The sequence below is a fragment of the Heteronotia binoei genome, chromosome 15 (assembly GCF_032191835.1).
Source record: "Heteronotia binoei isolate CCM8104 ecotype False Entrance Well chromosome 15, APGP_CSIRO_Hbin_v1, whole genome shotgun sequence".
Taxonomy (NCBI): domain Eukaryota; kingdom Metazoa; phylum Chordata; class Lepidosauria; order Squamata; family Gekkonidae; genus Heteronotia; species Heteronotia binoei.
In genome coordinates this window covers 17,196,137-17,267,359 of record NC_083237.1, presented here as the reverse complement: position 1 = coordinate 17,267,359, position 71,223 = coordinate 17,196,137, and the positions used below count along the sequence as shown (strand labels likewise).

The 71,223-nt window shown below is 44.8% G+C and overlaps 5 protein-coding genes across 5 annotated transcripts; 4 read left to right on the top strand and 1 right to left on the bottom strand.

The window, feature by feature from the left end:
• Nucleotides 1-19,434: 19,434 nt before the first annotated feature.
• On the bottom strand, nt 19,435-20,382 carry LOC132583218 (olfactory receptor 10C1-like). Its single transcript, XM_060254887.1, has one exon. The coding sequence runs from the start codon at nt 20,380-20,382 to the stop codon at nt 19,435-19,437; it is 948 nt and encodes a 315-aa protein (XP_060110870.1).
• Nucleotides 20,383-34,294: 13,912 nt separating this feature from the next.
• Nucleotides 34,295-39,552, top strand: LOC132583217 (olfactory receptor 5F1-like). Its single transcript, XM_060254886.1, has 2 exons — nt 34,295-34,322; nt 38,603-39,552. The coding sequence occupies exons 1-2, from the start codon at nt 34,295-34,297 to the stop codon at nt 39,550-39,552; spliced, it is 978 nt and encodes a 325-aa protein (XP_060110869.1).
• A 10,481-nt stretch (nt 39,553-50,033) lies between these two features.
• LOC132583216 (olfactory receptor 2J3-like) lies at nt 50,034-50,969 on the top strand. The gene has a single exon (XM_060254883.1). It carries the CDS (start codon nt 50,034-50,036, stop codon nt 50,967-50,969), a length of 936 nt encoding a protein of 311 aa, XP_060110866.1.
• An 8,913-nt stretch (nt 50,970-59,882) lies between these two features.
• Nucleotides 59,883-60,815, top strand: LOC132583215 (olfactory receptor 2D3-like). Its single transcript, XM_060254882.1, has one exon. The coding sequence runs from the start codon at nt 59,883-59,885 to the stop codon at nt 60,813-60,815; it is 933 nt and encodes a 310-aa protein (XP_060110865.1).
• A 4,547-nt stretch (nt 60,816-65,362) lies between these two features.
• LOC132583214 (olfactory receptor-like protein OLF3) lies at nt 65,363-66,295 on the top strand. The gene has a single exon (XM_060254881.1). It carries the CDS (start codon nt 65,363-65,365, stop codon nt 66,293-66,295), a length of 933 nt encoding a protein of 310 aa, XP_060110864.1.
• The last annotated feature ends 4,928 nt before the right edge of the window (nt 66,296-71,223 follow it).

Genomic DNA, 71,223 nt, shown 5'->3' with positions numbered 1-71,223 from the left:
GAACAGAGGCTTGCAGAGCGATAGGCCTAGCCATTGCGCCTAGCACCAGGAAGTCTTACGAACGGGCTGTGCGGCAGTTTGAAGACTTTAGGGCTGAGGTAGGGTATCACATTGTTTGGTCCCTCCCGGTGGAGCAGTTGCTCCACTACTGTGTTTTCTTCGAGGTAAGGGATTGGCCGTGCGATCCATTAGGGGGCACCTGTTTGCATTGGCTTGTGCTAGCAAGGTGCTGGGTTATAAGGAAGAAACAGCTGGTTTTCATCTCTGAAAGATGCTGGAGGGGTGGGCCAGAGAGGCTGGACCTAGGATGGATACTCGGAAACCTATGTCTCCTCTGATTCTTAGGGGCCTGAAGGGGGTTTGTGGCACGGTGTGTGCTTCACATTTTGAGGCATCTTTGTTTCATGCTGCATCTTTAGTAGCCTTTTTCGGGGCCCTTAGAGTCAGTGAGCCAGTGGCACGGTCCAGAAATGATGTTTCTGGTAAGGCTTTGTTGCTGCGGGATGTGAGGTTATTGGAGGGAATGGCAGTGATTACTGTCCGTCGCTCTAAGACGGATCAGTGTCAAAAAGGTACCGTGCTTGAGCTGGGTAACTGTTCAGAGCTTGAGCTATGCCCAGTTGCTGCGTTGGCTGCTTATCTGGCAGTTCGGGGGCCCAATGAGGGGGTTTTGTTCTGCCACAGTAATGGTAGTCCCTTGATAAAGCATCAGTTTTGGGCTGTGACGTCACGGGCTTTAGGTGAGCTGGGGTTGTCTGGGGTGCAGTTTGGGACCCACTCCTTTAGAATTGGGGCAGCTTCGACAGTGGCTGCCCTGGGGTATCCTTCCTCCTCCATACAGCATTTGGGCCGTTGGCGCTCAACGACTTACAAATCATATGTGCGACCTTTGCTCAGTTCCTAGTTTGCTTTTTTGGCTGAAATGTTACTGGCTGGTATCCTGTTTTTGTTTTGTTTTTTGTATAAATAATCTTTATTTGTTAATCTTTTAAATCCATTACAACAAATATTTTTTTATATTTCCAATACACCCTTCCTCCCTCCCCCCTTTTTACTCCTAGTCTCTTCCCCCCAGCCATGGGCACAAAGTCTTAATCTTCCACTGAATGTCTGTCCTTCCTTCTATCGCTGACCATTCTAGGTAGGTCTTCCATCTGTCGTAATTTCCTTGGTTTTCTCATCCCATGTTGTCATCTTGTTAAGTACCGCCACAATGTCTGACTGTATAAATTCAAACAAATAATTGTGCCAGATTTCTACTGTCCATTTACTTTTGTCCTTCCAACCCAAAGCAATGACCGCCTTACCCGCCAATACCATAGCCTTAACTAAATTTTGCGTACTCCTGTCTATTATCGGACCACCCATTGTACTTACCAACATAAGATTAAACTCTATAGTTAATGTTATATTGCATACTTTTCTGATTATTTCAATAGTTTTGTTCCAAAAAATCTTTACTTCTGGGCATTCCCACCACATATGAGCATAACGCCCTTTAGAAAGTTTACAGTGCCAGCATAGCGGACTCAATCCTGGAATCATATTAGCTAATTGGTATTCTGTTTAACTGTTTTTTTCTTTTTAGATGCTGTTGTTCCTGGCCAGAGGAGCCGAGTTCTCATCTGTGCCCATAGCCATGTGTTTTGGGCTGCTCATCAGGCGTGGAGAACTTCGTTCGGCTCTCAGTTTGTATTGAGTGGCAGGGGCGTCGGGGCCTTCAGTGGCCAGGCCTGCTGCCTTTGTTATTCCAAGGGAGTTTGGGCCTTCCTCCGCAGGTTTCAGTTATTCACCTGGGAGGGAATGATCTCGGGCTAGTAAAAGGCAAGGCGTTAGTCTGGCAGGCCCGGGATGATTTTTAGTACATTAGGGAGCGATGGCCTGGGACCACTATAATTTGGTCAGCCATGCTGCCCTGTCTTGTTTGGCACAGTGCTTGGGACCCTGCAGCTATTGAGAGGGCCTGCTACAAAGCCAACAAGGAAATTAGGATAGGCTTCCCAAACCTCCCACCCTGGCGGGGGACCCCTGAATTAGCAGCCTCCTCCCCCGCTATCCAAAAGTCTGGAAGCGGGAGGCTGGGCAGCTGCAATCGCGGGCGGCTCTTTTGTCTGCAGCGCTACGGGCATGTCCGCTCCCTCCTGCTGCCGCAGCCCCACTGCCGGGCCTGAAGAAGCCGCATCCCTGCTCCCTCCGCTGGGTATCCCGCAGGCAGGCAGGCAAGACAGGCTGGCCTTCCCGACCTAGCTGTGTCCGGCTCAGATAGCAAGCAAAGAAGTGGGCTGTGGGAGGAGGGGGGTGCAGAGAGACACATCGATTGTGCTCCTCCTGCTGCTTCTGCTCTCTCGCCTCGGCTCTTTATGCAGCCAGCGCCGGCACGCAACGGGAGCTTGTCCCAGGGTGCCCCCCATGGCATGGGCCTGCCAGCGCTCCCCACGCACCCACCTGAGCTCTCCTCCCGCCACCCCACAAGTCCGGGAGCTGGGGTGCATGGCAGCCTGGCTGCTAGCGGCGGCGATGCTTCAGATCTGGGGAGAGGAAATATGGCTTCTCCTTCCGGTACAGCATGCTAAATAAACCATTTCGGGAGGAGAGGAGCCGAGCGAGGGAGAGAGAAAGTGGGAGCGGGCGGCTGGCTGGCTGAGTGTCTGTGCGGAGAGGGACTGGGAGACTCAGAGGCGGGCCGACGGTGGGTGAGAAAAAAGTGCGAGGGGTTGGTGCGTAACCACTGTGCCACTCTGGCTGTCCATCGACCTTAACCACGTGGAGGGGGGAGCGAGAGGCCCCGGGAAGTGTGAAAAGTAAGGTTGCCAAGTCTGTGTTGGAAAATACCTGGAGCCTTTGGGGGTGGAGCCAGGAGAAAGCAGGGTTTGGGAAGAAGAGGGGCCTCAGCATGGTACAATGTCATCGAGTCCACCCTTCAGAGCAGCCGTTTTCTCCAGGGGAGCTGATCTCTGCCAGCTGGAAGTCAGTTGTGAAAGCAGATCTCCAGGCCCCACCTGGGGACTGGCAACCCTACTAGGTTCCACACCCTAAATCTCCAGGTAGTTCTCAACCCAGAGCTGCCAGCTCTGCCAACTTCCCAGAGTTCTTGGGAGGCTGAAGAGGGAGGGGAGAGCCATCTGTTCTTGGAAGAAAAGCATGATTTAAAAGATATATATATAAAATGGAGAAGAAATATGGAACGAATCAGAGTGCCTCAAGATGCCTGATGCATTTTAGGTAGGGTTGCCAATACCCAGGTGGGGGTAGGGGATCCCCCTGTTTGGAGGCCCTCCTCTGCTTCAGGGTCGTCAGAAAGCAGGAGGAGGGGAGGTAAATGTCTGCTGGGAACTCATGATTCCCTATAGAGATTTTTTCCCATAGAAAATCATGGAGAATTGATCCGCGGGTATCTGGGGCTCCGGGGGGGGGGGCTGTTTTTTGGGGTAGAGGCACCAAAGTTTCAGTATAGCATCTAGTGCCTCTCCCCAAAATACCCCCCCAAGTTTCATAACGATTGGACCAGGGGGTCCAATTCTATGAGCCCCAAAAGAAGGTGCCCCTATCCTTCATTATTTCCTATGGAAAGAAGGCATTGAAAAGGTGCGCTGTTCCTTTAAATGTGATGGCCCGAACTCCCTTTGGAGTTCAATTATGCTTGTCACAGCCTTGATCTTGGCTCCACCCCTAATGTCTCCTGGCTCCACCCCCAAAGTCTCCTGACTCCACCCCCAAAGTCCCCAGATACTTCTTGAATTGGACTTGGCAACCCTAAATTAGGAAGGCTTTGGAAGGGGGGTTGGGCCACTATTTGCCCCATCCAGATATTTCTAGGGAATTTCCAGACCTCTACAGAGGAGATGGGGTGTATCTCTCAGAAAAGGGTAATATGCTTTTCTTGAGGGATCTTCGGCAAGGGCTCCGGGTGGCCTTGGGCCTCCCGGTGGGTACTAAGCCCTAAGTAGAGACTTGGCCTTAGTGGTGGCAGGTTTTCCTGGATTTATGGTACTATGTGGCTAGGGGAGGACCATGAAGCATCCCCCTTTTGGGAAATTAGGGGTCTGGCATGATCAACCTTGGGGTTTGATGGCCCGGGGCGGGGAGAATGCAGACTGTCCTGGAGGCTCGACTAGATGGTGCCTTCCATTGAGATGTGCGTCTGGTGTTTGAACCCTCTGGAGCATGCCTCCCTGCTTGGCTGGCCTGGCGGGAGCTGTGTCACACAGCTCCGGCTTGGGGCTGGGTCTCTCGCCCGTGAATGGCAGGGGAGCGGTCTGTTGAGACCCCTAGCCCTGACCAGGCCGCTGTTTGGGTGCCCTTGCCATTTATTATGATGATTAATAAGGTGGCCCATTATTTATACCAATGTATTTTTGTCTGACTCTTCATTCTGACTTTGGGGGCAGTTATATGCTTGCAGCCTGCAGTGAAGCTGCTAAGCTGCAGAAGTATGATTTGCCTCCCTGGGAGTGAAGGGAGGAGTACAGCCCGTTTGGGCGCGTATATAGGGGGCGGGGCCAGGCCGTTGTAATGGCCAGACCTCCGCTCCCTGCTGCAGTTGCGTGAAGATCGGCCCGCCCGCCCTGTTTGTTATGTAAGCGACTGCTGGTCGTCCCATGTTGGGGGGCCGGGTAGGAATTTTTTACTCCCCAGCTGATTGGCAGGTGCTGGGGTATGTTTTTTGCCTACCCTACATAGCTAAGCAGTGGATTGTGGATTTGGCTATCGGGAGGTGCTGTTAAGTAGGTGGTCACTTTAGTTGGCAGGTTTTCCTGGGTTTATGGTACTATGCGGCTAGGGGAGGACCATGAAGCATCCCCCTTTTGGGGAATTAGGGGTATGGCATGATCAATCTTGGGGTTTGATGACCCGGGGTGGGGAGAATGAAGACTGTCCTGGAGGCTCGACTAGATGGTCCCTTCCATTGAGATGTGCGTCTGGTGTTTGGACCCTCTGGGGCTTGCCTCCCTGCTGGGCTGGGCTTGCGGGAGCTGTGTCACACAGCTCCGGCTAGGGGCCGGATCTCTCGCCCATGAATGGCAGGGGTGCGGTGTGTTGAGACCCCTAGCCCTGACCAGGCTGCTTGTTTGGCTGCTTGTTTGGGTGCCCTTGCCATTTATTATGATGATTAATAAAGTGGCCGATTATTTATACCAATGTATTTGTGTCCGACTCTTCATTCCAACTTGGGGGGCAAATCAGTCAGTATCATAATGCCCCTGTATAAATCGATGGTGCGGTCTCATTTGGAATACTGTGTACAAATCTGGTCACCACACCTCAAAAATGATATTATAGCACTGGAAAAAGTCCAGAAAAGGACAACTAGAATAATTAGATGTTTGGAAAACTTTCCCTATGAAGAAAGCTTGGGGCTCTTTAGCTTGGAGAAACGTTGACTGCGGGGTGACATGAAAGAGGTTTACAAGTTTATTCATGGGTTGGAGAAAGTAGAGAAAGAAGTACTTTTCTCACTTTCTCACAATGCAAGAACACATGGGCATTCAATGAAATTGCTGAGCAGTCAGGTTAGAACGGTTAAAAGGAAGTACTTCTTCACCCAAAGGGTGAGTAACATGTGGAATTCACTGCCACAGGAGGTGGTGGTGGCTACAAGGATAGCCTGCTTCAAGAAGGGATTGGATTAAAATATGGAGCAGAGGTCCATCAGTGACTATTAGCCACAGCATATTGTTGGAACTCTCTGGGGCAGTGATGCTCTGTATTCTTGGTGCTTGAGTGGGGGAGCAAAGTGGAAGGTTTTCTAGCCATACTTGTGAACCTCCTCATGGCACTTTTTTGGGGGGGGCCACTGTGTGACACAGATTGTTGGACTGGATTGGCCATTGGCCTGATCCAACATGGCTTCTCTTATGTTCAAACCATGAATGTCATGTATCCAAGATTCCTATATATCTGTTATTTGAACATCATGATCTCAGTCCACATCATACAATGATTTATAATGATGAAGAAAGCATATAAAAATGTTAAACAAGAGCTTTGGGTTTTTTTTATTTTAAACACCCAACATCAAAGCACCTCATTCATAGTATCCACGCTTGCCCCTTCTGTACCCACAGGACTAATGTCCTTTCTGCTTAAAGCCCCATGTCCGTACCATCTTTGCCATCGCCTCATGGACATCCTTGTTTCTCAGAGTGTAGATGATGGGGTTCAGATGGGGTTCAGATGATGGGGGTCTTCTTTTTGTCTACCTTGAATGTACTGCCTAGCAACTATGTTACTAGTTACTATGGGAGAAGAAGAAAAGTTCACTCTATCCATTTTCTCAATCCCATGCATAATGTTATTATTTATGTTAAAATGTAACATAATTTAGAACCAAGTTCCTATCAAGTTGCCAGGTTCTGTGTGTTGATTATCAGGCTGCGGAAGATGTACATTAACTAGGTTTGAATACTGGACTTGAACAATTGGTATATTTCATATCTCTCCTCTTTGCTTGTATATAAGAATGCATACTTTTCTACTTTTAATTTTTAACTTCTGTTTTGTATTTTTTTCTTCTGTACATGGATGGTCTAATGACTGTAATAAATATGACTGACTGACTGACTGAAGCAAGTTCTGCTGTTATCTTAGCCTGAACTGCAGATCGAATGCTACAAATTTAATGACCCCTGAACAGGAACTCTGTGTAACCCGAGAAACCGACCAGTGTGACATTTGGTCACTTCTTTGTGGAAAAATTTCAAGAATTAAAAAAAAAATGCATTTTTCAGAAAAATGAGATTGCGATAAGAAGGGAAAAAAAAGTCGAGCAGCACCTCAAAGAACAACACTTTATTCCAGCCGGAGGTTTCATGAATCAGAGGTCATGAGGGAAGCATGAAAATTAATGATTGAGGGAAAAAGCCCCAAAGGGACTGAAGCAATCCTGATAGGGAAGACTCATAGGCTTTATTATCTTCTTGAATCTTTAAATGTTTGAGATCAGAAGATGAAAACAAAAGTAATCCGCCATGCTGTTTCCTATTGTTTGGGACTGGTCACAAAGTCGACCAGGGTGTGTTGACCTTCATCTTAGGAGTCTTTGAATATTGGCTGGAGAAGAACCTCTCAAGATGTCCAAGGACCTGGAATTCAGAACATCTGCTTTGCACACATCTCCATTTCCTTAAAATTTCCAGGACAGAGAAGGACATCTAGTTGAAGCCCTGGAAATCTGCTGCCGATCAAGGTAGGAAGTGTTGAGCAAAAGGGTCCATGTGTCCTCTTCCAGCCTTAGAGACCTGGACCTTTCTAGGAATAATTTCTGTCCTCTCTTAGATCAAGACTCTGATCTCCAGTGATTCTTCTGCATAAGAGCCATATATTTGTAGGTATGCAGCTATGAGTACAAAGGTTGTAATTTTATCTAGATTTTTTTTAAAGTTTCTATTTCTATTTTAACTGGAGTCTAACTTGAATATCTGAATACTTGTTAATGTTCTAGACAGTTGGATCTGACCACTGACCATAATAAAATTGCACTGAATTCTTGGCTTTCCACAAACTATGAAAAACTCAATTATACAAGAGAACTTTTCTCTGTAGATAATAGAGTAGCACTGTTCGAAATGATTCATAGTTACTTGGATAAATTATTAAGGACTGTGATCTATACAACTGTGTGCAGTTTGCCTCAGGTTGGATCCTGTTATGTCATTTTGATTCATTTGATGAATCATTCTTACAATTTGCTGTGCTTCAATTCTGTTTTTACATTTCTGGTTGGTTCTACAACCCAAATCCTATTTCATTGTTTATTGAAGCAAGGGGTTGAAAGTAAATAAAAAAGAGTTTCTGGCTAAACATTTGGAAGAACTTCCTGACAGTTACAGCAGTTTTCAAGTGGAACAGGCTTTTTTAGGAGGTGGTGGGCTCTCCTTTGGAGGTTTTAAAACAGAGGCTAGATGGCCATTTGACACCAATGCTGATTCTGTGAACTTAGGGAGATCATGACAAGGAGGGCAGGAAGGGTTACATCACTGCTTACTTCCCATGGCCCTTTCTGACATGCCAAGGCATGTGTCAGGGGATGTATTTGTGAAGTTCCTGCATTGTGCAGGGGATTGGACTAGATGACCCTAGAGGTCCCTTCCAGCTGTATGATTCTATGACTGTCTGATCCTATTGGTTTTATTGACCATTTTGTGTAATCTGCCTTGAGTCCCAATGAGAAAGCAGGACTATAAACAATTGAATAACTGAATAACTATCAAGCATGGCTTCCCTTCTGCAGTTTCGGACAACATATGAACTGAAAAGTCATCCGTAAGAAATGTGTTCCATGCAAAAAAATGACAGTTACTCAACATCTCTCTCCTTGCAGGGCATCTTCTGAATGGGGCCTGACAACCTCACTACTACTGCCAATTTCATCTTGGTGGGACTCACCGATGACCGCAAGACGCAGATTCTGCTGTTTGGGATAATTCTTATTGTCTACATATTTATACTTGTGGGGAACCTTGGGGTCATCATGTTGGCTCAGGCGGACTCCCGCCTCCACACACCCATGTATTTTTTCCTCACACACCTCTCAGCCCTGGATATTTGTTATGTCACTAACACCATACCCCAGATGCTGGCTCACCTTCTCGTGGGACATGGAGGATTGTCCTTAATTCAGTGTGCCTTACAGATGTATACAGCAGGGGCTTTGGGTGCTGCTGAAGCCCTTCTATTGGGTGTCATGGCCTATGATCGTTATTTGGCCATCTGCCATCCCCTGACCTATGCCACTGCCATGGAAAGATGGCACCAGGTAATACTGGCTGCAGCCTGTTGGGTAGGTGGCTTTTGTGTCTCAGTAGTATGTACCAGCTTAATCTTTAGCCACTCTTACTGTCATCCCTGCTGCATTAACCACTTTATCTGTGAGACAGCAATGGTTTTGAAACTAGCATGCGATGACATCCACTCCACAGAAGTCATCCTTTTCCTATTTGTGGGTGTGGTCACACTGGTACCCTTGTCAGTTATCACGGTCTCCTACGGGCTCCTTTTGTTCTCGGTGTTCCAAATGCAATCAGTCAGTGGACTGTGCAAGGCCTTCTCGACTTGCGGGTCCCATTTATTGGTGGTCATTATGTTCTATGGTACAGCCACACTTAACTATATCATACCCCCGGCAGGAAGATCTCCTGATAGTGACAAACTAATTGCAGTGCTGTATTTGGTCGTCACTCCTCTTTTGAATCCTATCATTTACACTCTACGGAACAAAGATGTACATGCAGCAATGGCCAAGGTGCTGCGAAGACTGGGCTTTTCCCTCAAAAGGTTGAATGTTAATATTGGTCCAAAGAGTCATCAATTGAAAGTATGGATATTGTGAATAAAGATCTTGGATGCTTTGTGTTTATAATAATGATTCAGTCTCTGTTCAACCTAGATATTGACTCAGTGGTCATTGGGATATGGCTATCTAACAACCTAAATAGCACTATAGACTAGACATAGGATTGAACTGGGAAAATTGTGGTTCATGTTGGTTCATGGTTCACTTCATTGCATGAACCAAATGAACCATAAACCAACAGGAACCACCAGTTTCCTGAACTGGTTCATGGTTTGAACATAAGAACATAAGAGAAGCCATGTTGGATCAGGCCAATGGCCAATCCAGTCCAACACTCTGTGTCACTCAGTGGCCCCCCCCCCAAAAAAAAGTGCCATCAGGAGGTTCACAAGTGGGGCTAGAAGACCTTCCTCTTTGCCCCCCTGCCCAAGCACCAAGAATACAGAGCATCACTGCCCCAGACAGTTCCAACGATATGGCTAATAGCCACTGATGGACCTCTGCTCCATATTTTTATCCAATCCCTTCTTGAAGCGGGCTATGCTTGTAGCCGCCAACACCTCCTGTGGCAGTGAATTCCACATGCTAATCACCCTTTGGGCGAAGAAGTACTTCCTTCCTTTGGCTCAGGAAAAAACGGAAGGTCTGGCCCAGAAGCTGACTTTTTTGGGATCGAAATAGACACCGTGGCACAGCTGTCCAGGATACCTTTCCCAAAAATTGTAGACTTAAGGGACAGGATTCATTCCTTTCTTCTTAAGCGGAAGGTTACATTTATTGAGTTGCAGCAGCTGGTCAGGCACCTTAACTTTGCCTGCAAAGTGGTTGCCCTGAGGTGAGCCTTTCTCTGTAGGCTTTGTGATGCTGTGGCAGGACTCTGCTTGGCTCAGCATAGAACACAGGTTACCAGCAGCATGAGGGAAGATTTGAGGGTTTGGCAAGAATTTTTGGAGTCCTATAATGGAGTCTCTTTTTGGAGAGAAGACATGAAGCTTGAAGCTGAGCTCCAGGTCATGTCTGATGCTGCTGGGTCTTTGGGTTTTGGAGTCTATTTCCGCAGTCATTGGTCCTCTGATGCCTGGCCAGACTCCTGGAGCCAGGTAGGAGTGAACCGAGATCTTACGTTTCTTGAGTTCTTTCCCATTCTAGTCGCGGTTTGGTTGTGGGGGAAGGATATGGCCAATCGCACGGTTCATTTTTGGTGCGATGATATGGCAGTAGTTCATGTAATTAATTCCCTTTCATCCAAATCCTGGCGCGTTATGAGGTTGGTGAGGGCCTTCACTCTGCGTTGTCTGCGGCTTAACATATGGTTTTTAGCCAAATATGTCCCTGGGGTGAGTAACGGAGGGGCTGATGCTCTGTCTCGTAAACAGACGGAGAGGTTTTGTCAGCTGGCCCCAGATGCCGACCGAGAGGCAGTACCAATGCTATGGCTGATTGGAGAGCCGAGGCTTGCAGAGCGATAGGCCTAGCCATTGCGCCTAGCACCAGGAAGTCTTACGAACGGGCTGTGCGGCAGTTTGAAGACTTTAGGGCTGAGGTAGGGTATCACATTGTTTGGCCTCTCCCGGTGGAGCAGTTGCTCCACTACTGTGTTTTCTTCAAGGTAAGGGACTGGCCGTGCAATCCATTAGGGGGCACCTGTTTGCATTGGCTTGTGCTAGCAAGGTGCTGGGTTATAAGAAAGAAACAGCTGGTTTTCATCTCTGAAAGATGCTGGAGGGGTGAGCCAGAGAGGCTGGACCTAGGATGGATACTCGGAAACTTATGTCTCCTCTGATTCTTAGGGGCCTGAAGAGGGTTTGTGGCACGGTGTGTGCTTCATATTTTGAGGTATCTTTGTTTCGTGCTGCGTCTTTAGTAGCCTTTTTCGGGGCCCTTAGAGTCAGTGAGCCAGTGGCACGGTCCAGAAATGATGTTTCTGGTAAGGCTTTGTTGCTGCGGGATGTGAGGTTATTGGAGGGAATGGCAGTGATTACTGTCCGTTGCTCTAAGACAGATCAGTGTCAAAAAGGTACCGCGCTTGAGCTGGGTAACTGTTCAGAGCTTGAGCTATGCCCAGTTGCTGCATTGGCTGCTCACCTGGCAGTTCGGGGGCCAACGAGGGGTTTTTGTTCTGCCACAGTAATGGTAGCCCCTTGATAAAGCATCAGTTTTGGGCTGTGACGTCACGGGCTTTAGGTGAGCTGGGGTTGTCTGGGGTGCAGTTTGGGACCCACTCCTTTAGAATTGGGGCAGCTTCGACAGTGGCTGCCCTGGGGTATCCTTCCTCCTCCATACAGCATTTGGGCCGTTGGCGCTCAACAACTTACAAATCATATGTGCGACCTTTGCTCAGTTCCTAGTTTGCTTTTTTGGCTGAAATGTTACTGGCTGGTATCCTGTTTTTGTTTTGTTTTTTGTATAAATAATCTTTATTTGTTAATCTTTTAAATCCATTACAACAAATATTTTTTATATTTCCAATACACCCTTCCTCCCTCCCCCCCCCCCCTTTACTCCTAGTCTCTTCCCCCCAGCCATGGGCACAAAGTCTTAATCTTCCACTGAATGTCTGTCCTTCCTTCTATCGCTGACCATTCTAGGTAGGTCTTCCATCTGTCGTAATTTCCTTGGTTTTCTCATCCCATGTTGTCATCTTGTTAAGTACCGCCACAATGTCTGACTGTATAAATTCAAACAAATAATTGTGCCAGATTTCTACTGTCCATTTACTTTTGTCCTTCCAACCCAAAGCAATGACCGCCTTACCCGCCAATACCATAGCCTTAACTATGGCTTCTGGTCCTGGGCGACTTCAATGTCCACGCCGATGACGCGGCTTCCACTCAGGCGATGGACCTAGTGTCTTCCATGGCGACACTAGGACTCTCCCAATTTGTTACGACTCCCACACATCAGGCGGGGCACACATTAGATCTGATCTTTGCGGCCGGGATTAAAGTGAACGAAATCGCAACGGAGGCGATACCATGGTCGGATCACTTAGCCCTCAAGGCTCGTATGGAGACGCTACCACAACCCTGTAAGGGCGGAGAGCCTATTTTGGCTCGCCCGCGGAGCCTGATGGACCCGGAACGGTTCCAAACGGCTCTTCGGGATCCTTGGCCCCCTTGTGATTCCCTTGACGCCCTGGTTGATGCCTGGCAAGACCGGCTATCTGGGGCAATCAACGAGATCGCACCCCGACGTCCTCTGCGCCCTCGTTCAAGGCTGGCTCCTTGGTATACCCTGGAGCTACGCCGGTTGAAACAAGGACTCCGACGACTAGAGAGGCAGTGGCGGCGCACTCGTGGCGAAGCGGCGAGAACATCCTACAGAACGCTTATGAGGTCGTATGAGATGGCAGTCAAGGCCGCAAAGAAGAAGTACTTTGCGGCCAAGATTGCGTCTGCAAATTCGCGCCCGGCACAATTATTCAAAATAATTGGACACTTAACTACTCTGCCCCAAGGCAGACCAAACGTAAGAGAATTAGAAATAGGCTGTGAGGCTTTTGCGAAATTTTTTGCAGACAAAATCACGTCGCTCCGCCAGGACCTGCCCATCACCTTAGATACAGTACATGAGCCCGAGGCCCCTTGCCTGTCTTCTGATATAACTCTGGATCATTTCGACCCGCTCAGCCTGGAGGAAGTTGACGGAATCCTCTCCTCTGCGCGCCCTACAACTTGCGATCTGGACCCATGCCCCTCCTGGCTAATTAAATCTTGCCTGAGGGAGCTTGAATGTCCTTTACGGGACATCATAAATAGATCCCTCTCAGAGGGGCGTTTTCCATCATCCCTGAAAGAGGCTTTGGTCCGACCCCTCCTGAAAAAAAACTACAGCAGATCCGGCCGAATTGGCAAACTACCGACCGGTCTCTAATTTACCGTTTTTAGGTAAAATAATTGAGAGGGCAGTGGCGTCGCAGTTGCAGAGCTTTCTGGATGACGCTTCCATCCTAGACCCTTGCCAGTCCGGCTTTCGCCCGGGCTATGGGACGGAGACAGTACTGGTCGCCCTGGTAGACGATCTCCAACGGCATCTGGATCGGGGCGGTGTGGCGGTGCTGATGTTGTTAGACCTGTCGGCCGCGTTCGACACGGTCGACCATCGGCTACTGACCCGCCGCCTCGCCGATATAGGGGTGAGGGGGTCTGCCTTACAATGGCTCTCCTCCTTCCTCGAGGATCGGGGACAAAGGGTGGCAATTGGTGGCGAGCGGTCCCGGAGGCGCACACTGGACTGTGGAGTGCCTCAGGGGGCAGTTCTCTCACCAATATTATTCAATATCTACATGCGCCCTCTTGCCCAGATTGCCAGGAGATACGGACTTGGGTGCCATCAATATGCAGATGACACCCAACTCTATCTGCTAATGGACGGCCGGCCTGACTGCGTCCCTGAGAATCTAGACCGGGCCCTGCAGGATATGGCAATGTGGTTGAGGAGGAGCGGGCTGAAATTGAACCCAGCGAAGACAGAAGTCCTTTGTCTGGGTCGGGGCGCCCGGGAAGGGGAAACACCTCTTCCGGTCTTCGACGGGGCGCCGCTGAAAGCGGCGCACCGGGTTAGGAGTCTGGGAGTTTTACTGGAGCCTTCATTATCAATGGAGGCCCAGATTGCAGCCACTGCCAAGTCAGCCTTCTTCCACCTGAGGCGGGCAAGGCAGTTGGCTCCCTTCCTAGAGCGCCAAGATCTGGCAACGGTACTTCACGCAACGGTCACCTCGAGACTGGATTACTGTAATGCCCTCTACATGGGGCTGCCTCTGTACCGAACCCGGAAGCTGCAGCTGGTGCAGAACGCAGCGGCCAGGCTACTGTTGGGGCTCCCTAAATGGGAGCACATACAGCCTGGGCTGCGCGAGCTGCACTGGCTGCCAGTTATATACCGGGTTCGTTACAAAGTGCTGGTCATTACCTTTAAAGCCCTATATGGTCGAGGACCTGTCTACCTCAGGGACCGTCTCTCCCTATATGAACCCCAGAGAGCACTGAGGTCAGCTGGAAAAAACTTGCTGACTATCCCCGGACCAAGAGAGGTGAAGTTGCAATGCACCCGCAATCGGGCCTTCTCCTCTGTGGCCCCGAGCTTATGGAACCAACTTCCAGAGGAAATGCGGGCCCTGCGGGATCTTGAACAATTCCGCAGGGCCTGCAAGACTTTCCTCTTCCGACTGGCTTTCGATGATGTAGAAAATTAAGTACTAATGATACCGCCATCATAATAAAGAACAAATAGCAATAGCATTAGCACTTTTATAACTGTAATTAATTTTAAATTTATTAGAATTTTAATGTTGAATGTAACCTTGTTTTTATACAATGGAATGTTACTGTTACTGTTAGCCGCCCTGAGCCTGCCCCGGCGGGGAGGGCGGGATATAAATAAAATTATCTAATCTAATCTAATCTAAATTTTGCATACTCCTGTCTATTATCGGACCACCTATTGTACTTACCAACATAAGATTAAACTCTATAGTTAATGTTATATTGCATACTTTTCTGATTATTTCAATAGTTTTGTTCCAAAAAATCTTTACTTCCGGGCATTCCCACCACATATGAGCATAACGCCCTTTAGAAAGTTTACAGTGCCAGCATAGCGGACTCAATCCTGGAATCATATTAGCTAATTGGTATTCTGTTTAACTGTTTTTTCTTTTTAGATGCTGTTGTTCCTGGCCAGAGGAGCCGAGTTCTCATCTGTGCCAATAGCCATGTGTTTTGGGCTGCTCATCAGGCGTGGAGAACTTCGTTCGGCTCTCAGTTTGTATTGAGTGGTAGGGGCGTCGGGGCCTTCAGTGGCCAGGCCTGCTGCCTTTGTTATTCCAAGGGAGTTTGGGCCTTCCTCCGCAGGTTTTAGTTATTCACCTGGGAGGGAATGATCTTGGGCTAGTAAAAGGCAAGGCGTTAGTCTGGCAGGCCCGGGATGATTTTTAGTACATTAGGGAGCGATGGCCTGGGACCACTATAATTTGGTCAGCCATGCTGCCCTGTCTTGTTTGGCGCAGTGCTTGGGACCCTGCAGCTATTGAGAGGGCCTGCTACAAAGCCAACAAGGAAATTAGGATAGGCTTCCCAAACCTCCCACCCTGGCGGGGGACCCCTGAATTAGCAGCCTCCTCCCCCGCTATCCAAAAGTCTGGAAGCGGGAGGCTGGGCAGCTGCAATCGCGGGCGGCTCTTTTGTCTGCAGCGCTACGGGCATGTCTGCTCCCTCCTGCCGCCGCAGCCCCACTGCCGGGCCTGAAGAAGCTGCATCCCCGCTCCCTCCGCTGGGTATCCCGCAGGCAGGCAGGCAAGACAGGCTGGCCTTCCCGACCTAGCTGTGTCCGGCTCAGATAGCGAGCGAAGAAGTGGGCTGTGGGAGGAGGGGGGTGCAGAGAGACACATCGATTGTGCTCCTCCTGCTGCTTCTGCTCTCTCGCCTCAGCTCTTTATGCAGCCAGCGCCGGCACGCAACAGGAGCTTGTCCCAGGGTGCCCCCCCATGGCATGGGCCTGCCAGCGCTCCCCACGCACCCACCTGAGCTCTCCTCCCGCCACCCCACAAGTCCGGGAGCTGGGGCGCATGGCAGCCTGGCTGCTAGCGGCGGCGGCGATGCTTCAGATCTGGGGAGAGGAAATATGGCTTCTCCTTCCGGTACAGCATGCTAAATAAACCATTTCGGGAGGAGAGGAGCCGAGCGAGGGAGAGAGAAAGTGGGAGCGGGCGGCTGGCTGGCTGAGTGTCTGTGCGGAGAGGGACTGGGAGACTCAGAGGCGGGCCGACGGTGGGTGAGAAAAAAGTGCGAGGGGTTGGTGCGTAACCACTGTGCCACTCTGGCTGTCCATCGACCTTAACCACGTGGAGGGGGTAGCGAGAGGCCCCGGGAAGTGTGAAAAGTAAAGTTGCCAAGTCTGTGTTGGAAAATACCTGGAGCCTTTGGGGGTGGAGCCAGGAGAAAGCAGGGTTTGGGAAGAAGAGGGGCCTCAGCATGGTACAATGTCATCGAGTCCACCCTTCAGAGCAGCCGTTTTCTCCAGGGGAGCTGATCTCTGCCAGCTGGAAGTCAGTTGTGAAAGCAGATCTCCAGGCCCCACCTGGGGACTGGCAACCCTACTAGGTTCCACACCCTAAATCTCCAGGTAGTTCTCAACCCAGAGCTGCCAGCTCTGCCAACTTCCCAGAGTTCTTGGGAGGCTGAAGAGGGAGGGGAGAGCCATCTGTTCTTGGAAGAAAAGCATGATTTAAAAGATATATATAAAATGGAGAAGAAATATGGAACGAATCAGAGTGCCTCAAGATGCCTGATGCATTTTAGGTAGGGTTGCCAATCCCCAGGTGGGGGTAGGGGATCCCCCTGTTTGGAGGCCCTCCTCCGCTTCAGGGTCGTCAGAAAGCAGGGGGAGGGGAGGTAAATGTCTGCTGGGAACTCATGATTCCCTATGGAGATTTATTCCCATAGAAAATCATGGAGAATTGATCCGCGGGTATCTGGGGCTCCGGGGGGGGGGCTGTTTTGGGGGGTAGAAGCACCAAAGTTTCAGTATAGCATCTAGTGCCTCTCCCCAAAATACCCCCCCAAGTTTCATAACGATTGGACCAGGGGGTCCAATTCTATGAGCCCCAAAAGAAGGTGCCCCTATCCTTCATTATTTCCTATGGAAAGAAGGCATTGAAAAGGTGCGCTGTTCCTTTAAATGTGATGGCCCGAACTCCCTTTGGAGTTCAATTATGCTTGTCGCAGCCTTGATCTTGGCTCCACCCCTAATGTCTCCTGGCTCCACCCCTAAAGTCTCCTGACTCCACCCTGAAAGTCCCCAGATACTTCTTGAATTGGACTTGGCAACCCTAAATTAGGAAGGCTTTGGAAGGGGGGTTGGGCCACTATTTGCCCCATCCAGATATTTCTAGGGAATTTCCAGACCTCTACAGAGGAGATGGAGTGTATCTCTCAGAAAAGGGTAATATGCTTTTCTTGAGGGATCTTCGGCAAGGGCTGCGGGTGGCCTTGGGCCTCCCGGTGGGTACTAAGCCCTAAGTAGAGACTTGGCCTTAGTGGTGGCAGGTTTTCCTGGATTTATGGTACTATGTGGCTAGGGGAGGACCATGAAGCATCCCCCTTTTGGGAAATTAGGGGTCTGGCATGATCAACCTTGGGGTTTGATGGCCTGGGGCGGGGAGAATGCAGACTGTCCTGGAGGCTCGACTAGATGGTGCCTTCCATTGAGATGTGCGTCTGGTGTTTGAACCCTCTGGAGCATGCCTCCCTGCTTGGCTGGCCTGGCGGGAGCTGTGTCACACAGCTCCGGCTTGGGGCTGGGTCTCTCGCCCGTGAATGGCAGGGGAGCGGTCTGTTGAGACCCCTAGCCCTGACCAGGCCGCTGTTTGGGTGCCCTTGCCATTTATTATGATGATTAATAAGGTGGCCCATTATTTATACCAATGTATTTTTGTCTGACTCTTCATTCTGACTTTGGGGGCAGTTATATGCTTGCAGCCTGCAGTGAAGCTGCTAAGCTGCAGAAGCATGATTTGCCTCCCTGGGAGGGAAGGGAGGAGTACAGCCCGTTTGGGCGCGTATTTAGGGGGTGGGGCCAGGCCGTTGTAATGGCCAGACCTCCGCTCCCTGCTGCAGTTGCGTGAAGATCGGCCCGCCCGCCCTGTTTGTTATGTAAGCGACTGCTGGTCGTCCCATGTTGGGGGGCCGGGTAGGAATTTTTTACTCCCCAGCTGATTGGCAGGTGCTGGGGTATGTTTTTTGCCTACCCTACATAGCTAAGCAGTGGATTGTGGATTTGGCTATCGGGAGGTGCTGTTAAGTAGGTGGTCACTTTAGTTGGCAGGTTTTCCTGGGTTTATGGTACTATGCGGCTAGGGGAGGACCATGAAGCATCCCCCTTTTGGGGAATTAGGGGTATGGCATGATCAACCTTGGGGTTTGATGACCCGGGGTGGGGAGAATGCAGACTGTCCTGGAGGCTCGACTAGATGGTGCCTTCCATTGAGATGTCCGTCTGGTGTTTGGACCCTCTGGGGCTTGCCTCCCTGCTGGGCTGGGCTGGCGGGAGCTGTGTCACACAGCTCCGGCTAGGGGCCGGATCTCTCGCCCATGAATGGCAGGGGAGCGGTGTGTTGAGACCCCTAGCCCTGACCAGGCTGCTTGTTTGGCTGCTTGTTTGGGTGCCCTTGCCATTTATTATGATGATTAATAAAGTGGCCGATTATTTATACCAATGTATTTGTGTCCGACTCTTCATTCCAACTTGGGGGGCAAATCAGTCAGTATCATAATGCCCCTGTATAAATCGATGGTGCGGTCTCATTTGGAATACTGTGTACAAATCTGGTCACCACACCTCAAAAAGGATATTATAGCACTGGAAAAAGTCCAGAAAAGGACAACTAGAATAATTAGATGTTTGGAAAACTTTCCCTATGAAGAAAGCTTGGGGCTCTTTAGCTTGGAGAAACGTCGACTGCGGGGTGACATGAAAGAGGTTTACAAGTTTATTCATGGGTTGGAGAAAGTAGAGAAAGAAGTACTTTTCTCACTTTCTCACAATGCAAGAACACATGGGCATTCAATGAAATTGCTGAGCAGTCAGGTTAGAACGGTTAAAAGGAAGTACTTCTTCACCCAAAGGGTGAGTAACATGTGGAATTCACTGCCACAGGAGGTGGTGGTGGCTACAAGGATAGCCTGCTTCAAGAAGGGATTGGATTAAAATATGGAGCAGAGGTCCATCAGTGACTATTAGCCACAGCATATTGTTGGAACTCTCTGGGGCAGTGATGCTCTGTATTCTTGGTGCTTGAGTGGGGGAGCAAAGTGGAAGGTTTTCTAGCCGCACTTGTGAACCTCCTCATGGCACTTTTTTGGGGGGGGCCACTGTGTGACACAGATTGTTGGACTGGATTGGCCATTGGCCTGATCCAACATGGCTTCTCTTATGTTCAAACCATGAATGTCATGTATCCAAGATTCCTATATATCTGTTATTTGAACATCATGATCTGAGTCCACATCATACAATGATTTATAATGATGAAGAAAGCATATAAAAATGTTAAACAAGAGCTTTGGGTTTTTTTTATTTTAAACACCCAACATCAAAGCACCTCATTCATAGTATCCACGCTTGCCCCTTCTGTACCCACAGGACTAATGTCCTTTCTGCTTAAAGCCCCATGTCCGTACCATCTTTGCCATCGCCTCATGGACATCCTTGTTTCTCAGAGTGTAGATGATGGGGTTCAGAAGTGGGGTGACCACGACGTAAAACACAGCGATCTGCTTGTCAATGTCCGCAGTGGCTCCTGTTTGCGGTTTGAGATAGACGAAAGTGGCGATGCCGTAAAACATCATGACCACGGCTAAATGGGACCCACACGTAGATAAGGCCTTGCGCAATCTGGAAGCTGAACTCAATTGGAACAAAGACACCAGAATGAGTCCGTAGGAAGTCAAGATAATGGAAGCAGGACATAACAGGGCCAGCGCGGCAAACGCAAAAATGATGATCTCTGTGATAAAGGTATCATCACACGCGAGTCTCAGCACCATCGGTATCTCACAGATGAAATGTTGGACGCAGCAAGGGCCACAGAAGGGGTGGCTGAAGGTGAGGCTCACACATATTGTAGCAATGAGAAAACTAGCTATCCAACAAGTTGAGGCAAGCTGGAACTGGTGCTGTCTTTCCATGGCTGTGGCATAGGTCAGGGGATGGCAGATGGCCAAGTAACGGTCGTAGGCCATGACACCCAGCAGAAGAGATTCAGTAACAGCCAGGGCCAAAGCTGTGTGCATCTGTAAGGCACAACGGGTTAAGGACAATTCTGCATGACCCTCTAGAAGGTGAGCAAGGATCTGGGGTATGGTAGTATTGACATAAACAATCTCCACAATTGAGAGCTGTGTCAGGAAGAAATACATGGGTGTCTGAAGGTGGGAGTTGGTCTGTACCAACAGGATGATCCATGCATTCCCCACAAGGGCAAATATATAGATGAGGAGGATGACTATGAACAATAGAATCTGTGTCTCGTGGTCATCAGAGAGGCCCACCAAGATGAACTCAGTGCTAGTGTTGTAAGCATGAGGAACCATTCTGGGTTTCTTCCTGAAGAAAATGAAAACATTGCGAGACTGAGGCAAGACCATGCAGGGATTTTTTCTTCCAGTGCTCATGTGGCCATAAATCAGACTGAACATCATAATCTCCAGGGCTTTTTATGTAGAAAAAGCCCAGCAGGAACTCATTGGCATATTAGGCCACACCCCTGACACCAAGCCAGCCGGAACGGCTTTCCTGTGCGTTTCTGCTAAAAAAAAAAAAGCCCTGATGATCTCAATCCACATAGCGCAAAGATTCTTTACTCCCCCCTCCAACATTCCTTTACCTGATTGTATTTCTAAGTTATAGAAATACTATTTTAAAATTTGGGTCTAAATTAGAATCAAAGAATCATAGAGCTGGAAGGGACCTCCATGTAGTCTAACTCCCTGCACAATTCAGAAAATTCACAAATACCTCCCCCACACAAACACACATACATCCCCAAGGACCCCTGCTCCGTGCCCAGAAGATATCAAGAACCTCCAGCATCCTTTTGACAATCTGACCTGGAGAAAAATTTCTGACCAACCCTTAAGTGTCAAAAGGGCCACAAGAACTAAGCACTGATGCAACCCTTCCTGCCGTCGCTCTCATGATCTGCCTAACTCGCAGAATCAACATTGCTGTCAGATGTCCATCTAGCCTCTGCTTAAAAACTTCCAAGGAAGGAGAGCTCACCTCCTCCCAAGGAAGCTTGTTCCGCTGAGGAACTGCTCTAACTGTCAGGAAGTTCTTCCTAATGTTGAGCCGGATTTAATTTCAACCCGTTGGTTCTGGTCCTACCTTCTGGGGCAATAGAAAATAACTCTGCACCATCCTCTATGTGACAGCCCTTCAAGTAACTGAAGATGGTGATCATATCTTTTTAAAAAAAACAAAAAAAGAGTCTTCTTAAACTATTAAATCCACACAGCAAAATTCTTTGGGATCCTTAAACTTCGTTTCTGGTTTAGGATCTGATATCGGCCAGCAGTGTTCCCTCTAAGCTGAGTTAGCGTGAGCTAGCTCACAATTTTTTAGTCTCTGGCTCACACATTTTTTTGTCTTAGCTCAGGAAAAATGGCCCCAGAGCAAACTAATTTATACAGTAGCTCACAACTTTAATGCTAATAGCTCACAAATCTAATGCTAGTAGCTCACAAAGTAGAATTTTAGTTCACAAGACTCCACAGCTTAGAGGGAGTATTGTCTGCCAGATTGGTCGTTTTCTCACTGACCATATTCCGGAGCGACGTCCCTCTTCACCGCACAGTGTCTGCGCGGATTTCGCACTAATTGCTCCGCAGAACCCAGAAGAGCCGCGGCTTCTGCATCGCAAATGTAAACCGCCAAAACCGGTTTACATTTGTGATGCAGAAGCCGCGGCTCTTTCGGGTTCTGCGGAGCAATTCGTGCGAAATCCGCGCAGACGCTGCGCGGTGAAGAGGGACGTCGCTCCGGAATAAGGTCAGTGCGAAAACGACCATTGTTTCTTTCTAAAAATCATTTTATGTTATAGTGAGCACCAGGAGGCCCTGCCTTGGACAGCCCAAGCTAACCTGTTCTCCTCAGATCTCAGAAGATACACAGGACTGGTCCTAGCCAGTCCTTGAATGGGAGACCACCAAGGAAGTCCTGGGTTGCTATGCAGAGACAGTGAACAGCAAACCACCTGTGTTCTTCTCTTGCCTTGAAAACTCTCGGAGGTTGTCATGAATTGGCTGTGATTTGAGGGCACTTCCTACTACCATGCATAGGAGGAGGGACCTGATGGGCATGAGGCCACCCAGTCCAAGTAAAGCAGGGGTAGAGGTCAGTTTTGTGAAGAAGAAGAAGAGGAAGAGGAAGAAGAAGAGGAGGAGGAGGTGATTGAATTTATACCCTGCCCTTCACTACCTTCAGTCTGCTAAAGATTTGTAAGAATGAACGTATTCACCATAAGAACATAAGAGAAGCCATGTTGGATCAGGCCAATGGCCCATCCAGTCCACCACTCTGTGTCACACAGTGGCAAAAAAATTTATATATACACACACACTGTGGCTAATAGCCACTGATGGACCTCTGCTCCATATTTTTATCTAAACCCCTCTTGAAGGTGGCTATGCTTGTGGCCGCCACCACCTCCTGTGGCAGTGAATTCCACATGTTAATCACCCTTTGGGTGAAGAAGTACTTCCTTTTATCCGTTTTAACCTGGCTGCTCAGCAATTTCATCGAATGCCCACGAGTTCTTGTATTGTGAGAAAGGGAGAAAAGTACTTCTTTCTCTACTTTCTCCATCCCATGCATTATCTTGTAAACCTCTATCATGTCACCCCGCAGTCGACGTTTCTCCAAGCTAAAGAGTCCCAAGCGTTTCAACCTTTCTTCATAGGGAAAGTGTTCCAGCCCTTTAATCATTCTAGTTGCCCTTTTCTGGACTTTCTCCAATGCTATAATATCCTTTTTGAGGTGCGGCGACCAGAACTGCACACAGTACTCCAAATGAGACCGCACCATCGATTTATACAGGGGCATTATGATACTGGCTGATTTGTTTTCAATTCCCTTCCTAATAATTCCCAGCATGGCGTTGGCCTTTTTTATTGCAAATGCACACTGTCTTGACATTTTCAGTGAGTTATCTACCACGACCCCAAGATCTCTCTCTTGGTCAGTCTCTGCCAGTTCACACCCCATCAACTTGTATTTGTAGCTGGGATTCTTGGCCCCAATGTGCATTACTTTGCACTTGGCCACATTGAACCTCATCTGCCACGTTGACGCCCACTCACCCAGCCTCAACAGATCCCTTTGGAGTTCCTCACAATCCTCTCTGGTTCTCACCACCCTGAACAATTTAGTGTCATCCGCAAACTTGGCCACTTCACTGCTCACTCCCAACTCTAAATCATTTATGAACAAGTTAAAGAGCATGGGACCCAGTACTGAGCCCTGCGGCACCCCACTGCTTACCGTCCTCCACTGTGAAGACTGCCCATTTATACTCACTCTCTGCTTCCTATAAATCAGCCAGTTTTTGATGCACAAGAGGACCTGTCCTTTTACTCCATGACTCTCAAGCTTTCTAAGGAGTCTTTGATGAGGAACTTTGATGAGGAACACCAGACTTGCATCCTAATATAGTGACGAATCAGATGATAACCTAGAAATGTGTTCCCCATCAAAGCAACTAATAGAACCAATGATCAAGTAACAACAAAACCCTAAGCAGAGTTATGCCTTTCCAAATAGGGTTGCAAGGTCCCCCCCCCCCCTGGCCACTAGCAGGGGATGGGGGGTAGGGTTGGGGAACTCCTGGAGATTTGGGGATGGAGCCTGGGGAGGACAGGGACCTCAGTGGGGGACAGTGGCATAGAGTCCACCCTCCAAAGCACCCATTTCTCCAGGGGAACTGACCTCGGTAGCCTGGATACGAGCTGTTATTCCAGGAGAGCCCCAGGTTCCACCAGGAGGCTGGCATCCCTAGTGATTTGGAGCCAATGGACTGAGAATGGGGAACTCTGCATAGAGTTCCAGTGTAAGTAATCCAGCTTCTTTTAATCACAAACTTAAAACCTCAGGTGAGGTTTTTAAACTCATGTAAGACTCCAATGACGCATTGTGTGTGTTCTGAATTAAAAGCAAAGACAGGAAAGTGCCAGTTTTGTAACAAATAGGCTGGTCTTTTCCTCTCCAAATCACACACACACACACCCCCATCAAAATTGCTTTTGTCCTCACAGGGATGAAAATATGGGCTACAGAAACAGCATTTTAGGTTTATGAACAGTATTCTCAATGTCCATCCATAGAGAGACTAGATGCACCCATGCAAGAGGTGTTCATCCAGGGAGAGACTCACCCAGCTGTTATTCTTGCTATTTTACAGAAAGAAATTCTAGTGGCTTGCCGTTCCCACTGTGGATTAGTATGAGGCTTTTTATGTCCCTGAGATCTCCACAGGCAGCCTTTTCAAGGAAACGTGGAGAAAGCCTCCATCTTTGATCCCCTCTGAGAAACAATGTAGATTTTCCTTCTCGGGGGACAGATTAAGATTGACTTCTAAACCTCCTGCATTGCACGCAGAAGATCTCAAAATCCAGACTCTACCACCTCTGCTTAAAAGACTCTCAGGCAGCAGAAATTGCGGGAAACCTTTCTTGCTTGAGACCCTGGAAAGATGCTGTCAGGGAGTGGAGAATGCTGAGCAACTGCTACCAGATAACTTCCCATGGAAGATACCATATAGAAGCAAGGCAAGTTCTGTACCACTGAGTGACCCAGCCCAGTTTACTGGGGAAAATACATGCAACCTTTCAGACAAACATTAAGCCCCCTTTTTTAATGCTACCCATGGCAGGATCTCAGTACCTTAGCTCCTTGTGTTTTTTTCCTCCAGTATGAGAGCAGAAAGAATTAAGAATTCTCCAGTTGCAAAAGGAAAGGATTTGAAGATACTCCATGTAGATCCAAAAATACATGGGTCATGGAGCTTACTTGCAGGAAGTATGCTATTTCACTAGCTACGGATACAGATCAAGAGTCTCAATAAGAAAGACAGCAGATATTATTCCAGGTGGGTGGCCATCTTTCCTAAGGAGTTCCTGCCCTCTACCACTGGCTCAAGGATGACTCAGCCTTCTGAGGTCGGTAAAATGAGTACCCAGCTTGCAGGGAGGAAAGTGTAGATGACTGGGGAAAGCAATGGCAAACCACCCAGTAAAAAGTCTGCCGTGAAAACGTGAAAGCAACGTCACCCCAGAGTTGGAAATGACTGGTGCTTGCACAGGGGGACTACCTTTACCTTTTTACTTTTATCACTGGAAAACAAACTTCTTCATGCTGTCATAGAAATGGTCTGTCCAGCTCAGTGCTCTGGCTAAACTGGAAACCGAATCCCTATCTTGAAGCAAGATGTCCTTTCTTCAGAAAAAGGAAATGCCAGCAACCCTTTATAGGCATGCCCTAAATTCCAGTTCCTAAGCTACCTGAAAAAATTCCCCAGCCAATGTGTAAAGCCTTCTAATAACAGAACCAACACACTTTGGCTTGTTCAACTTCCTAAGTATTTTCAGCATTAAGAAACATGGTAGTGTGCATTTTTGGTTTCAGGGATTTTTTTTTTTTTTGTCCTTCAGGAAGCTAATAAAGACTGTAACCCTTTCCTATGGTGACTGCTTCAATCCCCGTGGAACGTTCTTCTTGCTCATTAACAGTTTGTTATCTCAGCCTCTTGGGTCTTCTGGGGCATTTCAAGTAATAGAACAGGGAGAAAGGCTCTTGAAACTTAAAGAAATCAGGTTGCCAACTCCATCTAACAAATTATATTTCTTGCATCATTAATAACTTCTTTTATCTATCCCATATATTACTTTCTACCCACCCCTCCCCCTGTTTCTTGACTGCCGCCGGTGTTATTTACTTAAAGTACTAATGTTTAAAGGTACCCTTAACTAATAAAACCAAAAATTAATATTCTTCTTTTTTCTAAGATTTAATCATTATCAAAAATTGTCCAATGTCCTTTTATTTTCCACTCTTTTTCTACATATCTTCTGAACTTTTTCCACTCCATCTTAAAAACTTCTAAATTATAGTCTCTTAAAATTCTTGTTAATTTGTCCATTTCACTCCATGTCATAACTTTTACAATCCAATCCCATTTCTCTGGTATTTTTTCTTGCTTCCACAACTGCGCATATAATGTCCTAGCAGCTGAAAGCAAGTACCAAATTATAGTTCTATCTTCTTTTGGAAATTTTTCCATTTGTAATCCCAACAGAAAAGTCTCTGCAACTTTCTTAAATTCATATCCCAAGATGCTAGAAATTTCTTGTTGAATCATCTGCCAATACTTTTTTGCTCTTTCACAAGTCCACCACATATGGTAGAAAGAACCTTCATGTTTTTTACATTTCCAACATCTGTCTGGCATCTTATTATTCATCTTTTCTTAGGAGTCATATACCATCTATATATCATTTTAAAACAGTTCTCTTTAATGCTATGACACGTTGAAAGCTTCATAGCGTTCTTCCACAAATATTCCCAAATTTCCATGTGTATTTCTTTATTTACATTAATTGCCCACTTAATCATTTGAGATCTCACTACTTCATCTTCCGTAGACCATTTTAAAAGGAATTTATATAATTTTGAAATTAATTTTTAGTTGTCTCCAAGCAGAACTTTTTCCATTTCTGTTTGCTCTTTTCTTATTCTTTCAGTTTTAATGTCATTCTTCTATTTCTTTATCTTCTTGAATTTGCATCAGTAATATTTCAAGAGTCATTATAAACAGCAGTGGGGAAAATGGACAACCTTGTCTTGTACCTTTACTAATTATCATGTCTTCTGTAAGATCAACATTTATACATAGCCTTGCACATTGTTCAGTATATATTGCTTTTATCATTTTTATAAAGCTTTCTCCCAGCTCCATTTTCTCCATTACTGCAAACATAAAATCCCAATTTAAATTGTCAAATGCTTTCTCTGCATCCACAAAAAATAATGTTACTTCCTTTTCTGGATGTCTTTCATAATATTCTTCAATATTTACAACAGTTCTGATATTGTCTCTTATTTGCCTTTTGGGAAGAAACCCCGCTTGATCTTCTTTTATAAAATGTATCAAATATTGTTTAAACCGTTCTGCCAAGATTCTTGTATATATTTTATAGTCATTATTTAATAATGAAATTGGTCTATAATTTTTTACGTTCGTAACATCTCTAGCTTCCTTTGGAATCAATGAAATAACAGCTTCCTTCCACGTATTTGGTATTTTCCCTTTTGTTCTTATTCATCAATTTTCCCTTTTGTTCTTATTCATCAATTTCTGAAGTTTCGGGATTAACTCCTCTTTGAGGGTTTTAAAAAATTTAGCTGTATATCCATCTGGCCCAGGTGCTTTTCCATTTTTCATTGCATTAATTGCTGCTTCAATTTCTATTTTTTCAATTGGATTGTTCAAAACTTTTCGCATATTTTCTGCTAAGGGTGCTATTTTTATCTTTTGTAAGTACTCATCCATCTTTTCTTTCCTTATTTTAACACTTAAATAACTTGGCAAAATACTTCAAGAATTCTCTTTTTATTCCTTCTTGATCTACCATCTCTCTTCTATCCACAACAATTTTATTAATAATTTTACTTTCTCTCTTTTTCTTCAGTTGCCAGGCCAAATATTTTCCAGGTTTGTTTGCTCCCTCTAAAGATTTCTGCTGCAATCTTTTCAGATTCCATTCCAGTTCTTTATTTAACAAATGTCTCATTTGTGTTTGTAATATTGTAATCTCTCTTATAATTTTCTTTTTCCCTGGTCTTTTTCTCAGCTCCCCTTCTTTTTCATTATTTCATTTTGAATATCCAGCATCTGTTTTTTCTTTTTCCCTCTTCTCTTTGTTATTCAATGTTATCAATATTCCTCTCATTACTGCTTTATAAGCATCCCAGACCGTCTGAAACTCTATATCCTCTTTATCATTTATTTGGAAGAAAGCTTTAGTTTCATTTTCTAGAGACGTCACTATTTCTTTATTCTGTAGTAAATCTTCATTCAATCTCCATCTTCTCAACTTCTTAGACAATTTTATAATCCACATTATTGGGTTATGGTCAGCCCCAATTTTAGGTAAAATCTCTATTTTCTTTGTTATAAGACCTAAGACTTTAGTGCCCCACAACATGTCAATTCTGGAAAAAGTTTTATGTCTTGCTGAAAAAAAGGTATAGTCCCATACTTCAGGATTAAATTTCCTCCATATATCCTCCAAATTTTCTTGTTTGACCAATTCAAAAAAAGACTTTGGCAATTTTCCTTCCTTATTATTTTTTTTTACCCCCAGACCTATCCAGTGTGTTCTTAATTGTTCCATTAAAGTCCACCATTATCAAAACTTGGTCATAAGTCAGTTCATCAAATTGTTGTATAATGTCTTTTAAAAAAGTAAGTAAGTAAGTAAATTTATTTTTGTATCCCGCCCTCCCCCGCCAAAGGCAGGCTCAGGGCGGCTCACAGACATGGAACAACCATGATTTCAATAAAATACAATCAATACAATAAGACAAATTAAAATTCAATTAAGTTACCATTATAAATTAAGATAAAAATTAGATAAAACAACTGTTATATGTTAATAATTAAGGTGCTACAATTCACAGTCATATATAAGATGGCCAGATGGCTAGAAGTCAGTTTAGCCGGGTTCTATCTTGAAAGTGAGCTGAAAGAGGGTGGTTTTGCAAGCCCTGCGGAACTGATTAAGGTCCTGCAGGGCTCGCACCACCTCTGGAAGTTGATTCCACCATCGGGGGGCCATTACTGAGAAGGCTTGCTCCCTCGTTGTTTTCAATCTAGCCTCTCTTGGACCAGGGATTTTAAAAAGATTTTGAGAACTAGATCTCAGTGCTCTCTGGGGAACATATGGGGAGAGGTGGTCCCTAAGGTAGGCAGGTCCTCGGCCATATAGGGCTTTAAAGGTAATAACCAGCACCTTATAATGAACACGGTACACAACTGGCAGCCAGTGCAGCTCCTGCAGCCAAGGCTGCACGTGTTCCCACCGAGGTAGTCCCACTAACAGCCTGGCCGCTGCGTTCTGCACTAACTGCAGTTTCCACGTTCGGTATAAGGGCAGCCCCATGTAGAGAGCGTTACAGTAGTCTAGCCTCAAGGTGACCGTTACGTGGATCACAGTTGCCAGGTCGCTACGCTCCAAGAAGGGAGCCAACTGCCTCGCTGTCCTAAGGTGGAAAAAGGTGGATTTAGCAGTGGCAGCTATTTGGGCTTCCATTGACAAGGAAGACTCCAGTAGGACTCCCAAGCTCCTGACCCTGCGCACTGGTATCAGTGGCGCACCGTCAAAGGCTGGTAGGGAGATCTCCCCTCCTGGCCCACCGCGGCCTACGCAAAGGACCTCAGTCTTCGCTGGGTTCAGCTTCAGCCCACTCAGCTTGAGCCAGCCAGCCACGGCTTGTAATGCCTGGTCCAGGTTTATAGGGACATCGCCAGTCCGGCCATCCATCAATAGATAGAGCTGGGTGTCATCAGCGTACTGATGACAACCGAGCCCATACCTCCGGGCAATCTGGGCAAGGGGGCGCATAAAGATGTTAAACAACATCGGGGAGAGAACAGCCCCCTGAGGCACCCCACAATGAAGTAGGTGTCTCTGAGACAGCTCCCCTCCAATTGCCACCCTTTGTCCCTGACCTTCAAGGAAGGAGGAGAGCCACTGTAAGGCTAGCCCCCGAATTCCTGCGTCGGCGAGACGGCGGGTCAGCAGCCGATGATCGACCATATCGAACGCAGCCAATAGGTCTAGCAGCAGCAGTACTGCTGAGCCGCCTCGATCCAGTTGTCGCCGGAGGTCATCCATGAGGGCGACCAAGACTGTCTCCGTCCCATGGCCGGGGCGGAAGCCGGACTGGCATGGGTCTAAGGTGGGTCAAAGGTGGGTCAAAGCATCCTTTGCACCATTTGGTGCATACAGTCCCAATAGCAATGGGGGGGGGGGGTTTGCATTTAATATTATTTCTACCGCTACAAATCTTCCATCTTTGTCTTTAAATGCTAATTTTGGCTCCAATTCTTGTTTAATATAGAAAATCATTCCCCTTTTCTTCTGTTCAGCTAATGAATAAAATTCTAGTTCCAGTTGTTTATTCCATAAAAAATTGTAATCCTTTTGTTTGATATGCACTTCTTGTACACAAACTATATCACAATTTTGCTTTTTAATTCAATGAAACGATGCCTTTCTTTTTTGTGGTGAATTTAGTCCATTACATTCCAAGATAATAATTTGTAATCCATCATGGTGCAAATTCTTTATGTTCTTCATAAAACCTACGCAGTTCCTGTGTGCTTGTAATTGTAATCCTTTTTCCTTGCAGCTCAAAGCTCAGACCTTCAGGTATTATCCATCTATACCTCATTTCATTGTCACGTAGTTTTTTTGTCAATTTTTTGTATGCTTTTCTCTCATTTATCACTTTTCTTGGCAATTCTTTCATGATTCTTACTCTGCTGCCTCCCACTATCAATGTCTTTTCAAAATTTTTATTCAAGATTTTTCCCACCAAATTATACTGTGCTATTTCTTCCTTTATACCTTCCTCCCCCCCCCCAAAAAAAATACTTGCCTCTAAGCTCCATTGTTCAAACCCCCTGTGAGAATTTTGCTGAATTCTAAGATTTGACAAATTTCTAATATTCTTCCCTACAAAAAAATGGGAAAATAACCAAAACATCTAAAGCAGAAAGATGGAAATCTTCATCAGGACACTGTGGCCGCAAAGGAGGAAGTAAATGAAAAAGTATGATGAGATGTTCCCTCTAAGCTGCAAGTCTTATGAGCAAAAATTCTACTTTGTGAGCTACTGGCATTCAAGTTGTGAACTACTGCATAAATTAGTGTGCTCTGTGGTCATCCTTCCTGAGCCAAGACAAAAATGTGTGAGCTGGAGGCTAAAAATCTGTGAGCTAGCTCACACTAACTCAGCTTAGAGGAAACACTGGATGGGAGTCAGGTTTTATTATGACAATTAGAATTCAAGAAGCATTTTAAGGCAGATGCTGAGCTGAAATAATTTAGTACACCTTCCAGTGATGTCAGGGGTGTGTCACGTATGCAAATAGTGCTAATGAGCTCTGGCACCTCTTTTTCTACAAAACGACCCCTGGCTATTGCTAAGTGTCCCATAGGTTGCTTCTTAAATTTACAATATACTTTTCAGTGTATTTTCATATCGGAAGCCTCCCTTGCCAGCCTCTGTATTCAATAGCAGCCACAGCTGGAAATATTAGACAATACTGAAATGAGGAAGAGTTTCTTCTAGACAGTGTCAAAATGGATTTCTCTGTTAGTCCTAACACGTCTCCTTCCCCAGGACCTTCCCTCCCTCTTCAAGGCCCATGAGATGGTCCAGATAGTAAAGCCCAAACCACCTAGGAAGAGAGGGGCAAATAGGGTTGCCAACCTTCAGGTGGGGCCTGGAGATATTCCACTTTTACAACTGATCTCCAGCTGGCAGAGATTGGCTCCCCTGGAGAAAATGGCTGTTTGGAAGGGTGGACTCTATGGCATCGAACCATGCTGAGTCCCCTCCCCTCCCCTCCCTAAACCCTATCCTTTCCCAGCTCCACCCTAAAGTCTCCAGATATTTTCCAACACTGACCTGGGAAGCCTATGGGCAAAGTCTGAAAGGAGCTGAACCAGGGCACCTTCCATTCCTACGGAAATCCAGTCAACACCCCAGTAACTTGCAAGAGGCAGAAACCGGGGTGGTATTCTAGCAGGAGCTCCTTTGCATATTAGGCCACACACCCCTGATGTAGCCAATCCTCCAAGAGCTTACAAAAAACGAGCCTTGCAAGTTCTTGGAGGATTGGCTAAATCAGGGGTGTGTGGCCTAATATGCAAAGGAGCTCCTGCTAGAATTCCACCCCTGGCAGAAACTACCTTCCCCTTATCAGGGGTTTAGTGCTGTTTCCCCAGGAAAGAAAAGGACTATTTCCCAAACCCAGTTCTGGTCCATGCCGAGAGAGAGGGGTTATGTCTAAGGAATACCAAGGAAAATCCCATAAATACTGTTTGGGGAAGGAAGGGATGGGTTAACAGAAAGGAAAAATTAGGGAAGAAAAGAAAAAACACCAACAGAAGCAGTACGGTCATGACATCAGACATTAAACTATTCAAGGAGGGGGGTGAAGGAGACACACTTTCAACTTTGATTCAGAACATTCCAGAATCCTGGCACGGTCAAGCCCAGCCCAATAAATGAGCGTTACTGTTTTATTTTCATTCCTATGCTGGAAGGTGGATAATCGACACCTTCAACTACCGGTTTGCCCTGCGTAGAAGTTTTGATTGTAGTTCCATTGGGTAAATCCACAAATTCTCATGTCCTCTGAACCTCATGATCCAAGGATGTAATTGTGTGAGAGAGACTGCATCCTCAACCTCTTCAGTATTGTTATGATATTGGGATATGGGTTTTTCCCCCTGTCTAACAATCCCTCTATGACGTATTAAATTTGTTAAGAAGTCCTACTAGAGCTCATAGCTTTCAAGTAGAGTGCTTTAAATGATCTAGAATGGAAGTAGCATATACTTACTCATCCCGTAAAACAGGGGTGTCAAATTCATTTGTTATGAGGGCCGGATCTTACATAAATGGGACTTTATGGGGCTGGGCCATGTGTGTCATAAAATGTAATGCCAGATAGAGGAGATATAAAATTTACAAAGGACACAGACGAACACAATTAAACACAATATTATCAGTTTTAACTTGAAATACAAACATGCTTAAAACTCAGCCCATTCATCAGAGACAAGTTGGCTCAAAGCGTCAACCCTTCAGTTGCGAGGACACAAGTCCAGGAAACAACAGTTTCAGCTGGCCATAGGAAAACTGAGCTCCCCTCCATTGAAACACATTACAGCACAGACTGACTTGCAAGGAAAATGTGGAATGGACTTCCCATTAAGGTCTCTGGGCCCACGGAGACCTTAATGGAAAATCCATTCTGCTTTTTCTTTGCAGCTTTGCAAGCCCAGAAGCACTTCTTGCTGCAGCTGGCGAAGACAAGGCAGAAGGAGCTGGGAACTTCAGCGGCTTCAGAGCTTGAAAGGGTGCGGACAGGAGGGGGAGGAGGGGGGAGAAAAGAGCCATGAGCCTGATTAAAGCCCTGGGCAGGTCGGTTCTGTCCTGCAGGTTGGACATTTGACACCCCTGCTGTAAAGTCTCTTTTGCAGGGCTGGATTGGGAAACTCTTAGAGATTTGGGGTGGATTCTGGGGAGGGCAGGGTTTGGGGAGGGGAAGGACCTCACCCTGGCTCCCATTGCTGCTCTGAACGACAGAAGCGTAAATCACCATCATTCTGATGGTATGCCATGCCATGTCAGCAAAAACCCAACAGTGACTTCCATATCACGGTGACACTTTAGGATTTTACTGAAACTCTGTGGTAAAACTATTGTGATGACATTTGGGGGTTTACATTGAAAGGGACATCATACCCGTGGAGTGAGGATGACATCATCATTGTTTTTCCTACTAGGGTTGCTAAATCTGGATCGGGAAAGGCCTAAATCAATTTTATTGAATTCAAAGGCTTGCTCTGGAATTTCCTGGAATCAAAGACTCAAGAAACAAACAGCTGCACTTTCATCATCTTCTTCTTCTTCTTCTTTGCTAGCCTGAACTTCTAGTGCTAGATACTGTGGTCATTGAACAGAACTTCCTTCTGGAAAATTTTGCTATGGAGTACTGGCAGTACGGCATTATAGTTAGAGTGTCACACTAGAATCTGGGATGCTCAGGTTTCAATCCCTATACAAATATGGAAACTTGCTGGGGTGGCTTTGGGCCAGTCACACACTCTCAGCCTAACCTACCTGCCAGGGTTGTTGTGAGGATAAAATGGAGAAGAGGAGAAAATGCACTGAGTCCCCACTGGGGTGAAGGTAAAGGTAAAGGTAGTCCCCTGTGAAATAAACAGAAAAACTGATGCCTGATTTGGGCCATGTATGTATTTATTTATTTTAAAAATGTTTTGTTTAAAGACTTTGATTTTTTTGTTACATGTTCCCACCCAAGAGGCCAAGGTAACAAGCAAAGTATTAATGATCCAAGAGAAAAGCCCCAAAGGGACTGAAGCAGTCCTTGTGGAGAAAGTCCATAGTCTTTATTATCTTCTTGTTCTAAAACCTTCAAGATGATTGCAGAATCATGCATGATGGTGCCCATCTTCCCAGGCTACAAATACTTGGGAAGCTGAACAAGTCAGTGTTTGTTGACCTTTATCTAAGAGGGCTTTCAGGATTAGTTAGAGGAGGAATTTTCAAGGCAACTTACCTGAAATTGAAATCCAGAGTATATACTTTACTTTCATCTCAAAGGTACTTAGCATTTCCAAGGCACGGATGGACATCTACTTGAGGCTCTCGAAAGGTACAGTTAGTCAAAGTAGTGTGTGGTTGCCTAGCGGGACCATTTTTGTGATCCAAAATAAAGCAACTTCTCTCCCAGTGTTATAGGACATCCTTGAGAAACCTGGGCATCAGGAATAGGTTTTGTCCTTCTAATTGAGATTCTGTTTTGCGTCAGTTGCAAGTTAATCAACCTCCTCCCAACCAGGTATGTGTGTGTGTACATATATATATATATATATATATATATATATATATATATATATATATAGAGAGAGAGAGAGAGAGAGAGAGAGAGAGAGAGAGAGAGAGAGAGAGAGAGAGAGAGAGAGAGAGAGAGAGAGAGAGAGAGAGAGAGAGAGTGTATAAACATTTCCCCCCTCCCCAAACTTTAATTCATTCTGGAGGATCTTCAGAGATTTCCATGCCATTTTAGATCTAGGGAACTCTAGATAATTTGTTCTTATTACTGGAGGAACAAGGCAGTTGGAGCAAAGTGATAGGTAGTGACATTCTGCCATGGGCAGGTTTTTCTTTGTTGAAGGCTCTATCAGTAGCCCTCTGTTGCTAGTTGTGTGTGTAAAGTGAACAGTGAAAATCTTTAGAATGGCCCGGTGGAAGACCACCTGCATGAGATCCCAGTTTCTGTTCCAAAGATCTCCAGGTCAAAGAATCTCAGTGTATTAGATGCTGGGAAAGATCTTTCTCTGCCAAAGAACCTGCAGCGATACCTCTGCTCACAGTAGATGGTGCTGAGCTAGATAAATCTGCCAAGTAGGTTTTTTGATTCATTCACTATGGCCAAGTTTAGGATTTGATAGACAGATATAACACACCTTCCATCGTAAGATGGGAGCAGTGCCAGTACGAGCATTTATCTCAGATGGGGTATGCAACACAACTAAGACATGATGATGTGCTGCAATGACTGAAAGATGACACTGATCAAACAGACAACTAACACTGGACAAACTGCTGAAGTCACAGTTTTGGGAAGAGAACTCTCTAGCTTCTCTGCTAGCAGAGTGGCAAACAGGTGTTGGAGGGCAGGTATAAGCCATACTGACACTACCTTGAGGGACTGCTACCATGGTTAGGACTTGCAATAATCATTGTTAAGTATTACAGATGGAAGAGGCCATGGTGTTGGGTTTTTACAAAGGTAATAATTGGGACTTTTTTGTAGGGAAAAAACCAACAGGAGCTCCCCCGTGCCTTCCCAGTGCTGAAGCCATCAGGGAGGCGTTTAATAGTCCTCCCTGTGCCTTCCCCAGCATACCAACCAGTCCTGTGTGCTCCTGCCCCAAAAAAGCCCTGCTAATAATAAATACTTTTGATTTGATTTATTAGATTTATATCCTGCCCTCCCCTCCGAAGCAAGCTCAGGGCGGCTCACAAAATCCCAATAAACATTAATTATGCATTTAAAATAATACAATTATGATATAGCAGTTATCTCAGAAGGGGTATGCAACACAACTAAGACATGATGATGTGCTGCAATGACTGAAAGATGACACTCATCAAACAGACAACTAACACTGGACAAACTGCTGAAGTCACAAAGCAAAAGTCATGTGGATCCATGAGGATCCATGGTCCAAAACCAAGGTTTTGGTCCCTGGTGCTGCCATGAAGCCGTGGAGCCATGATTTCTGTGGTGCAAACTCTGCACATGGACTTGATATAAGAAAAGATGGTGACGCTGAGGGGATCCAATGCCCATGGACATGACATGTGACTGGATGGAGGGCTTGGGGGGATCCATTGCAAAAATCATGTTGATCCATGAGGATCCGTGGTCTAAAACCAATACTTTGGTCCCTGGCGCTGCCATGAAGCCGTGGATCCATGATTTCTGTGGTACAAAGTCTGCCCATGGATATGATATGTGACTGGATGGAGGGCTTGGGGGATCCAAAGCAAAAATTGTGTGGATCCATGAGGATCCGTGGTCCAAAACCGAGTTTTTGGTCCCTGGCGCTGCCACGAAGCCGTGGATCCAAGATTTCTGTGGTGCAAATTCTGCCCATGGTCATGATATGTGACTGGCTGGTGATGTTGGGTTGGCCCAAAGCAAAGATCATGAGGATCCATGAGGATCTGTGGTTTGGAAACATGTTTTTTTCAGTGCTGTTGCGCCACAAATTGGTGGAGGCATGATTTTTCTGCTGCTGCCTATTGTCTAAGAGGATCTGCACCATGATGTTGGTTTGATTTCATTTCACCATAAAAATCATATGAGATGGAGGTAGTACAGAGCTGGTGGAAACCCGTTCTTCCCCCAAGCTAGCACTTTCCCCAAGAAACTGAGTGCCGCTTCAAGGTCATGGTTTATTGCCCAAATAAGCTTCCTGCATTTTGGTAGGCAAACCCACACTTTGTGGAAGATGTGTGCGAGTCGAATCTCCAGGCGGTCTGGCAACCAAACGGGGAACCACGATGTCCGTATGCAGGAAAGCAGAGGGGGTTTTTGCTCACAATTGCTCACAATTAGGAAGAACAATTTGGAAGAACAGCCCTGCAAGTAAAGTAAGAACTTTGAGGTGAAATAAAGTGTAGGACATGGCATTTTTTTGCACAGGAAAATAAAGAAGTTCTGAAACTTGAGAAATTGAAACAATGCAGATTGGAAGAATGCTTTGAAGCATGCCCAAGTCGGAACAGAAAGTGGCTATTTTAGAGACACAGCTCTCTCGGGCACAATATAAGAATAGCAGAAGCAGGGACCCTGCCTTACAAGTCCTACCCGTGGAAAAGATTTAGAAATCCAACAGCTTGCTAAGAAGAATCAAGAACTCCAGGAACAGTTGGAATCTATTACTGAAGAAAGGGTAAACCCCAGACTTCTATTCCCAATGAAATTGAGAAGGCAGTCCATTTCTCAGTTCTGCTACCCAAGAATCATGAAGGAAGAATGGTCTCTGAGCCTGTGCAGAGTTCCACACTCATGGCACAGGACATTCCTTTTAGCAAGTACTAGCTCACACTCCCACATGAGGAAGCCCCAGTCCTTTCCCCCAGAAATGTTCTGTCCTTAGCTCATCCCATTTGGGGAACTTGAAAGCCATAATTCTGGGGAACTTCAGAGAACGGCATTCCCACATGGGCAGGCAGGGTTCCTTTGTCTGTGAGCCTCCCCTCCCCCCAAGGGAAATCTAACTTTGAAACTTGAATGTCTCCTAGAATAGAGAAACCTTGTTTTGTAAGGTTTACAGGTAACAGAGGCATCTTTTCCCTCAAGTAAATAAAGAAAAAGAGAAGTAACATTAGACAAGGGCAGTTCTCCAGCCGAGAGCTGGAGATCCCCTGGAATCCCAGCAAGGTTTCCGGCCTTCAGCTTTCTCTGCAGGGCGAAGGGAGTTTGATGTAACATCTTTATTTTAACCCTTTAAAATGGCAGAATCAAGGACCTGAGAAAAAGAGGCTGAAAAAGGTTTTGTGAATTCAAAGCATTCAGCCAAGGCAAAAGGTAAGGAAGTGACCACTTCATATTTCAAATTGGCTGAATGTAAATGTTTGAAACTCCCAAGCCCATCTTTTTCTCCCACTTATAACATGTATGAATTTTACAGTGGTATAGCCTCTGATCTTGCACGGAGTGCCTGAAGACTAGCCCAAACAGAGCTGGCTGAAGTATTGCAAGTGCTCAGCACTCGTGCTCCTCCTCCATCAGGAAGAAATGCTAATCATCCCCCCTCTTGCTCACAAAAGTACACCGTCGATCTCGGCAGGCTAGATAAATGTTTTATTTAAGGCCCAAGTGTTAACCTGGGTGCACCTCCTAATTTAAGGTTTGAACGGCTAAGCTAATAGGACTGGGCCAAAGGCTACTTCCTTACGCACGACGATGTGAAGGTGACATAGGAAACTTGGTTCATCATGCAGTGATGCACCTTTAAGACCTACTAATTTTGTTCTACAACGTAAGAACAGCCGGTTTGGATCTGCTGCATTACGAGTAAAGCTTTGTTGATTGAAATTGATATTGAAATTCACAGCAGCAGGGCAACACAGATGTTAAAATGAGAGCGATGGCGCCACCTTGTGGATAAAGTGCATCAATACAACCCTCGTGTTCAGATCACGGCCAGCAGTGTAAATGGTACGAAAATAATCCGGATTTATATAAACCAGCTTCAGTTCACAGAAAATCTGGTTTAAACATGAATGTAGAATCCCCCCAAGATTCTGAGTTAAATGGGGTATTTTATATGTACTTCTGTACTGAGAAAGAGAAGTCTGGCTTGCTTCTATTCTTAGTGTATCTCTCAGTCTCTCAATATCCCTCTTTCTCTGCAGGGAAAAGCCTTGGATGGGGTGCAGAAAACTTTACTTCCAGTACAGAGTTCATTTTGGTGGGGCTTTCAAGTGACCCTAAGATACGGAATATACTCTTTGCTGTCATTCTCCTCATCTACACATTTACCCTTCTGGGGAACCTAGGGGTCATCATGCTGGTACTGGCAGATTCCCATCTCCACACACCCATGTATTTCTTTCTTGCAAACCTTTCAGGCATGGAGATCTGTTATGTCACCAGCACCATACCCCAGATGTTGGCTCACCTTCTAACAGGACATGCAGGCTTGTCCTTAATCCGCTGTGCGTTACAAATGTATGGAGCTTTATCTCTGGGTTCTGCTGAAGCACTTCTGTTGGGCGTCATGGCCTACGATCGTTACTTAGCTATCTGCCAGCCGCTGATTTATGCCACTGTCATGGGAAGATGGCGCCAGTTACAACTTGCCTCAGCTTGTTGGGTGTGTGGTTTTCTGGGTTCTGTAATATGTGTGTTCCTCACTTTTAGCCACCCCTTCTGTGGCTCTGGCCTCATCAACCACTTTATCTGTGAACTGCCGATGGTGTTGAAACTCACGTGTGATGACACCCACATCACAGAAATCATCATTTTTTTGCTTGCAGCAGTAGTCATCTTTGGACCGCTTTCAGTTATCTTAACTTCTTATGGGCACATTCTTTTCTCCGTGTACAAAATGAGGTCAGCTAGATTGCGCAAGGCCTTCTCGACATGCAGCTCCCACTTAGTGGTAGTCATTTTGTACTATGGCACCACCACCTTTATCTATATCATACCCCGGTCTGAAACATCTCCTGATAATGAAAAGAAAATTGCCATGTTTTATGTTGTGGTCACCCCTCTCTTGAACCCCATCATTTACACTCTGCGGAACAAGGATGTCCATGTGGCAATGGCCAAGGTGGTGCGAAAGCTGGGCTTTGAGCAGTAACATTAAGTGTGACACTGGTTCAAGGGAATCTCCATTTGCCTGTGATCAGCAAGTTTGGTGTAGTGGTTAAGTGCGTGGACTCTTATCTGGGAGAACCGGGCTTGATTCCCCACTCCTCCACTTACAGCTGCTGGAAATGACCTTGGGTCAGCCATAGCTCTAGCAGGAGTTGTCCTTGAAAGGGCAGCTTCTGGGAGAGCTCTCTCAGCCCCACCCACCTCACAGGGTGTCTGTTGTGGGTGGGGGGAGAAGATACACTCTGAGTCTCTGATTCAGAGAGAAGGGCAGGGTTTCAATCTGCAGTCTTCTTCTTCTTCTCAAGTTCTTGAGAGCTGGGTGTTTGCAATAAAGATTAACTTTCTGCTCTACCTAGATGTTGACTCAGTGGCTCTGGAGATTAGTATCTTCCTAAACAACATTAAGAGGCCACAGTGAGATCATTTTATCGCCACCACCAACATCCTGCTCATTATTTCTGACTTCCAAGAGGCTGATAGATTAGGGTGGCATACAAGGTTCTCCCCTCTATTTATCCCCACAATAATGCAATGAGGCTTGTTAGGTTAAAGGAGAATACTTTTCCAGTGACCTTCCAGTGGAAAGAACATCAGAACAGAGCTCACTGAATTTGATGGATATGAAATAAGATATTTGATGGGTATATGCTACATATTACTGTGAAATTCCTGCCACATCAATAGAAATGGAATTAGAACTACTTTTTATAACTACTGCGGTTGCCTCCTTGTTGGATCACAGTTTTCTGGAGGTGAAATTTATTTTATTTATTTATTTGATTTATATCCCACCCCCCTCCGATGAAGCAGGCTTTTGGGAAGTCTCATTAGTCCACAGGGAAAGACCCCCTCCCCCATTTGTAACAATTCCATTTTATTAAGGGCTGTGAAGTCCCCTGCAGTTCAATGATCAGAGACAGTCCATTGCAAGAATAGCTATTTATTGATACATGACAGGTCAGGACAAGATGGCTCTTGCGAAGACTGACCCTTCTTATAGATCAGGCTTAGACCGTTACACATTCAAAGGAAAGGCATGAAGCAAGCAGTCCCTCCCCCCCAGAATTCTTTCCAGGCCCCTTGCAATTATGAGCTTTATCAGGCAGAACGGCCTTGGCCATTCCTGAGACCAGGCAGAAAAAAATGTTTCACTCGTTACACAGAAAATGATTAAAGGGTTGGAACACTTTCCCTACAAAGAAAGGTTAAAATGCTTGGGGCTCTTTAGCTTGGAGAAATGTCGACTGAGGGTTGACATGATAGAGGTTTAAAAGATAATGCATGGGATAGAGAAAGTAGAGAAAGAAGTACTTTTCTCCATTTCTTACAATATGAGAACTTGCAGACATTCAATGAAATTGCTGAGCAGTCGGGTTAGAACTGATAAAAGGAAGCACTTCTTCACCCAAAGGGTGATTAACACATGGAATTCACTGCCACAGGAGGTGATGGCAGCTACAAGCATAGCCAGCTTCAACAGGGAATTGGATAAGCATATGGAGCAGAGGTCCATCAGTGGCTATTAGTCACAGCTTATTGTTGGAACTCTCTGTCTGGGGCAAGTGAGGCTCTCTATTCTTGGTGCTTGTGGGGGGGGGGGGCACAGTGGGAGGGCTTCTAGCATCCTGGCCCTATGGTGAACCTCCTGATGGCACTTTGTTTTTTGGGTACTGTGCGTCACAGAATTTTGGACTGAATGGTCCATTGGCCTGATCCAACATGGCTTCTCTTATGTTCTTATGAGATAGTGATGGTGCAAATCAGAGACAGTGGAAAGTGAAAGCCCTCTCTGTTAATGGCAAGAGTTCTCTTGACAAGGGCAAGCAAAATTTCAGTAAATGGACAGCATAAGCTTTCAAGTATCAAAGAAGTCCTCAACAGGCTTGATGTTAACTACAAAAGACGGTATGGAGAAAGATGCACTCTGTGAACTTTGAGCTCTTCCCACTTATCCTGAAACATCACATTTCCACAATGTTGCCCTGCTGCCATCCCCCGCTATGTGCAAGGAACACCTCCCCAGGGGGCCGCAGAACTCGGAATGCGAGCCGCTGGGCATGCATCCACTTCAGCAACCCCCTCTCCAAGTACCCAACAGCCCTGTGTGGTTGGGTAGGCTGTCAACCCGAGCAGGCTGAATGGTGGCACCCCCCCTCCCCTGTCCAGCCATGCAGGGGGCAGCGTGGCGGCTCATAGCCCATTACCCGCTCCCAAGAACCAAGTCTTCCCACCGTCCCAGGCACTCCCTTGGAGAGACAACAGAGGGCACAGCTCAGACTTTATTTTCTGGAACAGAGTGTAGCCGTTTCCCTGGAGTGTGCTGGGCAGTCTTGCTGTGGGCGGGGCTCTGCTTCAAGCGGTGGACAGAAACAGCTGGGGGGGCAGTGTTGCGGCACATGCGGAAACCTCTGTGTTGCAGTCCCACCTGCAACACGGAGACAGAGATCAAGAGCACCTGCAGGGGCGGCGGCTGGAAGAGCAGGCTGCGTTTCAGCCGGGCACTCTCTTAAAAGGACAGTCTCTGACCCACATCCCCGCAATGGGGCAGCTGCCATACACACACGCCCCATGCCTTGCCAGGGGTTGGGAACACGGCAGAGGGCAGACCAAGGGAAGGGAGCAGGCGGCAGCATAGGGGAGCGAGGTCAGCAGATGCCCCCTGCTGGAGCTCACTGCCTGGTTCACATGCCAGAGATGCTTGCAGACCGAGCGATCGAGAGCGAGGGGAGGGGGAGGCTGGGGGGGGGCAGAGGAACTTACCTAGCCATGGGTGACAGTCCTCGCATGCAGAGCCTCTGGGAGCCTGGAACTTGTGGAGAATTGGAAACAAGAGCAATTAGCCCCAGGGGAGAGACTTCTCTTTCCCCCTCACAAGTCAAATATACTGTCAACGCAATCGCGAGGTGCAAAACCAACGTGCCTGCCTGTCCCTCACTCTAAGTCTGTATGGTCGGGAGCTCACCAGCAGAGGTTCCCGCCACACGCTCCTCTCCCTAACAACTGAGTTGTGTGAGGCCAGAGCAGAAGTATTTGTAGGAGGGAAGAGACTGTGATTGGGTGCTGGGGAGGGGGCTCGTCAGTCCAAGACGCGAGGGGATTGGTGAGGCAATCACGCCACTCCCTAAGGGGTTTCTGAGCTTCCGTAGCGGCGGAGACGACCTTTGTTTTTGGTTTCAACGAGTGCCTATGGGGCATGCTGCCGTTTTTGCAGGCATAAAATTGCGCCTCTTGGGGGGGTTGTGTCATGGGTCAAACTGCTCAGGAAGCTGCCAAAGCCTGGCCATGCCCCCAACTCCACCCCCTCCTCTGCCTGAACGCTGTGCTCCACCTGTCTTCTGCACACGCTCGGGCACAGCCCTCAGGCGCTGCTGCCCTCGGGTGGAGGGGTGCTCAGGCAGCCCCCCACCTATGTACCTCCCCTCCGCTGTGGCAGCACTGTGGAAGTGCAAAACCCTTCCTGCGCCCACGTATCGGCTTGTCTGCTTCCAAAAGACTTTTCGCCCTCCCCTGGATTGCTCTGTTAATCAGATAACATGATGATTATTGGTATAAATAAATGAGTCTATCCCTTTGAAATTATAAAGCACAAGAGTTTCTTTAAATCCCTCCCTAGCACTTTCTGGAACATACAGGTCCTGTAAGGAGAGAAAAAATATAGTAGTCCTAATATTCACAAATATTCTAGTTAATGTTGGATTATAAACGAAATAACCAGTAAATGAAAGCCAAATTTAATAGTAGCTGGAACCCTCAAAAACCAAGACCTATTAGAGGATCATCTTCTTTTAGAGGCTGGATATTTAATATCAGTGCAATCCTATGCAGAATTATAATCTTCTAGCGCCACTGAAATTAATGGGCTCAAAAGGGTGGGACTCTGCTTAGAATTTTACCGGATATGACATCTCCCCCCGCCCCCCGCCCAATGGCCTCTCTTTCATTCCCTGCAGTATTTCCTCTTTCCCATTTTCTGGCAACCCCCAACAGCCTCTCTTTTCCCTGATTCCTCCTCTCCCTTCAAACGTCCAACAAGCCTATCTTTTATCTGCCCACATCTTCAGTTATTTCATTTATACCCTCTGTCTTTCTACATGACTGGAACCCAAAGCAGCTTGCATCCCTCTCCTCTCTTCCAGCTGATCCTTACAACAACTCTGTGGGGTTAAGTTAGGCTGAGAATGTGTAATTAGTCCAAAGTTACGCAGTGAACTTTCAAAGCAGAGTGGTTATTTGGACTGGAGTCTCTCAGATCCTAGTCTGAAACTCTAACTACTGCACTGCCTAGGCTTTTTTCAAAGGTCAAAACAGGCCCTGCCCCTCCCTCTGTCTTTTAATTACAGAAACCAAGGCTTGAAGTTTATGTGGTTGCCTGGCAAAGGCCACTGAGGGCGCTCATCTCTTAAAGCTATAGACACAGTTACTATTATTTTAGCAGGTATAAACTACCCAGTTTTCTTTATATATATATGGTATCCACAGGTCTGACCATGTTGAAAACTAGATATATTGATTGTAGGTCAATCCTTAGTAACGATACACAATAATAGTGCAATATCTTTTTATAAGGACCAACCAAATTATCATCTAATGGCCCCCATATCATCCATTTTTTTTAGTCTTTCCTGGGCTCTTCATCAGGATTGATGTCGTTACTGAATATTATGGAGGCAAGGGCGGGAAATGTTACTGAGTGTGACAGAAGAGCCCAAATGGATCCTCAACAGTTCAGCTTAAGTATTGATGGAAGACTGGAGAAGGTTTATCATCACTGCCAAGTGGACAGGGTAGTTATTAAGTTAAATCAGAGAAGAAGGTTTATGGATGGGAAGATCTCAGTGGAACACCATGCGTTAGCTGATTCAAGCTGTATCAAGCTGTATATGTGTCTGTGTCCATGCGAGCATGTGTGCACACTGGCCTTTACTGAAGGATTGAGTCACTTATCAATTTGACAATTTAAGAGTGGAAATAAATTAAATATCTCAAGATAATTCTTTTAGTATGTATTCAAATGTAACAATTGGAATTCATCACTCATGGTAATAGTGATGTCCAGTAACTGAGTAAAACAGGACTGCACAAAGTTGAGGTAAATACGTTATTTCTCTGTTCGTTCGTTCGTTCGTTTGTTCGTTCATTCATTCACTATTTATTTATTATATTAAATCTGTGAATCTCCAAATCCCTGTTATTGCATCAGTTCTGCTTTGCGCAAAAGAGAAATTAGAAGATAGGAGAGACAGGATTTTGAAAAACTTTAGAATTTTATTTTGCATATGCTCATTGTCAGGCAGTGTCTCCCCAAACTTTCATACCCTCCTGCTAGAGTTCCCTGTGGTGTATAACCCCTGCCCCCAAAAAATCACCCTTATAAGTGTCAGAACTGGAAGAACTCCAAACGAGGCCCAAGACTTTGTTTCAAAAGTATAGGCGTTTATTGAGAACTACAGAGCTGAAGGTACAGGATAACACTAATGCCAAGGACTAGCATTTGTTACATTTTATGCGGTTGTGGCAAACATAATAAAACGATCTTTCACACGGCTGAAGACAACTGTCCGCTTTCCCAGAGTCTGTTATCAGTAGGGAGGATGGATCCCTGCTGGGAAGGCCTGGCCAGGCCTGGCTTCAAAGGACACCTGCATATGTTGATTAGGGGTTATCTGCCACCCTTCACTGATCACAGTTTGTTTGAAATGCTAAGGAATTTGTGTTAGTGGCCTAAAAGCGGGTACAGTGTGTTAGTATCAGGTTACAGCATGGAGTCGGTTCAGCTAAGGCACATAGGAAAGTTACAAGTTCTGACAATAAGGGCTGAAGTTACAAAACGGAGCAAAGAGGTACAACAGAAAGCTTCAAAGAGAAATCTAGGGGAAACCTCAAATAGATTGAGCTCAGGCCTCACAGCTCTCAAAAGGGAAGGCATGGGTCCATTCACTTCAGCAGCGGCTGCAGGTGGGAGAAAATGAGGGCACTGAAAACCTTGGATGTCAGACTTTGATTGGCTAGGAGTAGCCCTAGCAATCAACTGGGTGTCTTGAACTGTGGTTATGGCAAACAACAGATCCTGTTTAGGTTAGGCCCTCTATTATAACACAGAAGTTGACTGATGCCTATATAAAATGAGTACTAAGGTAAACTCCAGCTCTTTGCATGGCCAAAAGTTTGCTACTGCACACTTAGTGACCCATGGTACAAATCTATTTATGTAATCTGTGGTGTTATTACTGTTATTTTGACAATACTACAAAGCAGAGGTGGTCAATGGTAGCTCTCCAGATGTTTTTTGCCTACAACTCCCATCAGCCCCAGCCAGCATGGCCAATGGCTGGGACTGATGGGAGTTGTAGGCAAAAAATATCTGGAGGGCTACCGTTGGCCACCCCTGCTATAAAGAAATCAGGTGTCTGTACATTTACCAGCAGGTATGTGGCAGTTACTGCCCTTCTCTACCTGTAGGTAATAGCTTGGACCATGCTCAGAGTATGTAGCATTCTCAAGTTGGCTGGAGATTCAGCCTGGCCCAGGAAGAGAAGAACAGCTGCAGAAATATGGGAAAGGCCCACACACGTTCATGTGCCTCAGACCCAACAGGCTGATGGAGCAAACAACAAATTAACAAGAGAGGAAAGTGCCTGAGGGATCACCGCAGTCCCTGTGGAGCAAAACCACAGTCTTTATCATCTCCTAGAATGTTCAGACCTTTGTGATTTCTGATGCTAAGAACAGGTGAGCAAAACAGTTGCTAAGAACAGGTGAACAGAACGGTGTCGCCACCTTCAGCTTCAAGATTTGACAAGATCGGGCTAACCCCAGCCATCCAGGTCAGGGCGCCTTAAGCTTAGAAGGCTTTAGATATGGGCTGGAGGAGCCCTTCACAGAGTGGACTCAGAGGAACTAGAATTTAGAACACATTTTCTATGTGCACTGCAAAGGCCTCTGGCACTCCCATGGCAAGGTAAGCCACCTAATGGATGGCTTAGATATCTGATACCTGTCAAAATAGAGGGTGCTGGATAGAGGATTCATCCCTCTTAATTTAATATAAAGTAGCATCTTTCCAAATCTTAGACATCAGGACCATCCTGAGAAAGATGGGCATCAGGAACAACTTCTTTCCAATTCTATCTTCAAACTGTGTGTGTGTGTGTGTGTGTGTGTGTGTGTGAGTAGCAAATTAAGCAGCATGCTTCCAGCTAGCAGTGGTCTATATTTTAGCTGTGCATATATGCTGAAAAATGTAATTTTTATTTCATCACTGGAGAATTCTAGACTTTTTTTTTTTTTTTTTTGCTCTTATACTGGAGAAATAAGCCTTAGGAGTTAAGGTCTGATACAAGCAGGTTCTTCAAAACAGGCCATCTGTAGCTACCACATGGTGAGTTGTGAAGATCTCCCTGGTAATTGGGACCCCTATGATAGAGAAGATGTGGTGATTGGAATTTTCAAAGAAAGATCCAGGTAGACTTTTGACTGGAGAGCTTGAGGAACTGCAAAGAATACTAGGCTTGGTGGAACCATGGCCTCATTCTGGGAAAGTTTCAAAGTTTCATTCTGTATTGATGTCAGACTGTCCTCAAAGAGAAACCCAAAAGTACAAGTGGCAAATTAAGAAGAACTTCCTGACGGTTAAAGCGGTTCCTCAGTGGAACAGTCTTCCTCAGGAGGTGGTGGGCACTCCTACCTTGGAAGTTTTCTAACAGAGGCTGGATGGCCATCTGACAGCAATGAAGATCCTGTGAATTTAGGGGGAGATATTTGTGAGTTTCCTGCATTGTGTAGGGGGTTGGACTAGATGACCCTGGAGGTCCCTTCCAACACTAGGATTCTATGAAATAAAATGCTGGGGTGGGAGTAGGGGAGAAGAGACTTTAGCTTGTGGCTTTTGCTTTCTCAAGTGGTGGCTTGGAGAATGCATTTAAAGTTTTCTCTCCACCCTGCCTCCTCCCTAATCTAATTTCCTTCCTTCCTTCCTTCCTTCCTTCCTTCCTTCCTTCCTTCCTTCCTTCCTTCCTTCCTTCCTTCCTTCCTTCCTTCCTTCCTTCCTTCCTTCCTTCCTCATCTGATGCTCATGTCTTGAGGCTCTCAAACATCTGATGTTTATTCCATGTAGCTCTTATGTTAAGCAAGTTCGGCCATCCCTGGTTTAAAGGAAGCCTGGAGATGATTTTAGCAATGTTTTCACTACTATGTATCTCTGTCAGAAGCACTGAAGTAGGGATGGGAAGTGGGTTTATCCGATGGAAGGGATAACCATGTGAAACCTCTTGCTTTGTAATCTGTGTTTGCATACACACTAGCCTTTTCGTGGATAGACTCACAGTTTAAGAGGGAGGAAAATAATCTCTGGACCCTTGTAAAGAAAAATGTAGGTTGGGATGTGAAATCTTTGTGAGGGGGGAAAGGCAAAGAAAAAATGGTGGAAGGAAAAATAATTCTTGATTCCAAATATCAACACCCTTACATGTTTTGTGCCCAGCTTCTTCAGGAGGTTCTGTAGAATGTAAACCCAGCAGTGCTCCCACTAAACCAAATTACATTCTTTTCCCATGGCACCATTTTTTCTTCATCTCTTTGCTCCTATTAGTGTGGCCCTTCATTCTTTCCTCATTGACGGGGAGAAAGGCCATCTTGTCTCTGATCAAACTAGACCCTTTCCACCTTGTTATTTAATCTGGGATGTACATACACAGTGGAACTTCTATTTAGGTTCAAATCTTGTGGACTTCTAATGCCTTCTTTTGAGGTATTTTTAAAAAAAATCATAAATAGAATTAGTTCACTAACTTGATTACATATCTTGTTGTCACTTCTCCTGCTTAACTCAACATGTACAAGTCCCAGAGATGTACTCAAGGGACTCACCCTACTCCCCCCATATCAAGGAGAGAGGATAAATTCTGCTCCTTTCTTGAGGTAATCCTGATTCCTACTTGGCAGACTAGGCTGAGGGGGAAATGCGCAAAAATATTTTGTTAGGAGCGCAGGTTCCCCTCATCTACACATCCCCACATGCATGGATAGAACAAGATGGGTAGCCATGTTAGTAGCACCTTTGTGGTAGGGTATGAGCTTTTGTGAGTCATTGCTCACTTCTTCAGATACAGTATATGTCTCTGCAGTGGAATGGCCACTGCTAACCCATGAGTGCCACTCTTTTTGGTGTAGTAGTTAAGTGTGCAGACTCTTATCTGGGAGAACCGGGTTTGATTCCCTACTCCTCCACTTGTTGCTGCTGGTATGGCTTTGGGTTGGCCATAGGTCTTGCAGGAGTTGTCCTTGAAATGGAAGCTTCTGTGAGAGCTCTCTCAGCCCTACCTACCACACAGGAGGTACCTCCCCCCCTATTGTGGGGAAAGAAGATAAAGATTGCAATTCACTCTGCGTCTTTGATGATGAAGAAGACCACCATAATCTTCTTCTTTTTCTTCTGCCCTCCTAGGCATCTGGGCACCCAGCACCTTTCCCAGGTCTATGCCTTTGAAAAGCTTTTCTCCATCAGTATGCTGCCACAAACTGGTCATTTGGGGAATTAACCAATGAGAGGATCAATACTTCCAACTTCCCTTCCTGTATTGCTCATTCTAAGGCTCTATCTAGACCCTGCATCTGATACTACCCAAGCAATGGGTTATCATGGGGACAAGATTACTACATTTTTAAACTCCTAGAGAAATAGCAGTTTGGCACCTGATTGCCTCTTTTCCTTGATTACTATTTTAAATGGAGTTTTCCCACAGAAGTGCTCTATGGGTTACAGAGAAGAAGTACCAGCATATAAAATACTAAAGCATATATTAAATAGTAAAACATTCACATACATTCACTCTGCATAGTAATGGATTGAGCAAGGAATGCAAAAGAATGGTGTAAATATGTGCCCCTCTTCCCTTACTATAGGCATGCCCTAGTTGATCTTATTCTAAGTCTGGCTCTTTAGTTGTGGTGTTCAGAAAGTTTCCCACTATTTTGGATTCTTTGTCTGGGTAGGTGGCTCTTTGTATGTTCTGCAAGACAATGGAAGCCACAAGATGAGAGCCCTTTCCTCCTCAAGTAAGCCAAAGTGGAACTGCAAAAAGAGACCACCCACTATCCATACCAGGTGATATTATCTTCTCTGCATTCCCACACCTCAATGGTCAAAGAATCCTCTCATGAAATCTGCAGGAAGATTTTATCTAGCCCTTCATGCCCCCAAGTCTCTATGCCCCTTCTAGGTGTCAGAATCCCACCAAGGTGTTAGCTGGCCATTTCATAGTTTTCAGCCAGGATGGCCACTGGCATTTTCAAAGTTTTGAACGCTGGTACCTGGATGATACTTGGAGATCTGTTTTCTGCTGAGAGAAAGAACAATCTTTAAAAACAGAATGGATTTTTTTTTCAGTCTCAAACCCTGAACAGAAAAGATATTTCTCCACAGTCTCAGTCTGAATGTTTCTCTTACTCTGCAGGAAGAAGCTTTGAATGGGGGCGAAAAACCTCACCCCTACAGCAACAGAATTCATCTTGGTGGGACTCTCCAATGACCGCAACACACAGATTCTCCTCTTTGTGATCATTCTTCTCATGTACATATTTATCCTTGTTGGGAATCTAGGGGTCATAGTGCTAGTACGATTGGACTCCCACCTCCACACCCCCATGTATTTTTTCCTCTCACATCTTTCAGGCGTGGAGATCTCTTTTGTCACCACCAATGTACCCCAAATGCTGACCCACCTTCTAATTGGCCGTGCAGAATTGTCCTTAATACACTGTGCCTTACAGATGTACATGTCTTTGTCTCTGGGTTCTGTTGAAGCCATTCTGCTAGGAGTCATGGCTTACGATCGATACTTAGCCATCTGCCATCCCTTAGTATACACCACAGCCATGAGAAAATGGCGCCAGTTCCAGCTTGCCTCAGCTTGTTGGCTAGCTTGCTTTATAATTGCTGCAATATGTGTGGGCATCACCTTTCAGCATCCTTTCTGTGGCTCCTGCTGCATCAACCACTTTGTCTGTGAGATACCAGTAGTTTTGAAGCTTGCGTGTGATGACACCTACATTACAGAATCTGTCATTGTTATGTTTGCAGCAGTTGTCATTGTGGGACCCTTTTCAGTTATCTTGACCTCCTATGGCCTCATTCTGATCTCTGTGTTGCAAATACGGTCAGTCAGTGGACTTCGCAAGGCCTTCTCTACATGTGGGTCCCATTTATTGGCAGTTATCATGTTCTATGGCACAACCACCCTTAACTACATTATACCCCAAGCAGGAAAATCTGCTGATTATGACAAGCAGATTGCTATGTTTTACCTCGTGGTCACTCCACTTCTGAATCCTCTCATTTACACTCTGCGGAACAAGGATGTCCGTGAGGCAGTGGCCAAGGTGCTACAAAGACGGGGTTTGTGAAGATATGATGATTGTTGTCATTAATCTGAAGGGTCACCATTTGCCAAGGATGAATTGTGTAAATAACATTCTTTAATACTGGGTTTTTACACTGACTATTAAATTTCTAAGAGCCCCATGATGCAGAGTGGTAAGCTACAGTATTGCAGTCCAAGCTCTGCTCACAACCTGAGTTTGATCCTTGCAGAATCTGGGTTCAGGGAGCCGGCTCAAGGTTGACTCAGGCTTCCTTCCTCCCAAGGATGGTAAAATGAGTCCTCAGCTTGCTGGGGGTAAAGTGTAGATGACTAGAGAAGGCAATGGGAAACCACCCCGTTTAAAAAGTCTGCTGTGAAAACGTCATGATGCAATGTCACCTCAGAGTCAGAAATGACCGGTGTTTGCACAGGGGACTACCTTTACCTTTTACCTTTATTAAATTTCTGGTCACCTTAGATGTTGACAATTACACACTCTAACAGCCTAAACAACATCATAGACTATTTCAATATTACATTTTTGTCATATTCTAGATTTAAGGAACTGGGAGTGGTATAAATATTTATTTTCTTCTCTCAACCAAAATGTCATAATTGCTGTGGATGATAGCTCTTTTAGGGCTCTTAATCAGGCTGGATAAAAGATGCAAAAAATGGAGAAGGCAGTAAGGAAAGATAATGTGGTCTCTACTGTCCAAGTCAACAGAGCCAGCATTTATGGAGAAGTAGCATGCAGAAGGTTCAAGCCACGATATCACTAGTTAAGGAATCTTTGGTAGCGGTGATGGGAAAGACCCTCTTCTGGTTGAGATCCTGAAATTCCACTACCAGTTTAGAACTGACAGTTTTGAACTAGATGGGTCGAAGCTGTAGCTTTATGTCTGTAGCATTATGTCCATCAGACTCAAGATGTAAGAAAAAGTTCCAGCGATCTAGAAGAAAGCACTAAAGGGACTGGCACCTTTTCCACAGAGATAGTGTATAGTCTTTGCTAGATGGGTCAGAATTCAGACATGAGATAAAATAAACATATACCTGGATTGCCACACATATTCTGGAGTCGGTAGAGAAATCTTGGGACTTGGGAGGTATGGAGCTAAATCCTTTTGCAAGCTTCATATTCGCTCATGGATTTTGAGCAAGTCATCGTTTCTCAACTTAGGCTGTTTCTACACTTAGAGTTCATTCTGATTTTATGAGCATTGAATCCGCCTGTAGAAAACGCCTGTTCAAAAATACTCTTGTAAAGTGAGGAGTAACTCTGGAGTGAAACCGCTTTTGATGCCAAATCAAGAAAATGAATGTAGACGACTTAAGATAATGTGAAGCAAGACAGAAGTGATGGCAGTATGCAATGCAGATGAACATTTTAAATGTGTACTGAGAGAGGATCTTCTGTCAAGTGTAGAAACAGCCCTAGCCTACCATCCAGCACTACCAATATACATTTAATGTTTATATGTGTGTGTATTCTCACAAGGGTCACCAGCTGTGGGTTTCCACCTTCCAGGGAAACTGATCTCTATTGTCTGGTGATCAGTTATAATTCTGGAAGATCTCCAGGTCACACCTGTAGGTTGGCAACCCTTATTGCTCACATGGAGGGATAAGGACTACTATTTGTATGGATTATGACAGAGGAGAAATAAATGTTGGAGTGAAATTCCTCAAGTCAGTTCTCTTATCTTGAATATGAAAGTAGAACTGGGATTTATCACTCCAGTAACAGGGAAACTGGTGTTTCTGTAGATGAATGAAATGGTACCATTAACATATAAGACAGAGAAATCATAAGAGTCATTTGGCTGTCTTTGTATCTTGGCCACTCCATCCTCAATCCAGTCTTCTACACATTGTGGAGGAACAATGCCCATGTCACATTCATTAACTTGCTCTGCTACCTTAGCTGTCCTTCAGACCCAAACTGTAAGGAAAAATTCTAGTGATCTAGAAGAAAGCACAAAAGGGACTGCCACCTTTTCCATGGAGATAGTGCATAGCCTTTGCTATCACTTCAAATGTATGAGATCAGAGGGAGAACACCCTCCCCCCCACCAACATACTGCCAGTTTTCTAGTGCTGAGAGAAATTAGGAAGTTGAAGAAACCAGGGTGGGGTCACCCTCAGAGATGAGAGGAACTTTGTGAGATGGTTTAGGAGTGGGAATTCAGAATCCATATTTTGCATGCAAATCAGATGTCCCTGAGATTTTCAAGACAGAGGAGGATGTGTATTTGAGGCCCTGGGAAGCTGCTGTCAGTTACAGGGACTATTCCTTTTTGGGGCTGGAATGTACAGGATCCATATATTTTGGCAGTGTTTCTGTGTATCCAGCAACTGTAATTTGTTCTGGAGAACCTTCAGAAATTTCCCATCATTTTTCAGCTTGGGAATCCTAGATACCCATGCTGGTACCGGAGAAAGAAGCCATTTGGAGTTAAGGTATGTGTATTCTGCTACAGGCAGTCTTTCCAATGATAGATTAGACTTTCTGTGATTCTGCAGATTTCCCCAGTATAGGAGATTGGGTCAATCACTGGTAAGGAAAACAGTTTGCATGGATATGTCTCCATTGCTGACTTCCTGGCATCTGTCCTGGAAAGATATCTGGTAGGAAGGCAGGGATACAACTCTACCTAGAGACCTTGGAGAACCCATCCATTGGTAACAGACAACACTGGACTTGATGGACCAATTCTTATATTGATATGTCTATTTTTGAAAGTCACTGAGTGTGCAATGTGTTTTTTTCCTTCTTCCCTTATTGTCTTACATAAGAAAACTGATGAATACCTATCTAGTTTTAAGTTGTGATGGCCCAGAGTCATCAGCAAGAAAGTAACAGATCCAAACTGACCCATCCAAACGTCATGCTCGATGTTTTACAGATAGGAAATTCTATGAGCTTGGTGTTCTCCTACTGGAGGAACAAACCACAGTATTAGTCTCCTGAGATGTCCATCTGCATCCTTTACAAGGGAACATGGAGAAAGCCTCTATCTGTGATTGTATGAGAGAAATCGTGTTTGGTTTTCCTTCTTGGTGGAGAGGCTGTGAGTCACTTCTGGACCACTTGCTTTGCATGCAGATGATTCCAGCTTCAGTGCTGGGCATCTCCACTTACCAGAGGTGCAGATGTCAGTGGTTAAAAAAATATGTTTCTTAGCCCACCATCCTGGAGAGATGCCTCTGCTCAAAGTATGTAACGCTGATCTACATGAACCTTTGCCACATGTCATGTATTCATTTACAAAACAAAAGGATACAACAGTCTGTGGGAGCATTCCTGCTGATCAGTCTGTGGAAGTGTTCCTTTTTTTTCATCCAGGCATACTTGCCTAATGAATGCAGGCTATTTAGAAGCAATCTTCTTCTCCAGCTCAGAATAAGGAAAGTCATTGAATGGACATTGCTGCTGAGCAAGTCGCTTTAAAAGTATTATAAGGAATGTTCGTATTTTTAGGGCTATTTTGTTTGTTGCATTGATCGGAGGAAACTATTTGCCTAGTGCATATTCCTCCAGCACGGATTTTGCTTAAGTGTGTACGAAGACACTGAATGTTTCTCAATGAGATGTGATGAATATTATTGTATTGTAAAAGTCATGTTGGAGATTGACTAACAGAAAACTATATAACATTTGATGGTCTCCTTTTTTGGGGTATAATTTGGCTTATAAGTGTTACTCTACTCACACTGAATTTCCCTCTAGTGTTTGTACGGCCATATATGAACCAGTAGTCTGACAATATTAAACCAGGAGGCTTTCACCTGAAACAATCTTGATCATCTTTTCACACACACACACACACACACCCCGAAGGCACTGATAGACGAAGAAACTTCTGTTTAGGGTTTCCACATGCTGTATTAGAAAGCTACTGGGACAGAGTCCACTGGCAGGAGAGAGCCCGTTGTGGTTATTGAAGTTCATCAGAGACAAGCACTGAGGTAAGATGCGGAAGCTCAAGTGCTGCAGTGAGATATCAGCTTGTTGTGTTTAGCCTTTCTGAGGTGTTCACTTTATTATAAGTTCTGTAAACATTATTCATAAAAATAGATGATGCAGAACCATCTGATTGCTTTCAGACATATATGCATATTTGTTGGTTTTTTTTGGAGAAAAATGTTGATGGTGTAAGTTGATTTGCCTCTATCAGAGTCACTGCAAAGGAGTTGGGAGGTAAACTCATGCAATGGGAGGTGAATCCACGGGGCTTTTTCACACCTTTTGAGATATACGCTAGTCTGTCCATGGATGGACACAAAGAATAGAGTTTGAAAAAGCAGAATATGTTTTCTGGAACCCACGTTTTCTCCTCCGTGAGGGAAAATAACACAACTTGGGGTTTGAGGGTTTGAAAGGGAAAGGAAGGCTGGGCTGTCTGTGAGGAAACTGGATGTTCCTGCCATTACTTTTAATTCAGAATATGCAGAGTCAGTCAGTCAGTTACACACTTGGATTTAAATTCAGAACTTGCTTGACTGAAAAAGACATCTTTAATATCATGATTAAATGGAGTTGAGTTGCTAAATGAATAATTTCCTTTGAATTTCTTTTAAAAGAAGATGCTGAGGACTTTGGGCATGTCAAGAAGATGCTCTGCCACCCAGACACAGCCCCTCCTGAATGTGAAGTGGGCTTGTTTTAAGACACCATGGAAAGTGCAGATGAAGGGAACTGCCCTCTGCTCCCCTGTCCTCCTGACTAACTTTTTTTGCGCAAGGCTGTTTGAAGCTCCTATTTCCCCTCCACGCAGTCTGCTATCTCTGACAGCTATAAGGAAAAGTTGCTTCTCAGAGCTTGTAAAAGAAGAGAGCCATTGCCAAGCACCCAGACACTCCTGGAGTGTAAATTGGAGGGCAGGGATTACCCCTTCCTTCCCCTTGACTTCAGGACCGCTCAATATTATTTATAGCTAACACTGTCCAACGCTTCCAATCCCATTGTTTATCCTACCTTTAAATAAAAGCTATTTCTTTAAGCAGCAGTTCGGGTTTTTGAAAGGAGCATCAACAACTTTGTGGCCACTGGCTTACAGCCTAGTGGAATGATCCAAGTAGTCAGCCGTGTTGGTCTGATATAGTAAAACAAAGCAGGAGTCAAGTGACACCTTTAAGACCAACTTAGTTTTTTTCAGAACGTAAGCTTTCGTCTGCTCTCTAAGCACACTTCATCAGATGAGGAAATCCGGTACAGCGAGCAAAGCCACACATAGCTGGTAGTCAGTGGCTCAGAATGCAAACTGGTACAAATTTAAGATTCAATGACAGAGTAGTAAAATTAACAAATTGAGCAAACCTTTGATCTGAGTAGCATGAGCATGCAAAAGCAATAAAACAGTGATATGTCAAATTGTGAGAATGTCTGTTAATGACTATATTGTATTAAGCCTGGGTCAAAAGGGAGGTATTTATATCTCAGAAGATTTCCTATCCAACTAATTTACCTTTTAACATGCAACATTTTGAGCATAGTGGAATGTTGCTGATGGACAGCTCCTTTTAGCGGACAAGGAAAACCAACATATAGGCTGTGATCACGCACACTAAATAATGCACTTTCAATTAACTTTCATTGCACTTTCCAAGCAGATTTCGCCAGTAAAATCCAGTTGGAAAGTGGATTGAAAGCGCATTATTTAGTGTGCGTGATTGCAGCTATAGTGAATCCACCCTTCCGAGGAAGTGAGCAGTGACTCGTGAAAGCTCATCTGCCACAAACGTTGTTAGTCTTTAAGGTGCTCCTGGGCTCTTGTTCTTTTCTGCCACCTGTCCACAGTTTGAGCCAAAATGGGTCTGCCCAAGGACTGGCGAATATGTTGGGAATCAGCTTTGGGTGGGTAGAGAGGAAGAGGGGAGGATGGTATTGTTTTAAGCTGCTTTGGGTCCCTCCCCTAGGTGAAACACATGGTATAAATATCCATTGGATATGAATATTCCTTGTTGTAATAAATAAAATATAGTTCCATTTTACAAAATCTTTACCATAACTGATCTCCAGTGAACACCTTCATGGTTATGAGTGTGTATGTTTTATTGAATTATTTTATATCTTATTTTAATGACGTTTTAATGTGGAAATGTTTTTATGTTCTCGCATTTGCCATCTTGAAGGTCCTAACTGGGTGGGAAAGTGTCAGAAAATGTTTCAATTAAATGTTAAAACATAAATAAATAATATAAATAAAGCAGAGATGATACAGGATCTTCCAATGGACTTGATGCTCAGCTTTTAAGTTCAGTGATTCTTCTATAGACCAATTGAACCGCTGTGGTGTGGACATCTACAAGATGTAGATGGCCAGGCTGAAAACAGTTGGTGGGGTGAAAAATAGAGAAATATATCCTCAGTTTTCTCATAATTTACTTACCTCAGTTTTGGGTGGCCCCATTTCACTTACTTCCTGGATATTGTCCTTAGCACAACTGATAAATACTCACTGTTACCTTCCAATTTGTGCTAAGATAAGTATCTTGAACAGTTTCATTCATCCCCCCTCTAAAATGTTCTGAATTAATTGCAAGAACCAAGGATTCCTGAAAGTACTAGTTTTTGGAGAAAGATTGCTTTAGCAGTCTATTGCAGCTGAATTTTCCTGTGTGAAACAAACAAACAAACAAACAAAAATCTACTTGCTTAAGTGCACTAAAAGTGCATTCTCCAACGAGTGTGAAATTATCTAGGATCACACCAGTCATCCATTGATTGGAGTAGCTCTGCCTAGGATTGTACTGTCAATCACTTTTGGTGGGTGAAGCTGAGGAGTATCAACTTGTCCAAAGCCACTGAACAAAATTGTGAAGAGATTAAAGTCATTCCACTGAAAATGCAAGCGTTCTATATCCTTCTAGAGAACTGATGATTTAGCATCTGAGCACACTCAGAGATATTTTCCATCATTGTAGTTAATATGAAGCATTGGTTGGGGGAACCTGAGATTTATGAGGTACCCATTCTAAGGAAACCATCTCTCTCTCTCTCTGAATTTTGGTATAAACATGGGGTGGGGGCAAGGGGGGGCTACATTATATTCCACTAATCTCACTATCATCAATGCACTTTACTGATGGGTAGGAGTGTGCACATTAAAAATTGTTTTGAAATTAGTTTTTAAGATAACCTGCCATTTGGGGAGATGAGTACTCTCTGGGTATGGTGACAATTCAGAATAATCCAACGACTTCAGGTTAGGAGATAACAGCTCAAGGCTGCATCATGGGATGGGATTTCAAAGTCTAGAAATATTTGGTTTAAATGGAAGCATTTTGCACTCAGCTTGGGACTTTCTAGCTCTGAAGTTGCTTCTTCTGCAGATTTTGCTACCTCTATGTTTCACCTGACTCTTATCTTTGAGTTGCTATTATTTATTAAATGTATTTGAGAATGGTGATTTGGGGGTCACTGTCCTATTTGAATTCTTGGAAAACTCAACCAATGAGATGTATGATATAGATGGGAGAAAGGAGCTTTTTTTCTATCCTGCAGTTCCAGAGGGTGGTTATTCTTTTATTATTGGTGCTTATTGTCAGGAGAATGGGTGTTTATTGTTAGGAGCAGGACTTTTTTGTAGCAGGAACTCCTTTGCATATTAGGCAACGGCCCCCTTATGTAGCCAATCCTTCTGGCGCTTACAGTAGGCCCTGTACTAAGAGTCCTGCAAGCTCTTGGAGGATTGGCTACATCAGGGGTGTGTGGCCTAATATGTAAAAGAGTTCCTGCTACAAAAAAATGCCCTGATTATCCCATGGTAACCCAACCAGTGTTCTAAAAATTGAGCATGGGACACATGAATTGTCAAGAAATGTGACAACTGAAGGGAAGAATATCAAATGCCAAAAGTGATAGGCATGAAAAAGCATGAAAAAGCCTACTTAATTTTGTCAGAAAAGCTGAGCTCAGAGTTTAGGGAAGGAAATATTTTATTGTCTCTGCTTTCAAGGTGATAAGCAGGTGTTGCTGGAGTCTCCGCTATACAGGCCTGCTAGAGAGCAGGCATTAGCCATAGTGCTAACCGTGGTTAAGAGTTAAGAATTCATAAGAAGCCAACGAATTTTGCAATAGTCGTAGTGAATGCTTTAAATCATGAAGGTCAAAAGAGGGATAGCATGGAGTTCTCAAAAATCTTATACCCTGAAAATCTTGTTGCTTTCTGATGTACTCTTAGACTCAAACCAAGTTGTTCTACTGTGGACCAGCATAGCTCTCCTCTAAGACTACCCTCACAGTTCAGCACACTTCAGAAGTATATTCAGGCAAAGGGGCTATAATGAAGGGAGTAGAGAGGTGGGCGGTTTTTTTGTTTTGTTTTTTGCTGTTCTTACTGAGATCAAGACACTGGGACCAGTGTTCCCTCTAAGCTTTGTTAGTGTGAGCTAGCTCACAGTTTTTTAGCCTCCACCTCACACATTTCTGTCTTTGCTCAGGAAAAATGTCCCCAGAGCAAACTAATTTCTGCAGTAGCTCGCAACTTTAATGCCTGTAGCTGACAAAGTAGAATTTTTGCTCACAAGACTCCACAGCTTAGAAAGAACATTGACTGGGACCGATGTCAAACTCACCTTACGCCGCTGTCACCTTCCTCTTCTCAGTGGGGCTTCCTCCCGATTTCACACTATCTGCCCTGGGGCTGCAGCAAGCATCGGAATTTTCATGCCCCAAACAGAAACTGGTTTTTAGTGGTTTCTGTTTGCTACACAAAAATGCTGATGCTTACTGCAGCCCCGGGGGCAGATAGTGTGAAATTAGAAGGAAGCCGCACTGAGAAGACGAACCTGAGAGTGGCGTAAGGTGAGTATGAAATTGGTTTGGGTTCAATGGAATGGTCTTTTTGCCCTTCAACACAAGGAATGTTTTTTTTTGAAAGCAGTTTCTCTACTGTGAGATAATGTTTTGGACTGAATGTTTCTCTTGCTCTGCAGGAAGAAGCTCAGAATGGGGGTTGACAACTTCACTGCTACAACAGAATTCATCTTGGTAGGGCTAACCAGTGACCGCAAGACACAAATTCTTCTCTTTGTGCTAATTCTCCTAATGTACATCTTTACCCTTCTGGGAAACCTGGGGGTCATAGTGCTGGTACAAGTCGACTCTCGCCTCCACACACCCATGTATTTCTTCCTCTCAAACCTTTCAAGTGTGGAGATCGGTTTTATCACAAGTACTGTACCCCAGATGCTGAATCACCTTCTAACGAGGCATGGAGAATTGTCCTTAGTCCGTTGTGCATTACAGATGTACATGACTTTGGCTCTGGGTTCTGTCGAAGCAATTCTGCTGGCAATCATGGCTTATGATCGTTACATAGCTGTCTGCCATCCCTTAGTATATGCTACAGCCATGGGAAAATGGCGGCAGCTCCAGCTTGCCTCAGCCTGTTGGCTAGCTGGCTTTATCATTGCTGCAATATGTGTGAGCATCACCTTTCAGCACCCTTTCTGTGGTTCCTGCTGCATCAACCACTTTGTCTGCGAGATACCAATGGTGTTAAAGCTTGCATGCGATGACACCCACATCACACAACATATCATTGTTATGTTTGCAGGGATTGTCATTCTGGGACCCTTTTCAGTCATCTTGACCTCCTATGGCCTCATTCTTTTCTCCGTGTTGCAAATGGGGTCAGTCACTGGAGTACGCAAGGCCTTCTTTACATGTGGATCCCACTTAGTAGTGGTCACTTTGTTCTATGGTGCCATCATCTTTGTTTACATTAGGCCTCCGTCAGGAACATCTCCTGAAAATGAAAAACAAATGGCTGTGTTTTACCTTGTGGTCACTCCTCTTCTGAATCCTCTCATTTACACCCTGCGGAACAAGGATGTCCATGAAGCAGTGGCCAAGGTGCTGCGAAGATGGGTTTTATGAAGAAAGAATGACGGTTGACATTGGTCTGTAGCATCACCAGTTGCCAAGAAAGACTAGTGTAATCAGGATGTTGAATGTGGAGTTTTCACACTGACTGTTAAATTTCTGGTTGTCTTAAATGTTGACCGTGACACACTGCAACAGCCTAAACAACAGCATGGACCATTACATTATTAGATGTTTATCTTTTTCTAGGATCCTAGAGCTGGGAATGGCATAAATGGCTCTCTTCTTCTGTATGTGATTATCACAATAACCTTGTGAGGTAAGCTAGGTTGAGATAGAATGACCTAGGACGTCCAAGATCCCCCAGTCTGGAGTCTTCCAACCTGCCAGCAGGGAGCAGGTTGCTGGGGGGATTCCTGCCCCCAAAGAGCCCTCTTGCTGCATGCTTTCCCCAGCGCAATGACATCACCTGGAACCAATATTATTGTGCTATGGACATTGCACCGAGGACAATCTAGGACTCATGATAAAACTCTATGGTACCATAGAGGTTTTTTTGTGAATCCTAGAGCATCCCTGGCATGATATCACTGGTGCAATGATGTTAATTCCGGGTGACATCATCATGCAAAACAAGTAAAGCGCCCAGGAGAGATGTCCCCCTCTACAACAGCGGAGGGACTTGGCAACCCTAGAACTACCTACATGGACAGTTAGTGTTTGTTTTATTTAAAATGTTTCTATACCACCTTCCCCCACAAGATGGTAACATGAAAACAGCATGTCATAATTAACAACTGAGAGGAAAACACCTAAGGGACCACAGCAGTCTCTGTGGAGCAGAACTACAGTCTTTATCATCTCCTAGAATTTTCAGACCTTTTTGATTTCTGATGCAAGAACAGGGGAATGAAACAGTTGCCAAGAACAGGGGAATGAATCTGTGTCCTCAATAGAAAGTGCTGACCCTTCTGAGATTTGATAAGATCCGGCTAGCCCAGGCCACTCAGGTAAGCGCTTCAACTTAGAAAGCTTTAGATATGCACAGGAGGAGTAGCATAGAGGCTGGACTTTAGAACACATTCTCAATGTGCATCGCAAAGGCCTCTGGCATTTCTAGGGCAAGGTAAGTCACCAATGGCTTAGACATGATATGACACCTGTCAAAGGAGACAGTGCTGGATGGAGGGTTCTTTTTTCTGATTTTTTTAACAGAAAGCAACTTCTTTCCCAATCTTAAAGGTCAGGACCTCCTTGAGAAATATGGGCATCAAGAACAACTTCTATTCATCTTGGAACACACTCTCTCTCTCTCTCTCTCTCTCTCTCACTGTGTGAGTATGTGTGTGTGTGAGAGAGAGAGAGACAGACAGACAGAGACACAGAGAGATGGAGAGAGAGACATAGATAGAGAGTAGCAAATTAAGCAACATATTTCCAAGCCAGTAATATGCAAATTAAGCAGCATACTTCCAGCTGTGTAAGTCTGTTGACAAAATGTAATTTCTTCTGGTAGATCTTTAGAAACTTCCAGCCATTTCATTGCTGGAGAATTCTAGGTTCTTTCTCTCTCACACTGGAGAAATAAGCCTCAGGAGTTAAGGTCTCAAGATCCTGAAACAAGCAGACCATCTGTAGCTACCACATGGTGAGTTGTGAAGATCTCCCTGGTAACTTCTCTGTGCTAGAGAAGATGTTAAACAAGTGTGTGGTAACTGGAATCTTCAAAGAAAGGGTGTCTAGTAGCAGGATCCAGGTAGACCTTTGGCTGGAGACTTTGGAGAGCTGCAGATAATTCTGGTCTTGGTGGACCCATGGCCTCAATCTGGGAAAGTCTCATTCTATATTGATGTCAGATTGTCCCTGAGGAGAAACTCAAAAGTATGGCAGGCAAATAAAATTCTGGGGGGAGGAAAAGAAATCTCACCTTATGGCTTTTGCTTTCTCAAGTACTCTCTTTATGATGCATGAGACATGGGAGCAGAAGACAAAGAAATCCCTGACATTTCACCTGAAATGTGGGGGTGGGTTAAAGGAAGTCTGAAGATGGTTTTAGCCAGGCCTCAGATTCAGCAGGAGTTCAAGGGAGTGCAGCTCCTGAACCTTTCTGAGGGTTTCCCCTCCCCCCCCCCACCTTGTCCACTGAATAGTAGGTGCAGCTGCATAACAATCCCTGGATGAGCTCCACCACCTATTTTTGTACAAAATGACCCCTGGTTTTAGCAATGGATTAACTGCTATATATTTCTGTCAGAATCACTGAAGCAGGGACAGGAAGTGGGTTTACCAGATGGAAGGGATCACTACGAGACCTCTTGCTTTGTCATCTGTGCTTGCATACCCACTTGCCTCTTCATGTATAGGCACACAATTTAAGAGGGAGGAAAATAATCTCTGGACATTTATGAGGTGAATTTTAGGTTGGAATGGGGCATATTTGTGAGGGCAGAAAGGCAAAGAAAAAATGGTGGAAGGGAAAATAATTCTTGATTCCAAATATCAATACCCCTGCGTATTTTGTGCCAACTTCTTCAGGAGGTTCTGTAGAATGTAAACCCAGCAGTGCTCCCACTAAACCAAATTACATTCTTTTTCACTGCACCATTCCCACTTTGCTCCTATTAGTTTGGCCCTGCATTCTTTCCTCATTGACAGGGGAAAGGCCATCTTGTCTCTGACCAAACCAGCCCCTTCCCACCTTATTATTTAAGTTGGGATTTACGTGCTGACTGGAAGCTGTATTTAGATTCAAATTTTGTGGCCTTTCGATGCCTTCTTTTGAGGGTTTTTTTTTTTCAAAAAAAAACCATAAACAGAATTGGATAGTTGATTTGGTCACCATTTCTAATCTCATATTTAATCTCACTTATTCCCACTTCATCCAATATGAACATGCCCCAGAAATGTGCTCAAGGGAATCACCCTCCATATCAAGAAGAGAGGAGAAATTCTGATCATTATAGAGGTAATTCTGATTCTGAAGGAAAAAATGTGCAACAAGTGTTATCAGGAGGGCAAGGAAGCAGACCGCAGTTCCCCTCATTGACACACTCCATGTTTGCTTGGGACAAGACGGGTAGCTGTGCTAATCTGTCTGTAGCAATAGAAAAGAGTAAGAGTACAGTAAAAAAATAAAATAAAAGAGTTAGAGAGCCAGTTTATGTAGTGGTTAAGTGTGCGGACTCTTATCTGGAAGAACCAGGTTTGATTCCCCACTCCTCCACATACACCTGCTGATGTGGCCTTGGGTCAGCCACAACTCTCAAGGCTGTTCTGCTCAAGAGCAGCTCTGGGAGAGCTCACTCAGCCCCACTTGCCTCACAGGGTTTCTGTTGTGAGGAGGGGAAGGAGATTTGTAAACTGCTCTGAAACTCCTTTGGTTAGTGAAGGGTGAGGTATAAATCCAATCTCCTCCTCCTCCTTCTTCAGTAGCACCTTAAAGACTAACAAAATCTGTGGTAGACTATGAGCTTTCATTAGTCACTGCTCACTTCTTCAGATACAGTGTATTTCTGTGGTGGAATGGCCACTGCTGACCCATGAGTGTCACTCTCTTTGGCCCTCTAAGGCACATAGGAACTTAGCACCTGCCCCAGGTCTACACCCTTTAAAGGCTTCTCTCTCTCTCTCTCTCTCTCTATGCTATCACAAACTGATAATTTTGGGAATTAACCAATGAGAGGATCAAAAATTACAGCTTCCCTTCTTGTGTTGCTCATTCTAAGGTTCTACCTAGTCCGTGCATCTGATACTACCCAGCTGGAGACAACTTACTACATTTCACACTCCTAGAAAAATAGCACTTTAGCAACTGATTGCCTCCTTTCCCTCAATGCTCATTTTAAATAGAATATTCCAACAGTGGACTCTATGGGGTACAGAGAAAAAAGTAGCAGCTTTTAAAGAAATAAAGAATTTCTTGGAAAGTAACAAGTTCCCCTACATACACTCTACATAGCAATGGATTGGGCAAGGGATACAAAAGAATGGTGCAACATGTGGTTCCCCCAACCCTTACTTTAGGCATGCCCTTGTTGATCTTAGTCTAAGTCTGGCTCTTTATTTTAGAAGCTGTGGTGTTCAGAAAGCTTCCCATTACTTTGGCCTCTTTGTCTGGGTAGCCGGCACTTTCCACAAGGCAACGGTAGCCATCATGAAGGAGCTCAGGTGTGATAGCCCGTTCCTCCTCATGTAGTCAGCCAAAGTGGAACTTCTAAAAGGAACCACCCTTCCTCCATACCAGGGGATTTTATCTCTATTTTCTCACACCACAATGGTAAAAGAATCCTCACCTGAAATCTGAAGGAAGATGCTATCTAGCGCTTCATGCCCCCAAGTCTCTGTCCCCCTTCTAGGTGTCAGATTTCCACCAAGATGTTAGCTGGTCATTTCATTGTCTTCAGCAAGGATGGTCATTAGCATTTTCAAAGCTTTGGATATTGGTACCCAGGTGATATCTGGAAGTCAGTTTTCTGCTGGGAGAAACTGAAACCTTTGAAATGAAATGTGAGTTTTTGTCAGTCCCAGACCTCGCACTAAAACGGTATTTCTTCACAGTCTCAGTATGAATGCTTCTCTTATTCCGCAGGAAGAAGTTTTGAATGGAGGTGAAAAACCTCACCTCTACAACAGAATTCATCTTAGTAGGACTCTCCAGTGACCGCAACACACAGATTCTCCTCTTTGTGATCATTCTCCTCATGTACATATTTATCCTTGTTGGGAATCTAGGGGTCATAGTGCTAGTACAATTGGACTCCCACCTCCACACCCCCATGTATTTTTTCCTCTCACATCTTTCAGGTGTGGAGATCTCTTTTGTCACCACCAATGTACCCCAAATGCTGACCCACCTTCTAATTGGCCATGCAGAATTGTCCTTAATACACTGTGCCTTACAGATGTACATGTCTTTGTCTCTGGGTTCTGTTGAAGCCGTTCTGCTAGGAGTCATGGCTTACGATCGATACTTAGCCATCTGCCATCCCTTAGTATACACCACAACCATGAGAAAATGGCGCCAGTTCCAGCTTGCCGCAGCTTGTTGGCTAGCTGGCTTTATAATTGCTGCAATATGTGTGGGCATCACCTTTCAGCACCCTTTCTGTGGCTCCTGCTGCATCAACCACTTTGTCTGTGAGATTCCAATGGTGTTGAAGCTTGCATGCGATGACACCCACATCACAGAATACATCATCGTTATGTTTGCAGTAATTGTCATTGTGGGACCCTTTTCAGTTATCTTGACCTCCTACAGCCTCATTCTGATCTCTGTGTTGCAAATACGGTCAGTCAGTGGACTTCGCAAGGCTTTCTCTACATGTGGGTCCCCTTTATTGGTGGTTATTATGTACTTTGGCACCATCACCCTTAACTACATTATACCCCAAATAGGAAAATCTGCTGACAATGAGAAGCAGATTGCTGTGTTTTACCTTGTGGTCACCCCTCTTCTGAATCCTCTCATTTACACCCTGCGGAACAAGGATGTCCATGAGGCAGTAGCCAAGGTACTACGAAGATGGGGTTTGTGAAGGTGACAGTTGATTTGACATTAGTCTAACCATTTGGCAAGGATGACTCATGTGAATAAGATTCTTTAATGCCGGGTTTTTACACTGACTATAACATTTCCAGGCAGCTTCGATGTTAACTGTGGCACACAGCTACAGCCATGGGAAAATGACGCCAGTTCCAACTTGCCTCAGCTTGCTGTCTAGTTGGCTTTATAATTGCTGGAATATGTGTGAGCATCACCTTTCAGCATCCCTTCTGTGGTTCCTGCTGCATCAACCACTTTGTCTATGAGTTGCCAATGGTGTTGAAGTCAGCATGCGATGACACCCACATCACACAACATATCATTGTTATGTTTGCTTGGATTGTCATTCTGGGACCCCTTTCAGTCATTTTGACCTCCTATGGCCTCTTCCTCTTCTCCATGTTACAAATGCGGTCAGCCACTGGACTCCGCAAGGCCTTCTTTACATGCAGCTCCCACTTAGTAGTGGTCACTTTGTTCTATGGTGCCATCATCTTTGTATACATTAGGCCTCAGTCAGGGACATCTCCTCAAAATGAAAAACAAATGGCTGTTTTACCTCGTGGTCACCTCTCTTCTGAATCCTCTCATTTACACTCTGTGGAACAAGGATGTCAATGAAGCGATGGCCAAGGTGCTGTGAAGATGGGTTTTGTGAAGAAAGAACGAGGGTTGACATTGGTCTGCAGGGTCACCAGTTGCCAAGGATGACTAGTGTAAATCAGGTACTTGAGTGTTGAGTTTTCACAGTTATTAAATTTCTGATCGTCTTAAATGTTGACAGTGGCACACTACAGTAGCTTAAACAGCAGCATGGAGCATTTCATTATTACATATTTATCATTTTCTAGATTCCTAGAGCTGGGAGTGGCATAAATCGCTCTCTTCTTCTTTATGTGATTCTTGCAATAACCCTGTGAGGTAAGTTAGATTGAGATAAAGTGACCATCACATGGACAGTTACTATTTTTTTTAAATTCAAAATGTTTCTATACCACCTTTCCCCACAAGATGGTAACGGGAGAACAGCATTTACAATAAAGTATATATAAAACAAAGAGCCCCGTGGCACAGAGTGGTAAAGCTGCAGTACTGCATTCCTAAGCTCTGCTCATGACCTGAGTTCCATCCCCGGCAGTAGCTGGATTTTCAGGTAGTCAACTTGAGGTTGACTCAGCCTTCCATCCTTCCACGGTCGGTGAAATGAGTACCCAGCTTGCTGGGGGGAAAGTGTAGATGACTGGGGAAAGCAATGGCAAAGCACCCTATAAAAAGTCTGCCGTGAAACGTTGTGAAAGCAACATCACCCCAGAGTCGAAAATGACTGGTGCCTTTTTACCTTTATATATAAAACAAGCTATTCAATAAAACACATAGCAACACAACATAAGAACATAAGAGAAGCCATGTTGGATCAGGCCAATGGCCCATCCAGTCCAACACTCTGTGTCACACAGTGGCCAAAAATTTGTGTCACACAGTGGATATATATATATATATATATATATATATATATATATATATATATATATATATATATATATATATATATATATATATATATATATATATACACACAGATACATACATACTGTGGCTAATAGCCACTGATGGACCTCTGTTCCATATTTTTGTCTAACCCCCTCTTGAAGCTGGCTATGCTTGTAGCTGCTACCACCTCCTACGGCAGTGAATTCCACATGTTAATTTCCCTTTGGGTGAAGAAGTACCTCCTTTTATCCGTTCTAACCCGACTGCTCAGCAATTTCATTGAATGCCCATGAGTTTTTGTATTGTGAGAAAGGGAGAAAAGTACTTCTTTCTCTATCTTCTCCATCCCATGCATAATCTTGTAACAATGAGAGAGGACCACCAAAAACAGTTATCTGGGAAACACAAAACGGAACAAAAAAGTCTTCACCAGCTGGCAGAAGTCAACAACAGAGGGAGCTAGTGAGCTTCATATTTTTGTTTGTACATTAACAGTTTATTGGATTAAAATAAAATTTAATGACACAATATTATTATATACAATCATATCAAGTTCTGCAATTCCTAGATCATATAATATCATAGAATTCAACATTGATATTTATAAATATATTTGTATTTATAAATGATCATTATCAACATTTTACCATAGGTGCATATCATTTACAATTCTTGGAATTTTTTGCTAAGCAGTAAGATATTCCAGTACAGGGAACTAAACAGAAGTCAAATTGGAAGGTGTATCACCTCAAGCAATCATACTTGAAGGAGAAGAAAATGAAGGAGGCCAAATTAAAGACCACCAGAAAGAGGGCCTTCTCGATAGCAGCCCCCCACCGGTGGAACCAACTGACAGAGGGAGTGAGGGCCTTGCGGAACTTTGCTCAGTTCCGCAAGGCCTGTAAAAGCTCTCTCTCCCGGTTGGCTTTTAACTGATGCGGAGCCTACATTGTAGGAAACTGGAGAAATGCCATCGCCACTGAAAATATACAACATCTAATGAGATTAGCACCATACCAATTTTGATTGTTTTAAATTGTAGAATCTGTGATTTTATTATATGGATGGTTTTAACTGTTACTGTGATATTATGCTGTGAGCTGCCCTGAGCCTGCCTCGGCGGGGAGGGCGGGATATAAATCAAAATAAATAAATAAACAAACATATAAATAAAAATACTAATATTATCAGTCAATTTTGCCATTATATAAAACTCCCAGATTTTTTTGTGCTGTTAAGCAAAAAGAGGAAATGTTGTATTTTTCCAGTTCCTAGCAATGCATTTTCTCACAGCAGATAACAGTAATATCACTCTATCAATAGCTGCAGATGCATAATTATGAGGGACCCAACCATTTAAGAAAAGATGTACAGGTGTTGCTAAAATAGTGAGTTTCATAACTGAGAGGAGAGAAGGACTGAGGCCTTGTTGGTCTCAGACCAGCAGCTGGGTGAAGATGGGCCTACTGTAACCACTGGAATGCCTGATGTGTTGGGCTGACTGAACAGGAAACAGCTGGAAGTTCCTTAAGAAAGGTGGACTATAAATAAAATAAATTGAAACAACTGATTTGAAATAATAAATGGATCCTGAGTCCCTACATATAGCAGAATATCTGCATCGGCAAATAAAGCGGCAGAATCCTGAGGTGATTGAACTGACTGTGAAAGTTCACACCGCCAACCAGGGGGGAGGCAGTGGGGAGAAATTTCACCCCCAATTGGCCTGAAAGGTGGCATGATGACATCACCCAGCAGTGACATCATCACATCGCTGCTGTTGCATGGCAATTTTACCAAAACTCTCTGGTAAAATTGGCTACAATACAATTTTGCCCAAAACCTAGAGCTTCACCCTGACATCTGTGATGTGATGATGCCACTTCCAGGTGACATCATTGTGCCCTGCATGTGGAAAGGCCCAAGGATCCCCCTGCTGGCTGCCAGGTAGGACCTGGCAACCTTAGTTGTTAATTTGTTAATTTTACTATTCTGTCAATATTCTTAATTTTGTACCATTTTGCATTCTAAACCACTCCCTGCCAGATAATTTTACTATACTGTCATTGGATCTTAAATTTGTACCAGTTTGTATTCTGAGCCACTGACTACCAGCTATGTGTGGCTTTGCTCACTGTTCTGGATTCCTCGTCTGATGAAATGTGCTTAGAGAACGCATGAAAGCTTCCGTTCTGAATAAAACTAAGTTGGCCTTAAAGGTGCAACTTGACTCCTATTTTAAAAATTAAAGTTTATGAAGCCTTCTCCTTGCAAAGATGACTGAAAGGGGTCCCAGAATGACAATCCCAGCAAACATGGCACACAGCCGCAGCCATGGGAAAATGACATCAGTTCCAGCTTGCCTCAGCTTGCTGGCTAGTTGGCTTTATAATCGCTGCAATATGTGTGAGCTTCACCTTTCAGCATCCCTTCTGTGGTTCCTGCTTCATCAACCACTTTGTGAGTTACCAATGATGTGAAGGCTGCATGCAATGACACCCGCAACACAAACATATCATTGTCATGTTCGCACACCATGTCGCAGCCAGCAGGACTCAGGCATGGCACACTGTTATCACACCGGGGTGGGGGAGGAAGGCGAAGGGACAGGAAGGGAAAGAAAGGATGGGTGGGCAGCAGCGGGTGGGCGGAGGGGGCAGGCAAACTAGGAGCTTACCTGGGGCACCAGGAAGGTGGGAGTCTAATTTGGCATCCCCACCCTCCTGGTGCTCTAGGCAACTGCCTATTAATATCTGAGCCTGGGAAGGTTGGAGGACGGTGAAATTACGCTCATTTGAAAGGGTAAGTTCTAATCTATCAAACCTGATAGTTGAAATTGAATTTGGTGATATCAAACTTTTCGCTGTTTTTTTAATGTTAGATTCAAAGGTAACCCATGCAAGGGCTGCCTCATTGGAGAAGATGCAAGATTAGTCAGAAGCAATGGAAGCTAGGATGATGAAAGAGGTGGAAAAGATGATAAATGCTTGCAAAAAAGAACTTTAAAAAGATATTGAGGACTTTAAAAAAGAAATGGAAGAGATTAGAAATAAAACAGTGGTGGTGTCAAAAAAGTGCAGGAGGTAGAAGGGAAAGTTAAACTCCAGGATTCCACCTTATTAAAAATGCAAGAAAAAATAACAATCCATGACTGTAAATTGATGGAGACACAAATACGTCTGAGAGGAGTACCTGAAGAAGAAGGGACAGACTTAAAAGAACATGTAATAATTTTTTTTTAATTTTTTAAGAAGAATTAGTACCGAAACTTCAAAAATTGATGAATATGATAAGAATAAAAGGGAAAATACCAAATACATGGAAGGAAGCTGTAATTTCTTTGATTCCTAAGGAAGATAGAGATGTCACGAATGTAAAGAACTATAGACCAATTTCATTACTAAATAATGACTATAAGATATATACAGA

Bases quoted from the DNA above. Each gene is read 5' to 3' on its own strand.
- LOC132583215 (XM_060254882.1), top strand. From the start codon at position 59,883: ATGGGGGTTGACAACTTCACTGCTACAACAGAATTCATCTTGGTAGGG.
- LOC132583216 (XM_060254883.1), top strand. From the start codon at position 50,034: ATGGGGGCGAAAAACCTCACCCCTACAGCAACAGAATTCATCTTGGTG.
- LOC132583214 (XM_060254881.1), top strand. From the start codon at position 65,363: ATGGAGGTGAAAAACCTCACCTCTACAACAGAATTCATCTTAGTAGGA.
- LOC132583217 (XM_060254886.1), top strand. From the start codon at position 34,295: ATGGACATCTACTTGAGGCTCTCGAAAG. The intron at 34,323-38,602 runs GTACAGTTAGTC...CTTTCTCTGCAG, and splicing joins CTACTTGAGGCTCTCGAAAG to GGAAAAGCCTTGGATGGGGT.
- LOC132583218 (XM_060254887.1), bottom strand. From the start codon at position 20,382: ATGGTTCCTCATGCTTACAACACTAGCACTGAGTTCATCTTGGTGGGC.